The sequence below is a fragment of the Vanessa tameamea genome, chromosome 6, assembly GCF_037043105.1.
Source record: "Vanessa tameamea isolate UH-Manoa-2023 chromosome 6, ilVanTame1 primary haplotype, whole genome shotgun sequence".
Lineage (NCBI taxonomy): Eukaryota > Metazoa > Arthropoda > Insecta > Lepidoptera > Nymphalidae > Vanessa > Vanessa tameamea.
In genome coordinates, this window is record NC_087314.1 from 10,466,124 (window position 1) to 10,522,493 (window position 56,370).

General features: G+C 32.2%; 3 protein-coding genes across 5 annotated transcripts; 1 reads left to right on the forward strand and 2 right to left on the reverse strand.

Annotated features, from left to right (window-relative positions):
* Positions 1-21,197: 21,197 nt before the first annotated feature.
* LOC113396423 (folliculin-interacting protein 2) lies at positions 21,198-45,557 on the reverse strand. 3 transcript variants are annotated; one of them, XM_026634350.2, is made up of 13 exons: positions 45,313-45,557; positions 43,926-44,115; positions 41,019-41,131; positions 40,191-40,357; positions 37,114-37,221; positions 36,259-36,404; positions 32,456-32,577; positions 31,842-31,982; positions 29,349-29,498; positions 24,902-26,409; positions 23,718-23,844; positions 23,327-23,438; positions 21,198-22,666 (listed from the first exon to the last, which is right to left on the reverse strand). In XM_026634350.2, exons 1-13 carry the CDS (start codon positions 45,387-45,389, stop codon positions 22,460-22,462), a joined length of 3,168 nt encoding a protein of 1,055 aa, XP_026490135.2. In that variant the 5' UTR covers positions 45,390-45,557; the 3' UTR covers positions 21,198-22,459. The 3 variants fall into 3 exon arrangements, with proteins under 3 accessions (XP_026490135.2, XP_026490136.2, XP_064071116.1); XM_026634351.2 differs by lacking the exon at positions 45,313-45,557 and adding an exon at positions 44,788-45,036; XM_064215046.1 differs by lacking the exon at positions 23,327-23,438 and having other exon boundaries at positions 45,313-45,556.
* Positions 45,558-45,797: 240 nt separating this feature from the next.
* Positions 45,798-47,707, forward strand: LOC113396427 (bifunctional peptidase and arginyl-hydroxylase JMJD5). Its single transcript, XM_026634358.2, has one exon. It carries the CDS (start codon positions 46,087-46,089, stop codon positions 47,290-47,292), a length of 1,206 nt encoding a protein of 401 aa, XP_026490143.2. The 5' UTR covers positions 45,798-46,086; the 3' UTR covers positions 47,293-47,707.
* A 351-nt stretch (positions 47,708-48,058) lies between these two features.
* LOC113396425 (isovaleryl-CoA dehydrogenase, mitochondrial) lies at positions 48,059-55,026 on the reverse strand. Its single transcript, XM_026634355.2, has 10 exons — positions 55,012-55,026; positions 54,696-54,842; positions 53,979-54,105; positions 53,402-53,480; positions 52,722-52,827; positions 52,280-52,441; positions 51,807-51,962; positions 50,854-51,045; positions 48,830-48,998; positions 48,059-48,259 (listed from the first exon to the last, which is right to left on the reverse strand). The coding sequence occupies exons 2-10, from the start codon at positions 54,825-54,827 to the stop codon at positions 48,126-48,128; spliced, it is 1,257 nt and encodes a 418-aa protein (XP_026490140.2). The 5' UTR covers positions 54,828-54,842; positions 55,012-55,026; the 3' UTR covers positions 48,059-48,125.
* Positions 55,027-56,370: the final 1,344 nt, after the last annotated feature.

Genomic DNA, 56,370 nt, shown 5'->3' on the forward strand with positions numbered 1-56,370 from the left:
ACTACAGTAAATATTAAGATTTTCCAGTAAAACCTAAGATTTACCGATTATGAATGGTAAATGTCCATAAAACTTTGGGATTCGAACTTTTACCATCATTACTTGGTCAGTCTTAGGATTTACATGTTAGGTTAGGTTGGAATGGTAAAAGTCCGAAAAAGTCGTCCCTTTAAAATAAATACTTACATTTACCAACGCATGTCAGTAAATCTTAGGTTTTACTGGAAAATCTTAAGATTTACCTTAGTTCGAGCTTTTACAGTAACATCTATACTACTTATATTACGGAAACATTTCTTCGACTTCAATTCAAATTCCATATTAACATAATTTTAATCTTTTCTCAAATGGACATAAGATTATATATTGAATAAATGCAAATTGAAAAACTAACCGAACACATTGTATTTTAAATCTGAAAAAATATAAAAATGATAAAATTACAAATTTGATGGATTGCTTTTCATAAAACTATTTACTAGTTTAAAACTATAGACATTTCAAAGTTCTCACTAGTGAAACTGCAGTTTTAAAAATCTACAAGATATTGATATTGATATTTCATAAAACCTTGTTAAATATTTCATAATTCGAAAACTTTGGATAAGATAAATTATTTAAATTTCGATATGGATTTGTGCATTATTCAAAATTGTACGTTTTAATTTATAACGAGGCAAAGGAGCCACAAATTAAGCTTGATCAGGTACACAACTACAGTAAATATCAAATAAATCGCAATATTATAAATTATATGTCTGAAATAAACGAAATGTTTGATATTAGTTGATTTCAATTACGTATTACTATTTGTAGTCATGAAAATTTAAGCATAAAACTAAACAAGCACGTAAAAAGTTCGCGCTTTTTTATTGTAAGTGGGTCAAAGTATAATTTTATTACAGTTATACAATACAAATCTTAAGACAAGGTTTTTGTAAATTTATAGACAGTAAACAATAAAAGTAATGTAAAGTATATACCACACTGTTGGGCTAAGGCTAGGGCTAAACCTGTATTTGAGGAGATGGTTCGGAGCTAATTTCATTTTCAGATGAATTATAAATACAAAATTAAACACATGGAAATTTAGTAGTGCTTGTCTGGGATCGAACCGGCAATCATTGTTTTAGAAGCACGCGTTCTAACCACTGGGCCGCCTCGGTTCAACAATTATTAACCATAAACAACATTGAATCCCTCGTGCACGAAGCTCGATTACAACTGCCAACCTCAAAAAGTAGCCAATTGGAAAATTATTTGGCGAATTATAGCATGTAGCAAGTGCATTATCTATTCAGTCATTCCCATAATCCGATGGAACCGCAATCAGACACGACCCACTAGAATTTCCACATGCCGAGAAATTATTGAAGTCTAAAAAGCACTTTATTTGTACCCAGGACTTTAAAACCTGCAGTATGCTAACCACTAGACGTATGAGGTAATTTTAATAGAATAATATATTCGACGTCAAAAGGTAACTGCCGATACATTTTAACAAAAAATTCCATACACAGTATGGTTAGAGCGGCAATGTCTCATTCATTTTATTGTATAGAAGCACGTCAGAGCTGAAAATACAAATCTAATCGGTTCTAGGTTAATTTGAATAAATTTATGTATTCCACTTTGCATCACAAATTTATTAAACGCTAAATATAACTCCATGAAAATATTTAATTTTCATATAATTTATTCGAAAGATAAATTAGGTACTGCTCGGAAAGATTATTGTTTCATTTTAATTTTAGAAAGGAAGGAATCGTGTCTTTTTTTTAATTAAAATTATTTTATTTTAATTTTAGATTTCAAAACTTACAATTTTAAAACATTTAAATAAGAGAGAATTAAATTATTTCTCTAATCAAATTACAAGTCTCTGAGATTGTGAATTCATTAATTAGATTAATTATAAGTCTCGTCTCTCCTACTTAAAATTAAGAGCTGAGTGCTTCAACGTCTATCTTTACTGAAGAAAAACATTCTAACTACGGAAACATTATGCAAATTTATACAATTATAGTCATTTCGAATAGATTACGTCGTACTACAGTAATAATGGACTTGGTGAAAAGGTTTTGTGCAAGCCTAGATAGTCTCTCACATATCATATATTCTACTGCCAAATAGAATTGTTATTGTTGACTTTCAGTTTTGAGAGTGATTGAGGCCGCGTTATTACTGGCACAAAGGACATAAAATCTTAGCTCCTAAGTTTTGTGGCACATTAACGATGTAAGGAATAGTTAATATTTCTTGCAGAGTCGCTGTTTAAGGATGCTCCTGAGCTTTTACCGTTAGGTGGCCCTTTCGTCATTCTGCCATGACAAAAAATCCGGAAATCCACAAAAGCGCGATTTAAAGGCATTTGATGCCTAACACAACCATGGGCGTTGGTCTTTTCAATCAAAATAATAACTTTTGGTTTAACTGGGGTTATTTCGTTTATTTACACCATGTACTTTACTTATAATTATCCTCTGACATATGATTTCGCAACTATAGTAAGTTTGATGTTACGTTATTTTCACTCGCTTGGTATGTGGTAAACTCCATAATCTTCTAAAATGTAAAGTATATTTAAATTAATATAATTTCCTAATTTTTTTTAAAATATACATAGATTTGACATGTTTATTGTCGGTTGGTAGTTAATTAAAAAAGAAATTACATTATAAGAATTTTTTTAAGTCCATGTTCATGGTCGTTGACCTCTCTATTATCGAGAACTCCTAAAAATAATATACGAATTTAATTAATTCGATACATTGACATAATTAATCATTACGGTCATAAATAGTCAAATACAGTTTAATAGGTAAATGGCTACCTGATCGTACTCACCACAGTCCAAAGACATTGACATTGTAAGAAAAATTTATTTAGAGCCATTAGGACGAGTATCGGGACTATCTGCATTTGCGTGTGTAATTGAATCATCAAAAATAAAGTACTGATATAACATCATAAAACTGCAATGCCTTACTATTTTTTGATTGCAATTATACACGTACGAGACACGTACACACTCTCGTATACATTACACATATAATATGTGTGTGTGTGTGTATGATACATACATACACTTTTATATTTGCTAGACTCTCTGACACGAAAAGACTATTGTTCTTCGAATTAAATTTCCGCGATTCTGCACGTTTTGTATTCGTTGATAAGCCCCAAAACCTTATTCCACTCCGAACCGTCCTCAACAAACACCTGTTTAATGAATCGATCGCACGCCACCCTCACCTCAGTGTACACACCGCTAAGTAGGGTCGGGTATATACCGTACGTATTTATGGCATATTAAACAAACAAAAGTATACTAAAGATTAACAGGGATCAGCACAAAATTCTCCCTACATAAATCTAATTATTTACTTACTGATAATTTACATTCGAATGGGGTAAGGGACAAAATACTACACTTTTTAAATATGTATCGAAAGGATTTATATATTCTTTATATAATGTCAATATATGTTTATGTATGTAACCAATAAACGATTTAACCGCTGTCAGCCAATTAAGTATATTGGATTTGTACAAGTAAATAACGGTTTGTTTTGTTGTCGCTACGTCACAATTAATTTAATAAAACTGATGAGAACCAGTTTATTCCAGATTTTTTTATTGCATTTTATTTTATAATCTAATAAATATATATGCTATGTAAGAGAATATTCCATTAGGATTTATACTTTGGTACATTTTTCAAAAAAAATTATGAATACAGGCAGATATTTTCACACTGCTAGAACGTAAAATGAAGATATAACGAGATCATACAAAATCGTTACGTATGATTTCTTATGATTTTCATATTAATGAATTACGTATTTCTATGTTATCATAGAAATTACATTGACGTAATTAAATGAAATATTATTTTATAGAAAATGTACTGCTCAAACCTTAGAAAATACACTCATAAAATATTATTCAGTTCTGATTAGTATTTACTTAATATTATCTGATTTTCGAATATAATAAAAATTAAATTACATAAACATATATTATTATCAGACGAAACATTTTAGAATGGATGTGTTTAATTTAAAATATAATATTATTCAATGAACAATAAAGTCCATAATTTCCGCAATAACTGTCTAAGGAAATTATTAATAATTTATTGTTAAAACCGTTTTGGCTTCACATATTTCTTACGGGTATGCCTTTACTCATTAATTTTTAACACTCCTTAATAAACAAAACAGGGTGACATAAAAAAAAGCAAGAGATATATTTTATATAAATGTCTTTTCTCAAGGTTCGAAGTATCTTCATAACGAACTTCATCAAGATTACAGGTGCTTTGACGTGAAAACGTAAAACGAGACTTAACCCCTAGACTCAAAATATTAATTAATTACGAATATATATGAACATATTTTTATTAAAATAGATTATGTTGTCACGAACGTCCCGTATTTTAGCGTTACAGTATGCATTGTGTGGTTAATCGAACACGCCCTGAGGTGAAGCCGATAATACCGTCATTATATCGTTTTATATCCGCTACTCCCTTGATAAATTGTTATTTATAATATTAATATATTAACCCTTTTATTTCATTCATTATAACGGTTCCAACGCCTTTGTAATGTATAATGAATTTATGTTGAACACAAATAATGTAGTACTTATATTTATCTTAACGTTTCCAATTGATTCCACTGCTGGACAAGGGATCAGCGGTTCTTTGCTACCGTTTGATACAGTCTGGTCACCTAATAGGGATTCTAAAAATACTCTGTTACTCTTGAACTCGCTATTCGATCTTTCATTACTAATTGCTTTAATGTGTTATCTTTATTTATATACGTAAGCGGTATATACTAACGGTATCATGACGAGTTTTCCGAAACTACAAATCCAATTAATGTGACATTTACCATAGTTCCTCTTATCGAAACGTAGACGCTCATTATGAAGCTAAGCAAAGACTCTGGTAATTTCAAATTCAAGGGGGGAAGTGGGAGAGTTTGTTTGAATTTTATCCATACGAACTCGTACATGTAGTTATCACAATAATATTAAAAACATCACTGCGATTTAAAGATTTATATCACGTTAAATTCTACACAAAGTATATTTCGATATTTACATCGTGGAGGGACCGGCGAATCTGGAACACAAAAATGACGATGCATATATCTTAAAATTTTCATTATCCAACAAAAAAAAACATACCTACAATAAAATATCAATAAGGGTTTCGGTCAGGTAAATTGAAGCGTTAACAATAAATAATAGAGAGGTTTAGAAGCAACTCATTGATTCCACTGATAAGTTCAAAGCGTGTTATTGACATTTCAATTACGATAATAATATAGTTTTTAAATTGAGAAACAGAATGATGTGACATCTTTTAGTTATTAAATACCTTTGTCATTCATTTTAAACCAAGATGTCTAAGTGAAAAGTTCACGGCTTTAAACTTGAACACGTTTAAATTTTCCTGTACTTAATTTGATTTCATTATTCATCTCATGCTCAGTGGTAAACATAAACATCGTGAGAATCACAAAGTAGTAGCACAGTAATCATCTTCTAAGGCAATTCTTAATTCTTGAGGAAATGACAAAATATTTCTCATAGAAATAACCCTAAAATTAGGAAATTTTACGACTATTTCGAATCGTAAACTATCCTGCGCTTACGGCTCATAATGTAATCACTATGGATAGAACAAAAAAATCACATTAAGTCGAGGTTTACTGAAGGTTCCATGTAAATTTTCCTAAAATACATCCTTTCTCGACTTAAGATCTAATCATTATTCATTGGAGTATTACCACGTTCGGATTCATGACTTGTCAATGGATGAAGTTCCGCTCGTCGAGGGCTGTCATTCTTGTCGCGAATTCGACATCTTTATCATCCTACTAAAGTTCGATGAAGTAGGCGTAATCGGTATCTAGTATGCAATATCAGGTCCATCGTCGTGTGAAATAATCGAATTTGAGAAAACTTAAAGTCATCGCAAGAAATCTTCGGTAAACTATGCAACCACTGAAAACGAGGTGAGAAAAAAGGGTATTGTTGTATAAGCAGTTGGGTTGTAGCCCTGCAAAATAAAGATTACTTATTCAATTTGTTTAAGTGCGACAAGGATGCAAGATTGTGAATAATGCTATATCCAAACATAAATATGATTTCTTTAGTATTCCTACGTCATTTCTAGAGTTGATATCAGACCAAGTTAGGCAACCCAATCTATTCAGTAATGTTCTATAAAGTATTAGATTAATAGGTATTTTTAATATTTAATACGCTTGATTTTAGTCAATAAGTTATATAATAAAGTATCAAGACGAATTCGTACAATTTCAACCATTCTCTTTGTTCAACGTTTCTTAATGAGTGCACTTAAACTCAAATGAAGTTTGGCATAGCTTTTAACAATTTAGCTCTTTCTTTCCCAGTTCTTTTGAAATCGACAGCTTCAATGAACCTTTGATAATTTTTTGTTCAGATGAGACGGAATTCAAAGTTTTGTTTTATACATTATACATAAAATTCTTTTAAGAATATAATTTATTGTTTTATATTCTTATTTTCCGTCTCCCTCTCAAGTTGTATAAATAATTCGAGACTTACACGCATGTGGAATTATTTCTTCAAGCTTCTAATATGTCTTAAACAATTTTTTGTATGTTAGTTATGAGCTCTTGAGTTCAGTTAGTTTACAAAAGTATAAATATTGTTTTTTTTATTATATTTTTATTGCGATTTAACAACTAACATTACATTAATGTAAGATAGATTTTTACCAATATAGTTTTTGCGGTTTGAACAATTATTACCATTCTCTCATAAAATTTATGGGATATCTATATTATAGGCTTATCTATTTGCATAACAGGAAGGTGATCGTATATATTAAACTGTTACAAGAATAAAGTTTAATAATTACTATTTACAAATATTAACAACATAATATATTTCAAAGCCCGAAAACTGATAGGCAGAAATACGCTTTGGTACTGATATGTCAATTAGGATATATGTTTGTTTAACATGCGCATATAGTGTAGTGTGTAGTCCAATTATCATTTCAACATGATCGCAGTCAATCGAAACTAGATACTGCAATCTGTAATGAAAGGCGGCACAAGTCTGAGGCGTGGTGTGGTCCTTTTATTTTTATTTATTTATTTATTGGAAAAGTTACACCATCAACTTTTCATAAATGATAACTCAGATAAATTGAGATATAATTGAGTTTCTACGAATTTATAAGCTAAGGGTGACTCTAAAGGTAACTCTCACTTGCATACTTTATATAATAAAGCACAAAGCAACCAAACGGAAAGCGACGTAAGAAAAATCATGATTGGGTGATAGAAGAAAAACATTTAATAGCGAAAATCTGTTTATTTCAACCTGTGGTAAGCCTAGACCTGCCACTAGGTCTATAATTGGTGGTTGGATGAATCTCCTTAAAGAAGCTGGTGTCATGGCATCGGCTGGTAGTTTTAGAGCCGCGGTAGCCTCCAAAAGTTGGCTCGAAAATAGCCCCATCGGAGATATTAAATATAGAAATCAACCGGCGTTAAGTCAGGACTCCTCGCGGGCCATTATTTTAAATCAATTTTGTGGGAATTTTAAAGAGCGACCTTATGTACGAATTCGATCATGTTCGAATACGAATTTCCACCAGCGTCCTTTCTGATCATTTTATTTCGGTTGCTTTGAAATAAATTCCTAGTTTTTATACATTTTCGGAAAGCCAAGTAAACGATTATGTTTTTAAAATAATCTACAGAACAAGTTTCATAATGTTTCTTTTTTGTTTTTCAGGCATATTTGATGGAAAAAAATAAAAAATATATTGAAATAATATCGTTTTCCGTCTCGCATTTTTAAATTTGGACCGATAATTATTGTTTAAATATTGAAAAACATCCAGTGTTTAATCGTTTTCATATATCAGAAGAAAAAAGTAGATTTTAATTGATACTTTTTTTAAATAAATTTTTGAAGTTGAATTTTTGACTTATTTTGAAAAAATCTAAAAAACGCGATAACTCAAAAATGGTTCATTTTTGCATTATGCATATGGAGGTTAAAATTATCGCAAATAGTCACCCCTATCACCTCCTAACGGGAATACGTCGAATTACCAATAATCCTGTATAAATAGGCTTCGAATAAGGTAAGTATGTTTAATATACGTTTTATTTGTAGGTAAAACGTCGTTATTATTTTGTTAGATATCTATAAAATAATGTTACGACTAAAATACTTTTAAAGACAGGTGTCACCGGGCCAGACTATAGTCGTTTAGAGGATATTCCTTAAAAATTTCATTTTAAGTTCAAGTTTATTTTAATAAAATGTAGAATACTGTCTGTAGAAAAAGAAATTAAAAAGTATACTTAGATTTTATGTCAACAAAAGAAACTCTGGAATACCTTAAGGCGTAAGGCTATAAACTTAATAGGCACTTAAAAGTTGATGTAACTTGAGTTAATAAATAAAACTAATTATAACATTTTAAAGTTTCCCTCAAATACAAAAGGGAAAATGTTTATTTAAGAAATAAATTAAGATTAAAAATAATATATATAATTTTAATATCGCAAACTCAGAGTAATCCGTTCTTTTCGAGCAAAATTGTTTGCCAGATGTCGGAAAAGCTATCTGAGAAACAAGTTTGACAAGCGTGGCTCAATCCGATTATAAAACGATAAAAACCGACTTTCCGTGATACGCTACCGTGTATTCTTTAGATGTTATTATTATTATTACCCCTTTTCTGATATTTCAGGTCAGTCGGATCAGATTCGCTTTGTTTTTAAAAATAGCTTTACAGAAAAATTTAGTTACATGTCACAAATCAATCAAGTCAATCATCAGATTTTATAGACAATATTAAAAGTAGTAAGGATTCAATTATAAAAATAATGTTTTTTTGCATGGACAATGAGTTAGTTCTCCCAGATGGAAGGACGTTCAATGGCGTGTACAAGGAAGTTTTCGCTTAATTTAACTTTAAAAGATTGAAAGGTTTTATTCAACTTTAGTTATACAAGATAAATCAAACGTTATTACAAAATATTATTGAATAAAAATATTTTTATTTTCAATATTAAAATATGACTATACAAATGATAACATTCATATTAGTATAGTTATTCATATATTTGAAAGACTGTATAGATGATATATGTATAAGACTGGACTTATTGCAATCTAATGATCTTCCTACCTGTAAATACATCATCATTCATCAGTCATTGTCTACAATACATCAGCAGTCATTTTTAAAACTGAAATTAAAGTATTTGTTATTTAGCGGTAGAATAAAAATCTACATAGTTCGTTTGAACACACACGAGCCGGGCCGGGTAGGTAACAACCTACCCGACCAAATTTGCTTTATACATTAGCTAAACTAATAAAGAAACTCGTCCTTGTTCCATTTAATTCAATTTAATTTTTAATTAAATTAATTTAAAAATTGAATAATAATGGGCATGCATTGGTATACGTGACCCTCGTGATTACAAGATGTCTTCGTGTGTGTGTGAGACGAATAAAAGTTAAGGCTACAAAAAAATACTATTTAGATTGTATTTGTTATATATACCAACAGTTAACATTTGTAAGTGACAATGGCGATTAATTATGATAAAACATTCTGTTTCTCAGTTTCAAAACTATATCCTCGTAATTGAAACGTCAATAACACGGTCTGAACGTATCAGTGGAACCAATGAACCCGTTTCAAACAAAACATATTCTTTATTGTTAACGCTTCAATTCGCCTTACGTGAACCCTTATTTATATTTAATTGTAAAAAATATTTTTATATCTAAAACTTTGTACGTAAAGATAAGGAAAAAATATTTTCTTCATTGATGCAAAAATTGTATATGCCAATATATCTTATGCTGGTCGGTTTCACACAATGTGTGTAAAATAATTTAAACTTATTCCAGTGAAAAAAGTGTTATTCAAAAGTATATTTACAAATAAAAAAATCTAAAAATGAATGTAATATATAACCCGAGTCGGATCACGGCTTTAAAGACGCATCCTATCAATTACAAAAAAATTATGTTAATAATTGCGAAAAAGGTAGAAATAGTACTTTTAACACAAACATTAATTGAGTTGCTATTATAAAAAAAAATGTCTGATTTCATATTCGATAAAGCGTTTACATTATTATTTATTAATAATAAATAATCCGATGTTTAAAATCACTTACTGCTAATTAATGAGATGTAATGAGCTTGCTATTATTTGTTACGAGCTTAAAGTTAGCGCATCAATTCACCTCACGTCTTAGCTCACCAATATTTAATGATAGGTCTGCTGTTAATGACTTTAGATATAAAAGCTTTCATATAATTTTATAAAATATTCTTGTACCTATGTTGGCTAGATCAATACTAGTTTTGATTTGCAATTTTAATGCATTATTATTAACTAGCTGTTATCCGCGGCTTCGCTCGCGTAGAATATGAATATATTTACAAATTAACTTAAAATATTACGTTAATGTAAGACTTCTCTGTATACCACATTGGTGTGTATTTCAGATCTTAGGCTAGAATATTCAGAAACGCTTAAATGCGAATCAAATCATTTTTAATCGGTAGCCCAAAAATAAAATTTCGAGCTTCTAACTTTAAAATGACGGACTTCCAGACTAACCCGTATAAGAAATGTGAACCCCTATTTTTCCCTTTAGGCCTAAAATATCAAGAAACGCTTAAATATGTATCTACTCATTATTAATCAGTGTCACAAAAATAAAGTTTGATGTTTTTAACTTAAAAAATGATTGACTCGAATAAAAACTTTCAATCCTTATTTCAACCCCTTAGAGGTAGAATATCAAGAAACGCTTGAGTACGTTTTTACTCATTTGTAATCAGTAAAACAAAAATAAAATGTCATGCTTCTAACTTCAAAAATGACAGCCTTCCAGACTAATCTATATAAGAAATGTCAACCCCTATTAAACCCCTTAGAGGTAGTATATCTAAAAACACTTAAATACGTATTTACTCATTTTTAATCAGTATCCCAAAAATAAAGTTCATGTTTCTATCTTCAAAAATGACGGACTTTTATACAAACTTTCAACCCTTATTTCACCCCCGTAGGGGTAGAATATGCAGAAACACTTAAATAAGTATCTATTCCTTTTTAATCAGTATCCCAAAAATAAAGTTTCATGTTTCTAACTTAAAAAATAACGGACTTCCATACAAACGTTCAACCCCTATTTCACCCCTTTAGGGGTATAATTTTCAAAATTCGCTCCTTAGTGGGTGTCATGATATGTTAGTTTATAAGTGTACATATAAGTTTTATACTTCTAGTTCTAAAAATAACAATACTTTCAACAACTTACAACCTGTCATCCCCCTTTTCAACCCTTTATAGACCTTTTTTCCAAATAACAAGTAGCCTGTGTCCTTTCTTAGGCTCTACACTATTTGTGTACCAAATTTCATTTACATCGGTCCAGTAGTTTTGGCGTGAAAGCGAGACAGACAGACAGACAGACAGAGTTACTTTCCCATTTATAATATTAATATAAGTATGGATTAAGTGATTCTATTAAGAAAAATATATAAAACTAGCAATCACGCGTGGCTTCGCCGTCGTTAAGGGTTGGCGGGGTTTCGCACGTGTTAGGTTTTAGATATAAAAAAGTAGCATACGTCTTTTCTTGGCTTCAAGCTTCTTATAAGAAATTTAAAAAATTGGCTGTTAAAGTGTAACAGACAAAGTTACTTTCATATTTATAATATTAATATAGATATTACATCTCACTATATTAAAAATTAAAATTATGCTAAATGAATAAAATAATTTAATTGGAATGTTAAAAAATATATGTTGTGTATATTTTCTGCTACCAATATAAACGGATTCCGGATCCCTCTCGAGCCTCATTACGATAAGTGCGCGTCCTATCAATTACAAAACGGATATGAGGATAAACGTGCAAGCAGTGAACTAAGCGGAAAGTACCATTTCACCTACTGATGAGAAAATTCATCAGAAAAATTACTTCACTACATAGTATAAAACAAAGTCGCTTTCGGCTGTCTGTCTGTCCCTGTGTGCGCTTAAAACTACGCAATGCAAACGCAAATATTTTTAGATAGTATATTATATATGTTAGTTAATAATAATTAGGAAAATCGGAAAATAATTGCATAAACGGTTAATTTAAGCAAAGCTTTACTAAAGTGGGTCTATGTAGTGGAGGTCTATGAAGTGGGACGTAGTCTTGCTCACTAAGTGGACAAACTACATCAACTGAGTAGCAGGGAGCCGCCAGTCGTCTCTTGTGTAGTGTAGTAGTGAACTCAATTTGTTAAGAAGAATAAGTTTTTTTTTTAATTTTACTACTACTTTACGTGGTAGGACTTTGTGTGAACCTTGATAGGTACCACCCACTCATTATATATTCTACCGCCTAACAGCAGCACTCAGTATTGTTGTGTTCCGATTTAAAGGTGGGTGAGCCAGTGTAACTACAAGCAAAAGGGACATAACATCTTAGTTCCCAAGATCGGTAGCCAGTGGCAAGAAAAGGATTTGATTTTACGATACATAATGAAAATAAAATAATCCATGAATAAAACAACTATTTCATACAGCGCCATTGTCTATGGGTGGTGGTGACCACTTACCATCAAATGGCCTATTAACTCCGCCGTCTACCTATGCCATAAAAAAAGAAATTAAATTCTATATATTTGTTATTTAAACTAAATTAATTAATAACAATTTATAAACGCGTTGAAATCGTTATAATAAAAGACATAAATGCTTAATATGTTAATAGTATAAATAACAATTTATCAAGAAAGTAGAAGCGGAGATAAAATCTCTATTATCGGCTTTGCCTCAGGGCGTGTTCGATTAACCACACAATGCATATAGTTAACGTTAAAATATGGGACGTTCATGACAACATTACATATTTGAATTAATAATATATTATGACACAAATTGTCACAAATTCGATAGCAAGTCTCTTACATTTTATCGTATTAATCTCAGGCACAATAAAACAAAAAAGCACAAAATTAAATACGATTGTACACTAAGACAAAGTTTATTTCAATCCTATAGAACTTCTAAAGACTCAGCAAGTCTTCGGTTATTAGAAGTAAGTTTTGCTTTCACTATTACATATTCCAAAAAAATGTTTGGGAAGGAAGGAAACAGCCTGATGATGTTTTCTTCCAAAAGAACCACCTTTTGGAAGAAAACCAACTCGTTAGGAACTGTTGCTAGAATTAAAAATATAAACAATTACTACAATTACATTTGGAAGTTTGTGCTCAAATTGCGACCTCATTAAATCTTCTATCATTTAAAACCCTGACAAATTTAAAATACCAACTTACTGATACCAACCTAAGCATGTTGATTTATATATTCTTCCAAACAGGCCTCCACAGTACCCTATCGCTGTTAAAGAAGTTTAAAGTCTACATATATTCATTTGTATTTATATTTATAGTATATTAATGTTCGAGTCATCTCCATGGTGACGAAAGCCGTAGAATTTCCCAAATATGTCGAACCGTCGTAAATGATGAAACGTCGTATGATTTTGCGATACATAATGTAAATGAAATAAACCATGAATAACACAACTATTTTTCTTTGATGAATTTTATTGAATTTTCTAAAGTGTCCAACCAAATTTAACTTTAAGATTCAATTTAATATGGCTCCTAATAATGTATGAAACCTCATACCACGTTCACAGTTGCAGGAGAACAATTTTCATAAAGCATAAAGCTGGCAGCCTCGTGAAATATTAAATTCTCAATCCTGCGTCTGTCACATTTTCGTTAGGAAGACTGTCACTAACAAAATACAGACCTACATTTCTCAGAAGTATACATTATTAGGGAGTAAAAATCATTTTGTTTTGTTTAGATCTGATAATGTTTTTAATTGGAATGTAATAAAGACACCCCTATATACAGATATATTTTGACAGATAGGTAAAACGAGCAGAAGTGGTACTTATTGATTTTCAGGAGATCATAAAAGTTTAATTATATTTTACTGTAATACCTAACCATGTTAAGATTATTATATTGGTAGAGAATATAACTACTAAAGATAATCTTTAATAGAATTGGAATGTACACCAAAACGTAATAACTTCACATTAATCAAGATAATCTTAGAAAATATCGATTCCAAATTGCTAGTAAAAATATGCTTAAAAAAAGGAATGTTTTGGTTTCCTTTGGGTAATCCTCATTAATTAAATTAGTCATAGTCATGGTCGTATACTTTAGATCTTTGCGTCAAATCATTTTAACTGTACACTATAAATCTTGCAATACTTGACGTTGAGCGTAACCCCTAAATGGGTCGCACCCTTTGTGCGTTTAAATGGTGACCTGTTTCGGGTAGATTGCGGGCAACAACCAAACATAATGACAATTTAATGGCGAATGCTATTGTGCAAACACACTTTAAACTCGGTGTAGGTATAATACTTCTATACTACAAATATAAAGTGTTTGTTTGTTTGACGGCCTAATCAAGAATCTATTAGTCAAACTTGTAAAAATCGTTATCGTCGCTTTATATGATATGTATAATATGTATATGATAGCTTAATTATCCTTTCAATTAACGTCTAGCCGTTTTAATAAACGTCCACTTTGTCCTCCAGCACCCTGAATGACATTCGCCAATATATCTTCAAATCAATAGAGTCATTTTGATGAAGGAGAGTTTAAAGCGAGTTACCCTATTCTATGAACTATGAATGTCATACAGTCCGCTTTACTAGTTGGGCGACATATTCGCTATATATGTATATATATATAGATAGGATTCTATAACATCACGTCTTTAATACGGGTAAAATTATGTACTTTTTAGATTTGTTTAAAAATGACATAGCGTGGCATAGTCTTTATATTATATAGATCTAAATATTCACTTTTCACAATTATGATTGCATTAGGTGACGCTCGTGCTAACAAGATGTCTTAGTGTGCGTGAGGCGATTAATTAAATTTGTAACAAGGAAATGATAATTTAACGTAAACGGGTGTGGCTTCGTAATAAAACAGATCTATACAAAGCCAGAAATGAGCTAAGAGATGACCGAATAACGTTAGTCGTTAGGTAATAAATACGTTATTATATAAATGAATAAATTAAAAGAAATATTTTTCGACAAAAACGCGGTCATGTTCCGATTAACGTACAAAGAACACACACCCATCTAAAAAAGACATAATCGTACTTTGTGTCAAAGATCCAAATTAAAAAGAAGTAACAAGACGAGTATCCAGTATTATTAGTATCGGATTATCCGTGTAGACAGTATAGACTGTCTATGGAGCCAACGCAACGCCGCCCAAGGCCCTCCACGGCCCCTGAGTAAAATAAGCAAATTAGTTAAGTTGATACTTTCCTTTCTGTTTTAGGTTTACTTTTTAAAAGGACAAACAATTTAACAAGAACAAACAACAGAATATGTATATATAATATTAAAGGCCCAATGATTTACAATGATTTGCCCCCAGGGTATTTATCCCGGCCTTACAAACAAACAACTGATATTACAAGTAAATAATTATTTCAGACTACAGACTAAATTTAATTAAATGCAATCTTGGTTTTGGATGCGGTTAAGTTGTAATTTCAGAGTTAATTACATTATAGACACATAGCTGCCAATCACTTAGGAAAGAACGCGAGCGCCCTCTGTGGTTTGCGGTAATTACGACTAAAGCCCAAGGGTCATTACGAAGACCATTAGGTACGTTTTTTGCTATCATTTGTCGACAACAAAAACAATCGATCAAGAACAAAGTCTATAAGCGACGAAAAACAACGCTGGGATTGAAAACAGACTTTTTTTGCTACGTGGCATGAATAATCTAAATTCGCTATGGTTATTGAAGATTGCTTATCTTTTTATCCACTTAATATATAAACACTTCTTCTTTGGTCTAGTGAGATAAAGATCCTGAGGTTTCTGATTTAAATTTTTGGTCGGTCAATTAAATATTGAGTTTATATGTCAAGGAATTCTCCGTAGCGACTTAGAGTTACGATGTTGATAGCGCGTAAAGCTGTTTGACTTGTCTGACCTTTTTCCGGACGAATTTCCTATCGGATTTTGAGACTAATCCCTCACTATCATAGTCCGATAGGAAGGCAATCCGAATGTATATCTAGATTGATATTTGTTTGCCTCTAAACTTGTACAAATGGATCATCCTTGAGATTAGTCGTCATGGTTGAATTCAATCAGAAAGACATATTATAGATTACATATCTAAAGAAGAACTATAGTTTTAGTATTTATAAGTTTTAGAGTCGTAATGTATTCCAATTTTTAGAAACATTCATAGATTTTTATAAGAATAATGTTCGCTTAGTCAGTATCACTATACCATTTATAGGAGTTCACGACGCTTTTACGATCACGTGATTTCGAGTATTAAACTATGACCTAGAAAATATTGAAATGATAACAGTATAAAATTCAAACCTCTATATTTTATAAATATAATATTTATAGAATGGAATGAATACTAAATATTTTATCGTTTTAGAGGTGGATTATAACGCCCACAGCCAAGCCAATAAAACCATTGAATAAAAATACTGAAACTCGATAATTGCTGAAGCAATTTTTATAAATTGAAAAGCTGAATGCAAATAGACCAACTGATGGCACCATGAGGTAATGTCCCTTGTGCCGATAATTAAATAACAGTTTGCGGTAGAATGTGAAAATGTACCTACCCAGGGCTATAAATACCTTGTATTGTCTGATATGTTCTAGTATTCTGTGTTCTAATTATTAATATGAAGGCCTTAACTATATACAAATAAAAACTAAACTTTAATGTATCAATCATGACCGTGGAATGTTGGCCAGGATGCTAGCAGCATTTCCCCGTTGAATTGTAATTCAGATCCTTTGGGTAAATTATGAACCAACCCTCCTGTCACCAGTGGAGGCAATAAGGCGTAGTGTTATTATTATATTTTTCATGAAGATTTTTGCACTAATACTCTCAGGACCAAGTTTTTGTTATTATTTTTATAATGATGAATTACTATAATAAGAGGGCAATTACGAGGTCAATATAAATAAGTAAGTTTAAACTAATTTTTATATAAAATAAAATAATTCATAATTTCGAAATTATAGTCTTAAGTGTCATAAATTAGATGACGATAAAAAATGGCTTGTCTTTCGTCGCGGCCTAAAACATCAGGTAAACATCATCATAATTATACAATTTTATATCATAAAAAAGTTTTATTGAAAATATAAATACAAATATTAATAATAAAATTGTAATACACACAGTCTATTATTTTAATAAAATGTCTCAAGTAAACCAAGTATTGTATCCAATTTCAAGTTAACAGTACATATATTTTTGCTACAGGCCTTCTTACTGTATGTATAGAATTAGTTTGTTTGATATGAAAGAATATATAAATATTTATCAAGTGTCTATACAAGAAATCAAAGAAGAATATTTAATTTGTTAATAACTACCGTCCCACCATGTCTTTCCTCATCGTTCAGTTATTTACACTTTAACCTGCATTTTTTTAACAAGAGGGATCGTAAAACATCTATAAAGATGCAAAAGTAACTCTGTCTATCTATCTGACGGTCTGTTACTCTTTCACGACCAAACGACTGGAGCGAATCCGAAGAAAATTTGTTATGATACAACCTTAAACCCCACAACCTACTTTTTTATCCATAACACAGACCACTAAAACGCGAATGAAGTTTCGAGCAACTAGTTCTCAATATGACAAAACGAACGATAAATCAATCTCCTGTAAAAACTGTAAAAACAATTATATTCAAGTTGAAAACATCGTTACAGTAGCTCACATAATGGCTACGAATAGCTAAATTCGAAATTCGTGGATTGTAGTCACAGTTTTAAATACTATCGTAAATAGTGAGAACCTAAAATTTGTTTTAGTCCGTGATTTCAGGAGGCGAAACGTTTTCTCGTATTTATTAGGCAGGTCCAACATTAAGTGAATAGCATCGTCGCTATTAGGAGCATAAATCTAAACAAACGCCTCCAGGCATTGCGAGCCTACGCAATTTCGCCGAGATAAACCGTTAGACAAAGGATTATTCGAATTTTAGTGTCATTTGTCCTGGTTTTATTGATTATGCGAGCAACAAATTATACGCAAATAATTATTAAAATGGCAACTAGAATAAAAAAAATATACAAAATTATAATAAAAAATTACAAATTAAATTTAACTAGATATCCTTTAATAATAAGTTTTTAAAATAAATGTAATGATATAATGAATATAAAGCCAAGCGATCCGCCCGTAAGATATATTACAGCATCTTACCGCAGGAGCCACGGTCTTATTTGTAACCAAGATTCCGCCCACCGCCGATTCCGATTGGGTCCCTAGGCCGTTGGGACCGAAACAAAACTCAATAGATCTGACACTTGTCAGCTTCAAGAGCTATTAGCCCGTTACGCTTGCGGTGACGATTTTGGCATATTTGTCAATATATAATTGGCATTGGCAATTATAATTTGGCTATAAGGAATTGAAGATACACAAGGAAGACTTATTTCAACCCTGAGATTCAGCCCAAAAATTTTGTAATCACGAAGGACCTTACTGCGCGATCAGTTTTTTCGTCGGAAGTGTAATGCTTACTGTATTCCGGGATGCCAAGGGGATGAAATTAACTATTATTTGGCGAAAGGAACAATAATTAAAGTAGAATATTATTTAAATTTACAACCCTCTGCACCAGGGACTATTCAGAAAACGGTGTAGAAAATTGCATAAGCGACTGTTATTGTAACGAGGTAAAGCAAGACCTCACTCTGCCATAAAAGCTAATTGCTTACATATATCTAGACCTTACTAACTGGACCTTGTACACAGCGATTATCATCTGTTCCCAGATTTGAAAAATCCTTTACAACCTTTAAAACAGTATACTCCATTCTGCTTTAGCATTTAACTGAGGCAAAACGTATCATCCATACTAATATTATACATGCGAAAGTAACTCTTGTCTGTCTGTCTCGCTTTCACGCCAAAACTACTGGAGCGATTTAAATGAAATTTGGTACACAAATAGTCTAGAGCCTGAGAAAGGACTTACTTTTTATTTGAAGAAAAGGGTTGAAAAGGGGGATAAAAGGTTATAAGTTGTTGAAAGTATTGTTATTTTTAAAACTAGAAACATAAAACTTATATGTACACTTATAAACTAACATATCATGACACCCACTAAGGAATGAATTTTGGAAATTCTACCCCTTCGGGGGTGAAATAAGGGTTGAAAGTTTGTATAAAAGACCGTTATTTTTGAAGATAGAAACATGAACTTTATTTTTGGGATACTGATAAAAAATGAGTTGATTCGAATTTAAGCGCTTCTGGATATATTACGCCTAAGGAGAGAAATTGGGTAATTTCGTATATAGGATAGTCTGGAATTCCGTCATTTTTCAAGTTAGAAGCATGAAATATTTTTTTGTGCCATTGATTAAAAATGGTTTTATATACAGGTTAGTCTTGAAGTCCGTCATTTTTGAAGTTAGAAGCTCGAAACTTTATTTTTGGGCTACCGATTAAAAATGAGTTGATTCGCATTTAAGTGTTTCTGGATATTCTACCCTAAGCGCTGAAATACACACCAATGTGGTATACAAATAGGTCTTACATTAACTTAATATTATAAGTTAATTTATAAATATGTTCATATTCTACGCGAGCGAAGCCGCGGGTAACAGCTATTAGTTTATAATTTCGAAATGTTCTTAGAGGACGACTTAAAACAATAGTATTTTCATTGAAACGTATTCAATGAAATTATGATTAATTTCAAAAACTACGTTCTAACATTGATGAAAATTAAGAAAATAAATAAATATATCGCAAAAATCCCAGAACTTTGGAAACGTCCCTTTTTCTACTCATTCTATGTAAACCCAATAATGGCTCGTAGGGCATGAACATCTTGGTACCTACGATTCAGTAACGTTAACGTAACGACAACGACTATTTGATTTATCCTTGATGATTAAACTATGACAAAAAAATGGTCACAATAAAGGTTTTAGCATTTGGATTGTTGAGTGTTAAAAACTTTTATATTTTTATTTTTTTTAATATTTATTATTTATTAGCCTAATAGAGCTTTCGGCCCTTACGACCGTTTGTCATTTATGGCGCCTTTAAAATTAAAAACACGACGTGAATCACAATTGGTTTGAGGGTTATATACTACATATAGTAGAAAAATAAAGGATTTGAAAAAATAAAAATATTACCTAAATATTGTTTCATAATTTTACTCATATAAAAATTATCTGCTTGGCCCGAATACCTTTCGTAATAAGGTAATTTGGCTAATGGCAACGGGACGCTGCACTAATTACTAAAATACATTATGAATTGACGTAACTTAAACTACTAGCTAAGAGAGGCTCGACCCAGATACTGCAAGGTTCAATCTTGTTTTTGTATAGTGCTTTTTAACAATATTTCATTTTTAAAATTTGTAATATATTAAATTTGGAATATATTATATATTAGATAAAAATATTTAAATACATTGTTCCCAGGGAAAAAACGAAAAATCCCTTGGTCGTAGGGCTTTGTACAAGCACGTTTAGGCAGGTACCACCCACACGAAATAATCAACGACGGAACAATAATACTTATTATTGTTGTGTACTTAAAGGTAGTGTCTACAAACACAAGAGACACAACATCTTAGTTCCTTAGTTTGGTTGTGCGTTGGCGATATAAGGAATAGTTAATATTTCAATGAAGTGAAGTATACCTCGCTACTAAAATTAAACAAAATCTTTTCTATTTACAAAAGTTGCGCTATCGTAAAAAAGATAGAAGCGGGTAGGCGGGAAGAGTACGTCTCGGCCTCTCCATTATTCCATTACCTACAAGGATAGCATAATTTCATTCGCCACCTACAGCTTTGCTCAATCATAAACATTAACACTTAAAATCGCAATAGTGCACGCCGAATTTGAGTCTTTTTATTTTCGGATCTTGATTAAGATTAATGTGTTCGATTGCGCATCTCGGCCATCCTATAATCATTTAATAAAGTACTTCTAGGAATCATGATTATCGATAAATAATAAAACAGTTTTCAATATGAAAAAGAAATAATTTTAATCATTGACTAAGTATAAAAATATTTTTAACTAAATCACAATTGAAATAGCACTGAACGTATCGTTATGTTTTGTTAAGGTACTTTTGTTTTAGAGTATTTTATGTCTATACAATAATATGCAAAATATTTTTTAAAGAACAAATTAAAATTAAAAGTTATTACATTTTCACTTGTAATCTTAATACTTATTAAAATTAAAAGTATGTATATTTACTTGCTTTTTTAATAAATAAATCTTAGGTTTCATAAACCTTTAACTTGAATATTTACAATATTTTAGAGATGAAAAACAACAAAGTGTAATGTATAAATATTTATTTAACGAATATTAACAGATATGTTTATTTCTAAAGAGTTTTGTTTTATTTAATCTTTAAATACTGTTAGGTACAAGACCTGGTACGATACAAATTAATAAATAATCTGCATTTGACTTAGAATCCATAATAACTTAACGTTCATAATATATATATATTGAGAATAAAAAATAGCAACACTTTGCAATTTATTTTAACCAATCACAGATGACCTTTAGAAATTTACATTATATAGTAAAACATTTTTAATTAAATATTCGCAAGAATATTTACCTTTTAAAAAAATATATTTAACGAAAATAACGAATAAATATATGCTTAATATTTTGTGTAAATATAATATAAAGCATTTATACAGGCAACATTTTTTAAACGTGTACGCCTTATTTTTAATCTGTGAATGTGCTTATTAAAAATTATTTAAATAATTACTTAATTACGATATGTAACATTCCTTATTATTGAACATATAATTGAGGCATACATTATAAGTAAATTAATTAACAGTAGTCATAACTCGATTCGACATTGAGTAATAAGAACGAATATAAGATAATCTCTTCATTTTCAAGGCCATAATATATTTTATATGAATTTTTATACTTTGAATCCCCTTTTGGTACAGACATTTAAGGGACAACAACCTCTTTGAGGGACAACAATTGAATCTTTGCAAAAATAATTTAAAAAAAGAATAATGAAAATCACATAGACTTCCTTTCACAGATTATCTGATCTATAATACTACTAATAAATAACTACTACTACTACTAATAGAGTAATGCAGCAATGCTGTACATTAAAATATAGAACAAAAAATGACTTGTCTTTAATTAATCTCTTATATAAGATATCCGATATACTAAGCATAATTTGATCTCAGGTATAATCTCGCACCAACCCTTTGAGTCCTTACTACCTATAGCTGATTCCGTATCTCTTCGCTACTTGTGGAGTGTGTGTGGTCGCGACGGCTAGCAACAGCGGAACGTCGTTAACGTCGATGTTAAGCGATTTCGTTAGAGTCGCGATATCGCAGAAGTCTGTCGACATCAACATATCCGCCAACGTTTTTGATAGCACGCAGAATTCACGGAGTTTACTCTCGAGGTATAGGAGACACTGTAAAAAATAATAATTTGGAATTGATTAATTTAAACAGATTTTATAATTCGTTACCAAGCACGTAAGATCTGCGATAGTTCTAGCCATCGTATACGATAATTATTCGTGAGATAAATCTCCTTACAAAAAAGAACCTACCAAAATAAATGGGCAAAAGTAGTATTCAAGTAAAACCAATATTATTTCGCACTACAATAATGAAACTTTTTGGAAAAAGTCCTTAATTTGGTCCAGATTTATCGTCTTGGTAATCGTACTGATCTAGTTGTTTCGATAACATGTTATACTATTTGATTGCTAGGACAATGGTGGTAGGGCTTCGTACAAGACCGTCTGTTCGATACCACCCACTCATCAGGTATTCTGCCGCCAAACAGCAATACTTAGTATCGTGGTGTTATTGTTTGAAAAATGAGTGAGCCAGTGTACCTACAGCCACAAGAGATATAACATCTTAGTTTCCAAGGTTGAAGGCACATCGGTGACGTAAGGAATGGTTAATATTTCTAGCAGCGCCAATATCAATGGGCGGTGATGACATACACGGTACACGTCAGTGGCCCATTAGCCCGGCCGCCTACCTATCACATAAAGAAGCCAGGCAATGGCCAGTACAAATACTAAGTATGGCAGCTCCACAGCCAATGGGTAACGTGCCTGTTGCGGCGGCACGCGCGCGCGGCGCATGGCGGGCAGCGCGTCCAGCGCGCCGCCCACGAGCGGGGACAGCCCGCCGCAGCCGCACTCGCGCCCCACCAGCCGCACCTCCCTACGCGCCACAAACAAATATCACCAAAGGGTAACTATTGAGTTTCTTGCCGGTTCTTCAATTTATCGAAATATTGGCTCTTCGCGGTGAAGAGAAAAAGTTAAGGAAACCCACACATCTCGAATGAAATTCTAATATTTCAATGAACTGTCAGAAACTGCGAGGAGAACGGTATAGAATACATTTCTAATCGCTTTCTTAGTCAAATATTCGACCCTTGGCCGGTGATGGGTGTCCGGTCCGAAACAAGGCTTAAATAGTATTTAAGAACATACATACCACGAGTTAGTGTCTCCAACGATAGCGATGGACTGCACCGGCGGATCAAGTGTTTTGTTCAGGTACGATGTGAGGTCTAGGTCCCGTCGCAGATCCGCCTCCCAGGTGTTAGAGTTTGCAACGGTTCCTATAAAAAATTAAAAGAAAAAATTGAAACTTAGCAACAAGACAATCAGTGGCCATATATAGAATATATATACGTATTCCGAAACAGTCTAATATATCGTCAGTAGCAAGGTAGCCTAAGCGCCATAGTGGTACTTTTGGTAAATGAAGTTAAAAGTTACTTTAGTACCATGTTTTTGTATTATATTTAAAATAAAAAATATTGTTTCTTGTAAAAAATATATAGTTTATAATGCTTCCCGGGTTTTCAAACAATAAAAAGGTTTTACATTTCGCACAGTCACATCGTGACCACGTCAAATGCACCTCAGACGAAACGTAAAATTAAAAATATGATTGCGATTAAAAGTCACATTCAATTTGATGATCTTATTTCATACATCACAATAAAATATATTTTAGACTCTTATTAAGGAGTTTAATTTTAATTAATGAAATAATGACGCTTAAATACATATTTCTAAATAAATAAATTATTTATTTAAACAACTCTACGTATTGCTCTGTTTATATATAAGGAACCGACTTCCATTTATTTAATTAAACACGTCACATGATAACCATAATGTTATCATTTGATAGAGGCTCGTCAACCATATGACTGATACCACTTTATTTTGTTTAAGCTAGATTAAATTTTGCTTGTTTAGTACTTGTAGGAACATAAAAATGTCATTGACAAAGTCAATATTTTCAACTCAAAAGTACTTTTAAATATAAACAATATTGCGGAAAAGCACACAAAACTTAGGCCTTGATTGTGTTCCTGTTGATTTTTTTTCGCGATAACTTTTTTCCTAGATAGTCTGGTTTATAAATTTTTAATATCCGGAATCCATTAAAATCTGTTAATTAGATTATGCACAACACATACATACATACATACATATAACATTAATCATTGTTTGTGTTACAAGTGACTTAAAAGCTTTGTTAAAAAAAAAAAATTATAACAATTTATTTTTCTTTTAAATCTTAATTAATTGTATTAATATGCTGTGGGTTTGAAACATTTCTGCACAACACGGTCCAACTATTAAAAATATACCTTAACTTACCTTGTAAAACTAAATCAGGTACGTAGTAGTTGGTTAGACCGCCAAGCAGCGAGGCTTCATAGCCGGACCACGCTTGCGTCTGAAGCTTGCTCGAACTCACTTGTGACAAAGGAAACTCTATCACTTGCTTCACTTCCAACCGTTTATTTCTATCAACAGGCTTATTTCCGTCTCTCTTATCCTGTGCACCGAATTCACCGGAGTCAGAACGTTCATCGGGTTTGCTGTCAACGTTCACGATCATCGTGTTTTCTTTCACTTTCCGAGCAAAAGTTTTCGGGGACATCTCCCGGTGGGTGGTCGTCTCGTCGACTAGCGTCTCCTTAGCGAACTGCGGCTCGGACTGGCGCGGGATATCGTTCATGTACTCCATTTCGGACGCGTTGGTGGGCGTCTGCAACGTGGACTCCATCAACTGGCACTTGTAACACGTCTCGCATCTCTCCTCCTGTATCGGAGGTACGAACGTGGGGTCGAACTGGAAGTTGTCCAGCTTCAGGTTACCCGGTTTACCGATGTAGTGTCTATCTAATATCTCTAAATTCTTGCTCTTCATATAATTAGTGACTATCTGAGGATACTTATCGAACTCGAACTTAAAACCGGAATGTTTTATTGGCTTGGAATGTTGAAGTGTCTGCCCGCAGCATTTGGACGGGCTCTCGGAGCTCCGCGATGACTTGTCCTTATCACAATCATTGGTACAGTTCTCAGTCTTTTCTGGATGTTTTGTGTTGTCTTGCTCGAAGGACTTGGCTGATTTCTTAACGCTCTTTTTACCATTCGATTTGTTCTTCAGTCCTATCAGCTTATCGTCATCACCGAGCACGAACAAGACTTTCTTCGCGTCACATTCCTCCGAAGCCGATAAGTTCGGGCTCGCGTCAGACGAGGTCTTCAACGAAGTCATCATCGTCGGCTGCCTTCTCAACGGTTTACTCTGACTATCCCCACTACTACTGCTATCCATCGCGAAGTATGAACTAGAGAGCTTTTGATTCAAATCGACCATCGTAGTCGATTTTTTTAGACTAACATCGCTAGCTATTAACGTACTGACACTGACACCACTGTTCCCACTCAACGAGGACACTTTCAAACGATCGTTGACACCACACCCTTTCACTTCTACGCTTTTCGTGGTCCTGCTTACACCTGAACTTTGATTTTTCACATTCACAATTTTGGGTTCATTGAGCAAACAGTCTTGATACATGAAGTCGTTCTTTCTGACGTCACCGCAACGTACGAAGTACGTTAGCACTGCTAGTAGTTTTTTGACGAAGTGAACGTTTTTGGAGCCTGTGATGATCGTTCTAGCGGAACGCGGCGGGTAGCCGATACTGCCGCAGAGGTCGGTTAGTTGTGCCCACAGCGCATTATACGGGCGTCGGGTGTCCAGTTGTTCCGAGGTACACTTATGTGGATCGATGGGATCGTAGGGGCTGACCGTGGACACCCAACCGAGATGATGCGTGAGAACGTAGGTTAGAAGTGTGCTGATAAAACTGAAACAATAGAATAACTGATTACTATGTGCATAAAGTACTCATTATTATAGCAAAATTCGTTTTAGTAATTTCCATAAGTGTACTGATTAATCCCTTGTTTTTTATTTTCCAATAAATAAACTAATTTGACTTTAATCTGAACGGTCAATGGAAGTCGATTACGCAATTGACGACCAATGATTGTACAATGTTTAAGTTCAATCATTCATTCATTGTTCATTCATTTCCATCATTTCAGTAATAAATAGAATTTCGGTAAATAATACATTTATTTTTTTATACCGCCCAAAAATAAACCTAATCAAATCAAATTAAAGCATATCAACATATCATCAGCATTATAATATTAATCTAACCGTCGTTGATAAAAGAACGATTTAAAAATTACATCGATGAAACGGATCCTAAATATTTCTCCTACATTTGAAATGTCTATGCTCAAAAGTAAGACATTAACAAATCGTTACTATACGCCCACGTGTAAGTTATACAACTAATTTACAGTCTGTATCCGTCAATCGCGAAAGCGATCACGTGAAAAACACGTAAACATGACATATAAAAATAGAACGACACACACACACACATTGAACGCTAAAAATAAAAAAGTTGCACTTGACAGTGACTTCATTCACACGTGTCGGTAATTATCGGGCGAAAGGTCCAAAAGCAGATTTTTTTCTTTTTATTTGAACTGCTCGTTACGTGCCGGTGATGTTGGAAACGGTCCAACAAAATGTGAAGTATCTCTCTTATATTAAATTAATAATTGTTTATTAAACGATTGTTAAAGGGTTTGATGAAATCAATTAACCTTACTGATCTACTAAATGTTGCCAGGAATCATATAAAAATACAATGAAACTATTAAGAACCAAATTTTAAATTTGATTCGTTTTATAATTTGGAGAAAGAATTAAACTATGCTATAACTTTTTTAAAATAAATAACGGTTTGATTTAAATTATTACCTAGTATTAGTATTTATTATAACGAAAACTTAAAAAAAAATATAAAAATTATCACGGAACCTGGAGTTTTAATTTTAGGTTCACAAAATGCATACGCCATCAACAATGCACATAATTTAAAATATTTTTATCGGCAATTATCAGTTGCCGGTAAACTGAAAAATCTTCGAATGAATAAATTAAATTGAATTGATAAATAAAAATATTCTCAATCAGGACACGCTAATCAATAATAAACAAGTTTAAATCTTCCTTTAAGAGATTTATTAACAGCTATACGACGGTAAATTCATAAGTATACAACAATATAATAATATTGTTAAACATATATTGAGAACTACTTCAAGTACATGATTTTTTTTTCTTTATATATCTAGGGAGTGTCGCAGTACAAACGTCAACCAACGGTAAAGTTATCTTAGTGTGTGTAACAGCTACGATATTCGCCAAACGTCATAATACTGTACTAGTGTGCGTTTACTTATTGACGAATTGTTGTCCACTTCTTTTTTCGACGCGTGAGAACACGTATTCGTTGCAAATAAACATTCTAACACAGATCAAAGTTGTCATTTCACGAAAGAAAAACTCAACGTTCGGACACAATTTTTTGCCATATCGATTACCAATGACATAGTTTAACTTCTTATGTCGGAACATTATTAAAGCTGATTGGCGTATTGATTAATCCCCAACTGTAAACTAAAATCCGAAAACATCGTCGACATTAAAAACTCTATCATAGAATCTATATGAATATTATAAATGTAAAAGTAACTCTGTCTGTCTGTCTGTCGCTCTTTCACTGCCAAACTAATGAACCGAATTTGAAGAAATTTGGTATGAAGCAAACTTGAACTATAAAGAAGGACATAGGCTACTTTTTTCCCTAAAACATGACAACCAACCCCTTAAACGCGAGCGAAGCCGCGGGCGACAACTAGTATATGATAATTATTGTTTATGATATATCTCTTCTTCGTTAGATAAAATTATATAGGTTATATAAACGCATTTAAGCGTTTCTGAATATTCTACCCTAAGGGCTGTTATACACACCAATGTGGTATACAAAGAGGTCTTTTACTTTTAGAGGACATTAACTTAATTAAGTTAATTTGTAAATATATTCATATTCTACGCGAGCGAAACCGCGGGTAACAGCTAGTATGTATATATATCTAAATTAGTCATAGTGTCTCAGTTAATAAATACCTACTCTACATTAGTCTACCCTATTACACATATGTAAAGTTTCAGTCCAATTGATAGAAATTTGCCATTTATTAGACTATATATAACATCACGCTATGCGGACGGAGCAATAACTTTTGGCGCCGGTGGAACCACGTTGGACGACTTGTTAATAATAATATTACTGTTACAAAATGAACGAAATATTTTTATCACCTGCCGACATCGACCAATCTACGTCTGAAATAGTGGAAATTTCTAGTTATTTGGAATAACTAAAAATAACTTAGAAATGTTATTATTGGAAATCGTACGATGTTTCACCGAAGTCAATGCCCAGTATTTTGTTTACATAATCTTAAAGAATGAAAGATACAGATCAACATTCGATGCGTTTTGAAACGTTATTAGAACTATTACTAATCATAGTCATGATATATTTATATATATTGACTGCCTCGTTGATCTAGTTGATATAGGGCCATACATCCCGGGGTTCTGGGTTCTAGTCCAGGTCGGGCCCATAAAAAGTTATTGGGTTTATCTGTCAAAATTTTTCAGAAACACTCCGAAATCTCGAAGCTAGGAGTATGTACACTCCCGTGCCTCGGAAAACTGCTGTTCCTGCATCTGAACCCTTTCCGGTAGCGTCGGATTTGCCGTCCCATCGGATTATGAGCGTGACGAAATAGAGAATGTACCTGTGTTTGCGCACATACTTGTGCACTATATTGTGCCCAAAAACATATATATGTCTAAACCAATACTTACAAATTAGTATTCTTCGTGTCACCAACAGCGAGAACGGAGCACAGATCTGAAAGAAACGTGTCCGCAAGTTTGTTCGCCGACCGCGGCTCGCTCGTGACTAGATCCAACCACACGGGTTGTAACCGCGGGCCGCACATCAGGTCGGATAACCTGTAAATAGCAACTAATTTTGTCATATCCTAATTTTTTTAGTACTAGATCTGGATAGGCGGTCTGGTGAATGGGCACCATGATAATAAGTGACGCGACTATAGACATTAGCGCTGTAAAAATATCAATCATTTCTTACATCACCAATGCGCCAACAAACTTGGGAACTAAGATTTTTATGTCCCTTGTACCTGGTATTGACTCACTCACCCTTCAAACTTAAACGATATTATGTAGTATTTTTTTGGCGGTAGAATAACGGATAAGTTGGTGATACCTACCCGTCTGGTTTCGAAAAAAGTTTTTTTTTCTAAAACTACACAAGCGATTTATAGTACAGACATCTCTGTATAGGTATGAGCTTTCTTATATAAAATAATAATGTCCCATTTTTATCTAGACATATTATTTGTATATCACCGTGCAATTAATGAATGTAATAAATGAAGTTAGATTATAATCAGAGCTGGATCGACCGACATAGGCTTTTTGGGCTTGAGCCCAGGGCCCCGTGGATTCAAGGGGCCCCCGGCTAAGTCAAGTCAAAGTCAAAAATAGACGATAATGCGAAAGAATCCATAACTTTATTAAATTAAACAGATCGTATGGTTTGCAGTCTTGCGAGGCCTGCAATAAATCAAACCAAAAAATTAATTTAATTCAAGTCTATATATGTCTTAGATGGGCCCCTAAATAGTGTTAGGTCAGGGCCCCCTAAACTTACAGTCCGGGCCTGATTATCTCGTGAGATTGTAAACTGTCGAATGATTTTGAACGGAGATAAAAGAAAACGTATAAAATATCGTTTATAAATATTTGGTTAGATAGGGTTAGTTTTTATAATTTAACTGTAAGTCTCTTCGATAGATTATAATGTTTAGAAAAATAATGCTTTAAATTGTAAAGAGTGTTAACATGGGACTAATTTTTATTGTTATAATATAAATGAATGACATTTTATTTACTACAATGATATCCTACTTATTATATATAGACTATCCAGACGACCAAATCCGTGCAAAGTTTTAATTTCTTACAAGCGAGGAATAATCCGTTATATTGAATTAAAAAATCGATTATTCGTAAAATTTCGTAACCAAAATTTGACATCTACCATTTCGCGATACCCAATAAAAAAACCTATTCGTTCTACCGTAACAACATATACTTTAAAAAATTGGTTACGTATGCTTAAAGGTATAAAAAATAACAAGAAAATTTTCAGTCAACTAACATCCGCCGATTTTGGCTCACGTCCAGTTCACCATAACTTATAGAAGTCAAGACAACAATCAACTCCGTCAACAATTTAAACACATCGGTCATTTGTTAAATAGATGAGACATCTTAATCGAGCACGAGATGGATAGCGATTAAATAACATGACTCTTTAAATAGAATTATTGCGGTAGTTGAATTAAACAGTTGTAGCATATTTTATTCTTTTTTTTTGTTTTTTTTTTTAATAATAGGACATGTATACGTAATTGGGTCACTAGGTGGAATGTCATCTCCAAACATATCCATTTCTATCGCAAAAACAACCCACTGAGACGATAAAGACGCTGTCACCCATGTTGACTTGCTGTTGTTAAGTTGTTCCAAACCAAATCAAAACCCTGTATTCAATATGGAACACTTAGTTTTTGATTGATAAATTAAAAACTACCTGTTATTACTAGTCCCTGTTTGTATACTCTGTCTGACACACTGTATGAATCGAAATACAGAATATACAACGTATTGATTACGTTTCGTGTTAATAAATATCATTTTTCTGTATTATCATTTAACTTAAGTAAGTTGGACTAAAATGGTGGAAAAGAGTTTCTTGCCGGTTCTTCTCGTTAGAATCTACTTTCCGAAACGGTGGTAGATTTTCATTTAATTTTTTATTTTGCTTTTGACTAGCATACGTCACTAAAGCCGAGAGTTGCGTTGCTTAATCTAAATATAATATAATAATATTATATTAATAATGTATAAGACGAAATAGCACAAAATATAACACGTGAATGACACGAACCCAATCTATACAGATATTATTAAAAAAATAAAAATAAAAAACATAAAAATCCCTAACGCAAATATATCAGTTGTATACAGTTGGTTTTATTGCGTATTTTGAATTCTCTATTCATTCTTATGCGATTGCAATTCAAATTTAAATCTATACTCCCGCTCGAAGAATTTGTACAGCGTATATGAAACAATCTCCGTGCCAAATTTCGTGACGATCTGTTTAACAGTTAAGGCGTGAAAACATATCATCAAAAAACACTTTCACATTTATAAAAATATTCATTGAAATTTAAACCAGTAAATATACAAAAACAAACTTACCACCTCGCCGCATCTCCGGCAGCTTTATAAAGGGTTGACACGAAGGCATTTCCTGTTCCCGCGGCCAATGTCGCGAGACGCAACCGACACACCAGGGCCTGGAGTTGCGGAGAATGTTCCATGCAACGGCGAATGAGGTCCCTATTAGAATTTAAAACAAGAAATTGTTGAGTCATATTCCTTGGACAAATATCTATCTAAATATATCCGTTGTTACATGAACGAGTTTATCACGTTAAACTTTATCCAAATAATAAATAACAGAAAACTGGGTTATGGAAAACGGCGACCCTCATCTATGTTAAATATTGAAGCTGCATCAATGAATGTATGATGTAAGAATAAGTAGGCGTCTAGACATTAAATATTTTTAGTCTATTTGGAGATACTTTAGTACTAATAAACTTCGTACATGATATCATTGTTAGCGTTACAGAAAAGCGAATTATCTAGAATAAGAAAACACAATGACTGTATTTTTTTAACAGATTAAACACTAAATTATGTGCAAAGATATTATAAAATACAAATTCATATGTTAACAAACAAATGAATAGCAATTTAAATAATAATAAATATGTTTATTATTATATAATAATAAATATTAATCTTACATATCAGTAGAATCGGCAACCGTGATAAGCAATGCCAGTCCAAGTTTTCCTCGTCTCGTAACAACAGACGTTGAGCTCGCTAAACTGTCTGTTGTACCGCTGGTTGAACTGCAGCTGTATATCTAAATAAGAATTATCATTTTATATTCATCTGGCTGATTAATTAGTACGTTTAAATTATCCTGTCTAAGTGAAGACGGAAAATATTTCGCCGACAAACAACGTCAACTCTCCTCTCCTTCCAAAATACTTGAGTTAGTTTTTATACTACGGTAAGTTAGTTGAGGCGCTTAAATAGTCCATGGTTTGGGTAGTCCACAAGTCAATTTTTACGGCACCTACAGCAACCCGTATCTTAACAGATGGCATTGCTCCATTCTAATTAAGGAGGTCTTAGGAAGGAAGGATTCAGTCGAATCTGCCCTTCCCATTTGGGCTACAGATGCGTCATGTCAAAAAGATTTAGAGGTCTAGAATTCGGCCATTACAAACATTTTAATGGGTAAGGATACCATAAAACCTGGCTCTATTCTGCACTACCAGATGCACAAAGTTTAATCAAATAAATTACAATATTTCCGTTCTTATAGGAGCTTAAGCTTACTTTAATGATACATGATAATTCCATTATTATAATAGACGAGGGCATTTAATACGTCTGCAAATAAATGAAACGAGGCCATTCATGACGAAAGATTAAAGTAAACCGATATGACGTAGACATACGTTTATAACATCACATGATTTTGGTACAACATGCACTAAATACCAAGACTATCCTCTGTAATAAGCTTTTCACTACGAAAATCAAACTGCAAGTGGCGAGATCTTACAGGACGACAAAACATTCTCTAATGACGTTTTATCAAAAGTCAAATGCTTGAAGTCGAAGTCAAGGGCAATTTTGCTACATTCCAATTGCAATCAATCCAAGGAGACATTCCAAATTGTCTATGAAGTACAAGGAAGGAATCGATTACGATACTTTTCTAGAACATGCTACGGAAAAAATGTACATATTCTTCGTAACAAGCGACATATATTGTATAATCGGTTAACGTAATGTTACATGATGTTTCGAGCCAACAGACACGACGAAATTTTTATAACTGATACTGGGTCATACGCAATGTGTACAATTATTGGGAAAATACTGTATTTTTCTTCAATTAAAAGAACGCAAAGACATAAGACAGAAGCAAATCGATGCGTTAAAGCGTTTAATTTTGAAACGTTACATATACCTCCGTTATATGCACAATTGCCTACCACTAAGTGGTAACGTAACACTTAGTGGTAGGCAATTGTGCAATTCTGTTGCGGGTAGATAACATCTACTAATCACATTCTACCGCGAAACAGCAATACTGAGTATATTTGTGTTCCCAAGAATAGTGGCTTATTTGTGATGTAATACATTGTTAATATTTCTTATACTGCTAATATCTATGGACGGAGGTGACCACTTACCATCAGGTGGTTAGTTTGCCAGTCTAGCCATGCTAAAAAAACAAAAGTCCTCGAATTTTAAATCTCATCAAAGGAGTTTAATTTCAATAATATTATCCACCTTTTCCTACTGTTAACGTAATGCCCTATATTTAGGGCATAGCTTTGCGTGATTATATAAAATACACGTAAGATCTTATAACTATAAATTCAAATGTAGAATAATATATATTTAGTATGTGTATGTGTGTGTGTGAGCGTTACATACATGTTCTCATTGCGACATGTAACACTTGCAATGCCCGTTGTATTACTGTTAGTAACCGACTGTGGTCTTTAGAGAGTTAAATGAAACCTATAATTCGAATGTATTATTGTTAAGTGTCTAATATAGTTCATATTCCCTTTCGATCTATACGTAAAATCAACCTATTTTTTTAAATGTGATTATCTAACCTAAAATCTAATTAATATATTTCCATTTTGTCAAATCGGTACATGAACGGTTATTTAAGTCCATATGAAAAATAACCACATTAGTTTTTTTATATAAAAATACAATAACCAAAAAAAAATTATTTAAGAAAAAAAACGACTAAAAAGTTTACCCTAAACTGGTTTTCGAAACCGAAACACAGACAACTCTTTCTGAATGGCTTCCTTAAAATTGGACTAGAATTCAAAATCATTACAAACGATCCTTTTGGCGGAAAGTTACGATACCACAGACAAATAGATTAACTAACAAAGTTTTAACAAACTTATAACACTGATACGGCGATTGTTTAGAAAACAATGTTGATAATAACGTCCTTCTGACGGATTTCAGACACATTGTCCTTTTCTAACGAAGCGAACTGCGTACAAAATATAATATGTGTTCTATTCCTTTATTGTCCACCTTCAACACGACTAAAGCGAGATCGGAATGGCTTATGTACTTTCTGAGACTCCGAAGTGTAATACTGCTAACATCCTAACTCTAAAGTCTATTCCAAACACAAAAGCCGAATATATTTTAAATCGATTTAAAGCGATATCATTGGTCGAGCTTGAATAATCTTTGATATCCGTTATGGATTTTCGAAAAAAATGGCGTTTTGAAACTAGACGAAGCTGCTAAAAGTGGATATAAGTAGTTAAGTGTATTCCACTGTTTTATTACAAATAAAGGCATTTTTATCAAGAACTTTTAGTAGCGTACAATATAGCTGTACTGTAAATACGTAAATCTAAGCTTTGTTTATATTCATACCTCCTTCGATTAGAATAGCTTTCATTGAATCGACTTGGAATTCGAACCCAAGATAAGGAACTCAAGATCTCCAATAAAAAACTAATAAACCGTCGAGGTAGTTATAAAGCAACATTAAAATTACATACAACAACAAAATATTCCTCAGAATATCATAGACAACAGTTTAATGACATAATTATTGTAATGATCTCTCTCTATTTGCCCGATATCAGATCACATGACCGCAACGCCGCGGCCGGACACTCATGTGATCCGTCACGCGGATTGATACCGATAAACTTACAAATAAACCTGATATCGTGCATTTGATAAAAAAATAATAACCTATTATACACACTTTGGTGTTATGTGTTTAGATATTAAGTAAATAGTTATATATATTACCCTAAGCTATATCTTACTAATATTTCCCGTGCGAACAAACGTTCGCACGTGTTTAAATGATTATCTGTATTTAGCATATTATTATATATAAAATTAAGTATATATGTACTTTTAAGAAATATCGATAGGTGTCACCCACTGAAGCAAAGATGACCAAAATCAGACACATTTAAATAAATGAAAGAAATACAGATAATAATTTTAGTTTTTATTTAACCTAATAATCTATACTAATATTGTTAAGAGGTAAAATTTGTGGATTTGTAGGGCGTAATCTACAGATCCAAAGAATGATTCAACTCTAAAAAAAATCCGTGGTAGAAAGTCATATTATTGCTGATCGCTCAAGGGTATAATTGTATATGAACTGCACCCGTGCGAAGAAGGATCGGTCGTTAATTGTATAATTAGGCATGTATATAACACGCATTATTAATTTCAGATACGGCAATTATCGCCCACTCGGTACACCTGTTTATTAAACTAACATGAAAAATCTGCCAATCAACTGCAGTTAGTGCAATAAAAAATAATGTAACTTAAATTAATTATGATTTATAACAGTACCATTTCAACAAATATTAAAACCGCTCACCAGTCACTTACAACATTCGGTCATCGGTCACGTAATAGATCCATTCGTTTTAAGATTACTACAATACGAACAAAAAACATTTAATCGTCTCTATATAATATCGATGTAGTTACATACCTGCGAATCTACGCTGGAGACGGTGCTCGATGTTGGTACATTCAAATAGTTGGCATGCCCGAGGTCGAACTTTGTCGCCATGCTCTGGAAAGTTCTCCTCTGCCAGCTACCGTTGCTCGAGCAGCTCAACTTGCGACCACACGGAGCTGATACACAAATACGCCTATTAATATAATATATATCTTAGACGATGGAATTTAACCTTTATATAAAATTAAAATAAGTAGCCACGGCGAATTGGTCACCTCGGCTCTGTATGAAGTATTGACCATCCCATTTGCCGCCAATGTCCAACATTGGGAACTGAGATGTTACGTCCCGTGTTTGTAAACGTATATAAAATTGTGAAGGAACCCACGCCAATTACCAGTTTTGGTTTTTGTTTTCTTTTACAAATTGTTATTTCCTATAGATAAATAAAAGCATTTGCATATCCCGCATTGTTAAAGTGTATTATATCTAAACAGTAGTCATCGATATTCTCTTATCGTATAAACTCTAATCGAGTTGAAGTAGAGATTGTGAAGCGATTCAAAATCAAAATTTATTATAAAAAAGACTTAATCGAGTGAACTTGATCTTATTACAAAATAGCGCATGAGATGTTTGAATCAACCTGTTTGCAATATTAATTCTCGTGAAAAGGATCCCAACCCAAGTTTTTCGTAATAGCTGATATAGTTACGCGTATTATGTAAACAGTTCATAAGGCTCACTATTTCTATTCTGAAGACTCATATCTCAGCCTTGCACCGAACAAACGGACGGAATAGGCCTAGAATTATCATTATCAATAGATATTATTACATTTAAAGTCATTGAAAGGTGTAGCTATATTAATATAACAATACTTACTGTAGAAGCAGTATTCGTCCGTGGCGTTCACATCCCATGTATCGAACATGGAGAAGTAATCATAGGTTGAACCCACGCTGCTATATGGTGATTGTTCCCCGTAAAAACCTAAAACAATATATCATTTAATAGCTACCGGACAAAGATAGCTTACCTTGTTAAAGGAAAATATTTTTTGTAGCACACTCCAATTTCTAAATGCTGCTCCACAGCAAACCGGATTCATACTTGATATATACACGCATCACGGTTTCTCGGTGATATTTGTCCGGATTCCACACGTATTTCAGTAACATTTTGTTTTTATGATATAGGTAGGCTGTCGGACAAATAGGCCGATGCACAATGGTGCTGTGCGGCACCAATCTTGGGAACTAAGATCTTACGTCCCTTGTGCCTGTAGTTACACTGATGAGTGGTATCAACCCAGACACGTTGCGCAACGCCCCACCACCAAAATAACAATAATAATCCTTCCGAACGAATTTTGTCCAAATGACTTAATCTCGTAGTGTAGTTAAGTAAAATGAACAGGAGATTTTATTGTACACGAAGTTTGTGCAAACAGTTGCATGCATATCCAACAAGACATTGATCGACGCAGAACATTTTCAAAAAGGAAGATTTTCTTGACAGAAAAACCGCCTTATCTTAATTAGCCAATAAGATTTCGGTTATATTTATAGTAATATTAGTAAGACGAACGCTGAATTCTAGTTTTAATTGTTTTGCGATGTACGTTTCATTCTTATTTATTAAAATTATTGAGGTAACTAACCTAACCCAATCACATACACCCATTCAAATTTGAAGCTCAAAATTTGAACGTCTGCCAGTTTTTTTGTTAATGACGATCTAATAAAAACAAATTAATTTAATTGAAAAGTCAAGGAAAGGTCTTTGACCTCTCAATTAATTTACTTTGTTTTGGTGACCGAGTTCGCTAAGCTTAATTGTATAAATATCTAACATAACAAACAATATGTAAAATAATAATAATGTTATATGATCGTTTAAAATCAAAACCAAAAACAAAACAACATCGGATTAACAATATCTCCGTATCTGTAAATTATCTATTTTGCAATATAATCTTATTTTTCCAATACTTTATCAAAACTTGTTATTCGAAGTTGTTATTGATTAAGATAACATTGCTTGCTTATGTATATAAAATCAATGTTTCTTTGTTTGTCTAACATGCATTCCACCATTCATCCGATTGCAATGAAACTGTCATACGCACTTCCGATGTTTCTTACTATGTAACCTACCATACACATAAGCGACACGTGACTTGTTTATAAAACAATTGAAAGAGGCAATGCACCGCGTGGAATTACCTTGCCCAACTTATACTTCATTCTAATAAATTTAAAAAAAAAACCATTTAAAATAATAAAATAGCTAAAATAATAGCCTATCACTATATACGGACAATACCGCCTTATATTGGTCATAGTTTCATACCGATACGTTGAGTAGCATTCACGTGATTGACGCTTGATGAAATAAAACATATATGACCTATTTGCATTGGCAAATGGGCCGGCTATCAGGTAGAGTGGATAGCCGGGATAGTGAGTGGTCTCCACGTGAAAACTAAACTTTGCATCCAGCCAATCTCTATGGCGATATTCAAAATTAGAACACAAAATACAGTTATGTTTAGCGGTAGAACAAATTATTAAGTTGTACCTACCCACCCAGACGGGAACTATAATTATAGCGATATGATTATTTTAGTATATTTATAGGGATACGCGTCCAAACATTTACGTTTTTTCGTATGACTATCAAGGATTTAATGAACAAGTTGAATAAACTCTCGTATCGATCACGTGAGTTATTAAAGGTTTCCATAGGTCGATGCAGTCAAGGTCTGAATTAATCGTAGCACATTCATTGAAATAAACGCATAAATGTACACGAGAGACCTAAAACGAGAATAAAACTGTACTTCAACTTACGCTACGCTTATTTATAAAATAAAAAGCTAAGATAACATATAATTCATTCATAAAATTCATTAATTCTATAAAGATGATTTCAACTTCGCGGAACATATGCACAAATGTGAGACCAAACACAGGTGCACTCTCTATAGCCTCGCTCTGATAATCCAATGGGACGGCAGATCCGACGCAACCGAAATGAGTTCAGGCTCTGGATTAACGGCTTTACGTATATAGGTATCAAGAGACTTTGCCACAGAATTTTGCCACACAAAACGCCAATAACTTTTTATCGGCCCGACCGGAATTTGAGCCCAACTTCGGGATCTGTGGCTTTACAACTAGTCACCAGACCAACAAGGCAGTCACTATAGTATAAATATAAAAAAAAACTGTTAACCAACATTGGAAACAAATATTTATTTATACGTAATTTATGCACGTGTTTTGCACGAAAAAGAAATCGTGACGAAACGTCGAAGCACTTAAAATAAACTTTGAAGAATAAATCTTCAAAACGTATATGGTAACGACTGACACGTTTTAACTGACCGACATCTATTAAAAGTTAAGTAAGCGCTAATATCCGTTTAAAGCCTTTCGTTTTCGTAAAAATAATGATTACTATTAACAAAAAACATACGTTATTTGTTAAAAAAGTTATAAATACTAGAAAACTATTGAAAATATTACTAAGTTCTCTTATTATGCAACAGAAAATATACATTCAAATGTACAACCTAGTTTCACTTTTACAGTTTTCTGATTTGATATCGATCTAAAGCACGTAGAGACTTTTCATACATCTGAACTCGGACTATTAGAATGACAGAATAGAAAGTGCAATTGTGTTTGAGCACACGCCTGTGCGCTATAACGTCTGTAGAGTAATAAACTAGTCTTGAGATTTGACGTTGTAGCTAAGATCGGTCAGAAGGACTAGTCGTATATAACTCTGTCTTGGAATTCTAAAGTATGGACCAATTAGTAGAAGCACAAACACACTGACATCCAACTAAGAATAAATGTATTATTGGGCCTTCAAAATGTGGACCTTTGTCATTTACGCTTTAAATTAGAAATAAAATGTAGTTATTTTGCCAGTAGAGTGTATCTACTTACCAGAGTCTCCTCTATCCATAGAAAAACTTAGCGATACTCCTTCCTCTTTCAGCAATGGCACGTTAAGCGGCATCGAGTGAGTGGTCAAGTGGCCACTACTCTTCGCCTCAGTCTTTGTACGACTTATCCGTGACGGTGGCACGTTGAATATCTTCGTGCACATTAACCTATATAAAAAGTATTAAATTATAAAACTGCTACTGCAAAATTTATACTAAATAATGTCGAAGTCAAATTCAAAATATACATTTAGTTTTTGGTTCTTTGCATTTGAAGGGGGTGATCTAATTTAATGTCTTATAAAAAAACAGCGGACAAGCAGCGCAATTATTCATCTCCAATCTATACTAATATTATAAATACGTAAGTAACTATGTATGTCTGTCTGTCTGTTGCTCTTTCACGGCCAAACAAACTTGCACAAAGCAAGCTTGCACCCCAAAAAAGGACATAGGCTACTATTTTATGCTTAACACCTGACTACCGTCTAAAACGCGAGCGACACCGCGGGCGACAACTAATTAAAAATAATTAATCTTTATCTAACACCTTCTGTCTCATTCTTTCCATTTCAAATTCAACGAGGAAATGTTTAAGCTCTATACATATTTATACTTATAAAACGGTATCATTTGTTTGTTTGTATGTAGAGGATAATATACGGAACAAGTAAAAAAAATAATTAACTAGTAGAAAGCTAAATTATTCTTGAGTACTATAGGGTATAGATAAATTATATTTATATAAAAGAAAATTCTTCGCTAGTCTTCAATAAAATTTTACATTTAGATTTGATCGATATTTTCAATAAAATGGCTGATGAATTACCTTCTCGGATCGTTCATGATGTGAATCTTCAATGAAACGCTCTTGCAGTTCATTGCAACCGCACCGAATATCATCTCACCGAGGACGCCAGCATCCGTCGCTTGGCCTTTATACTAGACAAAGGAAAACACACAATATAAAAATAAATAAACTGGTATACTTTGCAGATTCACTTAATAGCTTGGAATGTTAATCATATAATACTTATGACGAATCATTTCTTATATTAACAAAATATATCATCGTCGTAATATACATGCTGATCTATTTATGTAATGGCGGTCTATTTCTGCACAGTAAACACAGATCCACTCAATATTCCCTCCAACTCATAATCCGAAAAAACTGTAATACAACACAGAATCGAATTTACGTACTCTCCGAGACGCAGACGTACTAACAGTACAAACTTCTAAGCCTCGTGCTGCTACTATGAATATCTGAACAGATAAACTCTATAATATATTATTGCCCCGACCTGGCGTTTGAACCGTGTTTTCGAAATTTGCAGCTTTATATAATATACACTAAAACAAGGAGGCCGTACTAGTGTATATACTTACTAGATGGATTTAGTTAAATATGCGATAAGGAAATGCTAATAAAAGGCAATGTCACGGAAACTTTTACTTGAGTCATATAAAGAGGTCGCTAAGCCGGTAACAGGTCAAAGAATATTCTTCTAGAGAGTGAAGCCTTATTAAAACCAAATACGCGTATTGTCAATGCAGGAAGTGACATTTAAAGCCGTACGAGAAAACATAATAGATAGAACATCTATAAATAATTACATGAATAATGAAATCATCGAACATTTTATCATAGGAATCAAAGTTACTTGTATCGTTCGAAAGTAGTTCGAAGTACTATGCAATAGATGCACAGATAGCATTAGTAGAATTTCTACAAAAGACAAAATTCACCATCTATACTAATATTAAGATTGGGAAAGTAACTTGGTTTGCCTGTCTGTCTATTGCTCTTTCACGGCCAAGCCGAATTTGATGACATTTGTCATGAAACTAGATTGAACCCCAAGGAAGAACATAGACTACTGCTTTATGCCTTACACCTGACGACCAATCCCAAAAACGTAAGGAAAGCCGCAGGTGACAACTAGTTTTAATAAAATACTCCTAAAACTAAAAACCTTCCATCTCATATTTAGATTTACTCTACGACCTAAAGTTCACAATTTAAATTTCCGTCTCGCAAATTCTTATCACGTGAGAACCATAATGCAATCATTTATAAGCCGGTTTATTTCAACGTATTTAATAAGGTGACAATAATTTATTCCGATGTTCTTTTTAACTATTTCTCATAAATAACGTGCAAAAACAGAATAATAAATTATTTCTGCGGTTAGAAAACGTGCCGAGGAGTTTGTTTTTAAAAGAAATGTCCTGTCTTACAAATTATAAAATTCTGACCTAACAGCAATCTTATCACTTGAAATTATTTTGTTCACTGATTGATAAGTTGGTTTCCATTACTGTATAACAAATTTCGTAGACCGATTAAACTATTTCTTTGTTTTAACAGCAAGCAAATTGATAAACGAAATGCTAATATACACATCAAACCTCTAGACGGCTACCTAAATTACTATGGTTTCAGTTAATTATAAAACTAATTCATTATTCAATCAAATATATACAAAAAAAATGTTTGAAAAATAATTCAATAAACAATACTATTATTGTTTATTGAATTATTTTTCAAACACCATACAAGATATCACGTATCTAACTCCAAAAATAGAATTTTCTTTCGACGATCATTGACAAAACACAGAAAATACCCATCAAATAAAAAAAAAAATGGTGTCACATTATTAAATTGACATCTAAAACAAAACATGTGATGTTACATGGTGTACAATTAGCATGGTGCTAAAATTACAGTCCCACGATATAGTTCGTTAGATCCACTTACAAGCTCGATTAGAATCAAAAAGGCTAACACATAAGTGGTCTAAATATAGAATCGCAATGCGAATAAACTGTGAATTGAAAGTCTCGTGACGCTATGTCTCAATTATTATGTTTATTTATAAATTGTTACAGTTACGCCTTGATAAGATACTTCTTGTATACATAACGCGATTTTGTACAAACTATTATGATATTAACTTAACTGTAACAAATCGCGTTTTAAATGTTTCGTTTATCAAATATGTTAAGTCTAATATAAATATAATATAAATCCTAATAGTTTCCGAGCAAATTCAAATTTGCAAACTATTACGTTGAGAAAGTTTATATTAAAAAACATTTTTAATGATTATTGCAGATATTTTTTATACCTGGAATGATTTTCAAGGATCTCGCCATTGATATAAATAATATGTGCTAGATATGTTAAATTTCTATTTATGTAAGTTATTTTTCTGTGTTTTATAACAAAATCATAGACAAAAATATAGATAGATTCATTCACATATTTTATTAACTCAGTACTAAGAGATAACTGTACCTTAACCGAAGATCACAGTTTCAATTTATAATGCAATTTATTTTTATTTACAATTCATATATTTTTTTTATTTTATGTACAGCTGTAAGGAAAAATTGAGATGTCCTACATGTGTTAAGTATATATAACAATTACAATATATTAGAAGAGACACTTGTATAATATTATAATTCTGCATTAAATACTTTTAAGTTGTTATCAAAGAAATTATTACCATGGTAATAAAATAGCAATAATAATAAAGTTTATGAATTTGTTTCTATATGAACCATGGTTATACTACATAATCTTTTTTATGTATATAGTCTTGTTTTCAAGTTACGAAAATAGGATGTATAAAGGATACCTCAAAGCAATCAAAGAAATATTTAAAAATAAATTGAACCGCAAATAAATTTTTTTAGAACCAATTAATTGAATCTAACTTACCACATATCTGTATCCATTTGAAACTTCCATAATGCAAGGAATATTATCTGTGTTTCTATAATCTGGTTTATCATTTTTGTGAGCGGGTAGTCTTTCTATAGTCGACGAATCAAACAAAACCTTCCTGCCTCTGCGATCACACTCTTTGTATAGAAGCAACCGCACTTGCTGCGAAGTTATTTCACAAGACCTGACAATAAATTTTTACATGTTTCATAATTTGTGAAAGGGACTTACAATAAAATTATATTATTTATTACAAATTTCATTTAAATTTAAAAAAATATTCTTATTGATAAAACCTACATCTAAAAGTATTTAAGCTGTAAGATGTGAAGTGTTAAATTGTATAAAACAAATGATCTCAATACAAGTATCAAGTTGTATTACATTTCTTAATTTTTTACACATAAAAACATAAATAGAATTCATACAGTGTCAATCTCATAAGCTTTCTGTTTGCATTGTTGCAGACACATGCTTTATTTAGATATGTAATTACTATAATAACTTTTAATATCTACCATTGAAATTCTAATTATAATTAAGAATAAAAGATCATACATTTTCACTAAATTAGAACCCTCAAATAGATACTTGGTGATTACCACATTATATCCATATATTATTTTATTATATTATCTAATATGTTTATATTTTAAGAACAATAAAAATAGATGCTATCTTTATTTAGCACAAACTGTTATTAATTTATCAAATGACCCACTTGTTTCCTTATTAGCAACAGCACAATCAAGATGAGACTGATTCAAAGTGGCTTTGAGCATCATAAAAATTGTCATAGAATGGTCTAGACTTGAAATTATGCTTGGAAAATAAAAATCAAGAAGTACACTTTTACCTAAATTTCATTTTATTTCATAGTCACTTAAATAATCCCACAGCTGTTTCACTATGAATGCAAATAATTACAACTCAAAAGGAGAAAATTTATTCCACATGCACATACGGTCTGAGAAATGCAGTAACAAGATTTCACTCTAAATGCACTTTGACGGCCGAAAGACAATAGACCGACGGCCGAGTGTCTTGGAATGTGCGAGTGTACTAGCTCGCGTGTAAATAGTAAGTAAACATTGATTGAGCAGAGCCGCCCCTCTTCCTAAGTGACGTGATCAGGCCGTCGCCCACGCCACCCCGCGGCCTCCGCGCTTATCACATGCTCCGCGACTTCCCCCGCTTTGAGCTAGTCGGTGACGGTGATACTCACCGCACTGCCACTTGCCAGTCTTGTGCGTCACCAATCTCAACTTCGCAACTCAATGATTCCACAAGAGACCACTGAAAGCATCTTGCGTCAATTCCTCAGCGTTTCCCTTATACGAAAATAGAAAACAATAAATAATATGCATACATAATGACGTACCTGCCCCTATTTCGTGAATCCCAATAATCATAATCGAGTTTTCTCTTATTAGAAAATATGTTATCTATCAATGCCATTGTGTCACACACAACATTTCACTTTATCCTCGGATTCGGAGTCAGTCAACATCATCATGTATATCCGATTACAACGAGGTTATCGAAAATATATAATTTTTAATTGCATTTCGGAAACACTTTGAATGTAAATAATCTGACTTATCACGTGCGAAAGTCATATGATTTACCAGAGACAACAAGTTCTTACTTTTAAACAAAGGTCAAGGTCGGGATTTGTAATATATTGCATTATCTATATTATAATATTATCTCAAAAAATACTAATATAATATATTTAATATTCATATATATCTAATATGATTTAATATTCAGCGTAAATAATTGTTCTTAAATATGATAAATACCGCGACTTTTATATCATAGACAAATTAGTGTAATCCTTTACACGTAAATGCTTAACAATTTTATAATGTTTGTTATACTACTGAACCTTAACCATTTTACACTAACATAAACATGACACAGTTGATCTTATTCTGCATAGAACGGTATGTAAATAATAGTTGTCAATTTATAAAACATTTGTTATTGATTAACGATTGTAACATTGTATGAATATTTTTGCTTTTATATTTAGAATAACTAAAAAATATTTAAAGTACATGATGAGGACTGATGATATAAAAAATTGAGATTTAATGATATTTACTAAGATTACTACTATATTTACTAGTTAATTACATATTGGGAAACCATGTCAGCCCGAGAAGAAATATTTGATAAAATTGGAAAATTTAGAACCAGTGTTATTTCAGCATTAACAGAAATTGCTGAACTCGATGTAACTTGTAAATCAATTATTGAGCAACATCTTAACGATTCGAACTCCTTGAATTCTAAATCTATTCTAAAAATACAGGCAGTTATTGATTATATGTATGAACAAGTAAATATCGGTAATTGGAAAGAAGTGAGGTTATATTTGAGAAAGACCTTAACCGTTGCGACTTACCTGCGTCTAAAAGCTCATTTAAAATTTAATGAAATTTTGTCAGACGATATCATAAAGGAAGCTCTTAGAATAATTGATTTTGGAATATTGTTTGGTTGCCCTCTTGATGCTGAACCAAATTTGTTACAACTGTGTGCTTCATGTCTTCACTCCTTCGTAAAACATGATGTCCAACATGGTGTAGACACAAAAGTCGTCCTCAAGAGTGAATCTCAATCTAAAAGTAGTCCATATAATTGCAAAGTATTGGACATATTAGATTGCCCGAGCATGGAACATTTTTTTAGAAATTACATTCTTGCTGAAAAGCCTGTAGTTTTGGACAATTGTCTGAGTCACTGGCCAGCGCTTACAAAATGGCAAGATCAGAGCTATTTTATTAAATTGGCTGGATTACGAACAGTATCAATTGAGCTAGGAAAAGATTATACAGATTCCAATTGGACTCAGAAACTTATGACGCTAGAGGATTTCATAAAAAATCACATTTATAATGAAAATGGTACTACTGGATATCTTGCTCAATATCAACTCTTTGACCAAATTCCTGAGCTAAGGAAAGATATAATAGAACCGGAATATTGTTGTTTCTCTGAAACTAATGATCCTGTCGATGTAATGGCATGGTATGGTCCCAAAGGAACTGTGTCGCCTCTCCACCATGACCCAAAGAAAAATCTATTGGCACAAGTTGTTGGAGAAAAACTAGTATTTATATTCTCACCACAGGACTCTGAATTTTTATATCCTCATGAACATGAGTTATTAAATAATACAGCCAGAATTGATCCAAGAACACCTAACTTTGAAAAGTTCCCTAAGTATAAAGATGCTAATGGGTACTACTGTATGCTCAAAGCTGGTCAGATGCTATATATACCACCAAAGTGGTGGCATTTTGTTGAGTCACAATCAGTAAGTTTTTCAGTTAGTTTCTGGTGGGAATAGAAATAGAATGTCTCTGAATGAAAGTAGTTTTATAAATATATATTTTTGTTTGTGATAATTTATGTTTTAAAATTAAGTTGAAAATAGATATATTTTTTTGTGATAATTAAAGTTATATAGAGTAATATAAACTTGCTATAATATGTAAGAAAAGATAGCCTTTTTTTTAATAAACTAGTTCCATTAAATTTTTGTGAAAGTTTTGTAATTAAGATTATATTAAGAATGTATAGTAGAATAGACTTCAAAGAGTATTTTAACTTATTTAGAATAATATTAACAAATATATGTACAGCAGAACCTCGATTATCCAAACTAATTGGGTCCTAGACTATTTTGGATAATCAAAAGTTCGAATAATCTAAATGTGGGTAGTACTTTGGGACAAGATCATTAAAATTTGACATACATAATAAAATATAAAATTTATTTTTTTGTTGTAATGTTAAACATTTAAAAAAAGTCATATTCTTTTTTATGGTTTTTATTTTTTAAATCTTCAATTCTTAATAGACTGCAACGCACCAACATACGGATAATAATCGAGGTTCTACTGTATTGAAAAATATTAATTATCTGTAATTGTTAGGTTAGCTAAAATTACAGATGACGACCTTGTGGCTTGTACATTGTGCAATAATATTACAAAGGAAATGTTTAATCATTCTGTGTTCATTTTTACTAGCCATATACAATAAGCCTTGTAATCTTAGATTCTGTGTTGTCATTCAAACATGATTTATATCATAAAACCAAAGAATGAAAATCATTTTGTAAATGTCATAGTATGTAAATAGTTATTTATTTAACATAAATATTTGGAACATTGGTTTTTATTTATATTCATTATTAAGTGCCCTTCCGATTAGCATCCTTCTTACTTCAGATGTGCCGGCACCAATTTCATATAGCTTTGCATCTCTCAAAATTCTACCAGTTGGATAGTCATTAATGAATCCATTGCCACCTGAAAAAATAATGAATACTTTAATATCCCTCTATTATACTATATTTTCATACCCTTCTATGGGAGAGGCTTTCGTCCAAAAAATGACGGCAAAAGCCTGAAAAAAAATTATTCGTCTGGAAAGCTTTGTCGCACCTTGGGAGAGGCCTATGTCGAGCGGCGGATTGGTATTGATGATGATAGACATTATAAGAACATTAATTTCTGAACTTAAATCATATTTAATTAAATAAATAAATATTGGATAACATCACATACATCTCTGATCCCAATGTAAGTAGCTAAAGCATATATAATAACACAAGGTTATGGAAAATCAAAGTAACGACGGTACCACAAACACTCAGACCCAAGACAACATAGAAAACTAATTAACTTTTTCTACATCGACTCGGCCGGGAATCGAACCCGAGACCTCGGAGTGGCGTACCCATGAAAACCGGTGTACATACTACTTGACCACTGAGGTTGTCGTTGTCGATAAATTATGTAACAAAAGTGTAAAAAAAATAATTTATAGTATTTTTTTTATTGAATCTTGTTTGCAATAAGGTAGTTAAGAAAACTTACCCAAAATTTGTATAGCATCAATTGCAACTTGAGTCGCTTTTTCGGCGCAATATAGAATGACACCAGCGCAGTCTTTACTGTTCACATGACCCTCGTCACACGCCTTTGCAACATTGTACAGGTAACTACGACACGCACTTAACGTAGTATACATATCTGCCATTTTGCCCTAAATATAACATAAATACGAATTAAAAAAAAAAGTTTATCTAAAGAATCGTTAAAAGTACCCAGGAATATATATATATCATTGATTAAAGACAAGTTATATTCGAAATAAAAATTATAAAAATAAATCAATCACGTGATAAACACTAAATCAGGATGAGACTGTTAGATTAGAATTCTGTTGATCCTTCCCTCTTTTTTCAGTTATATATAATGCCCAGCACAGCAGGCGGATAACAACTAGTAATTATTTATAAACTAAGAAATAACTAACGAAAAGTATTTTATGCTTATTTACCTGCTGTTAGATATGGTAGTGTATGTGCAGGGTGAGCGTGTGTGTGTGTGTGTAAATATTTGACGTTTTTTGGATTCTTTAACATTTTACAAAACACGCAAATTTTCGATTTCATAATTAATTATAACTCAGTTAATGGATATGTATAGATCTATATACATTAAACTATTTATATACAGATAAAGTGTAATTGTTTTTGTAGTAAACCACCAAAACTGAAATATTGATGACTCACGGTCTGACGGTAATTGGGTACAACTTCGTTTATTATATATTACTTTTTGAATGCTAAAAGTATGTACTTAATTCTACTTCAGTTCATATATTATTATTATCCTAAGTTATTAATTTATTCATTTGATGTATATGATATATCTGTACCTACCTATTGATAGTTTATAGAATTTCAGCTTATAAATATAGTGAGGGGACGTTCGGTACAACATGCCAAATATCCCATTTATATAATCTATTAATGAAACGTCACTTAATAAATCAATGTCGTTATCCAATACTTGTTTTCATCTTCATACTTCTCAGGCGCTTTCGCTTACGATTAATCAATCAAAGTCCTACTTAGTGTGTAGCCAATCGATGTCAAGTGAATTCACGATAATATTTAAGAATCGTAATCCAATAACGTCATTACAATTTGGCTATTCTTATGTTACGATAATTGAGTGTAATCTAGTAGTACTTTGATTTCTGTTTTGTTACGTCAATCGATTGAAGCGCAATACGGTAGACGTGGACGTCTTGCTCTTGTACATTGTTATTTCTATTGGCTGTCTCAATTGGAACTCTACCAACCAAGTTCGTAATCGATAAGTATATTAATATACGAAGTGTGAAGATCATTCATTCATACAGGAAATGTTTGATTGCGCAGACAGTGGAGATATATAGAACGTAGATAGGTTTATAGAAATTGATGAAAGTACATTCAAGTACCTCTGGGGTTTTGCTTCCATTTTCATTTCGTATGAAGCAGTTTACGAAAATAACAGTGTTTCCTTCATAGTATAGGCATTACCGACTTTACCATAAGGGCACACTGGGCACGTGCCCAGGGCCTCATGTCGAAGAACCAACAATTTCTCTCACACGTTGACTGCTATTAATATTTTTTGGACCACCAATCAGATTCCTAAGAATTAACTAAACTTAATGCCTGGCTATAATCAAATTATTTCTACATAGTAGACGAATTTTTAAAATTGAAAATAAATTCTTATTTTATTAAACATTTTGCTTATTTTCAATTTTAGTAAATATCTAACAATGGGGCCCCAAATTCATGTGTGCCCAAGGGCTCCACCACAGCTTGAGGTGGCTCTGAGTATAGGTACTTATATTTGTACCTATTCATTTTATTATGAAAGTAAAACCAAATGGTAACCTAGGGGCCTATTTCATATTTGGACTTCGTTAAATCATCTTCGGAACGACTTATTTATAGACCGTTTCGAACATATTCGAGCACATTCGTAAGTCGAATTATTTTCAGAGATACATAAGTATGCTTTATTATATTTATTATTATCCACATTATACATACCTGTAAAAGTTGAAACTCTCCAATACATTTGCCAAACTGTTTCCTTGTGTGCGCGTACTCAAATGCCGTATCTATAGCAGCCTGCATGAGTCCTACTGGTCCAGCGGCCAACACTAACCTCTCTAAGTCTAGTCCGGACATTAGAACGTAGACACCTTTGTTCTCTTCGCCTAAAAGATTCATCGCTGGTACCTGGTACCACGTGGCGACGGAAACAAAAGGATTTAATATGCTTCTATACTAAGTATATTATAAATCTAAAAACAATTTGCAACGTGGGAGGATTTATTTGATTTAATAATATTCTTAAGCGTAAATTTATAATTCATTATGTTGTCAGTGAAAACACAGTGAAGTTAATATCGTCAGGAAACGTGTATGATTTTGATGAAATTCAACTATCATATGTGCATAACAAACTCTAGTCGAAATTAGGAAAGCTGGTGGAAGTAACCACAAAACATCTTCTTTTAATAATCAACATAAAATATTAATAAATAATAGCAAGGGAACCAAGGCAATTTTTCAAAAATATTTCTGGAAATTGTATTTTGAGAAGGAACATAGTATAAAAAAATCCGTAAGTATTTATATTCCAACAGTGCCAACAACACTTCAGTATCTCGCTAACTATGCCAAATAAGGTGTGAATTTTACTACGTAACAATTTTAATGTATATTTAAGTTTTATTGTTTTCCGAGTGCAGTAACACGACATTGTTACTTATGTATGTATTATGTAAACGAAAAAGTACTTACTTCATAAAAATAATTTGCGGCTTTAAGCCGGGCATATGGGCTGGTTGACTCGACCGGGTTTTTATAAATTAGACTAAGTCACAGAGACTTGAATGATAGGATGATAATATTATAAAGTGTCTCAATCGTGTAGGGTATTTCTTTAAAAAGATATTAGTTCAATAAAGTAAAATATCGCTTAAGAAAAAAAGTACCTTACAATCTTCAAAAACTAGTTCACCGGTGTTTGACCCCCTCATTCCAAGTTTGTCCAATTTTTGTGCGGTCGAAAATCCAGGAAAATCTTTTTCTATTAAAAATGCTGATATGCTATGTTGAGGTTTGTTCGATTGACTAGTCTTGGCGTAAACCTAAAATTTTAAAATATAATTTTATTGACATTATCAAATAAAAGGTATTATATTTTGGAAAATGAGCACACACTGCTATTTCAATATTTAGGTAAGAGTAATACGAATAAGTGTATCTACCTATTAACAATACAATTTCTTATAAAGATTTTTGTTAGGTAAATAGCTCGCAGCAGGGAGTGTACTTAAACATAATCAAAAATTGTAAAAATCTATTCAAATAAAATAAACATATATTTTCAAGGAAGTATTAATCAACACGTATAATAAATGAAATCAAGTAGCTAGGACATTCAGCAAGTAGTTATTTTTCCTACCACTAATACATCAGCGTCAGGCCCATTTGTTATCCAGAATTTATTTCCATTAAGAACATAGTAATCGCCCTTTTTTTCAGCACGCAATTTCATAGAGACGACATCGCTGCCTGCGCCGGGCTCAGACATAGCAAGCGCTCCTATGTGTTCCCCTGAACACAACTGAAAACGATTTTTAAATAAAAATATTTAAAATTATTAATTCTCTTACTTATTAATGTTGTTTAGTCTTATTTTACACAAGTTAAGTATTTTTGTTTTCTAAATGAATAGCGTTTAAAAATATGTAAGTACCTACGATAAAAACGTATCGGTAATGCAATTTTAAAAGCAGGTAACATATTTTCGCTTAATATAAATAGATAAAATTTCGACTTAAAGATGTTTAAGATACTGGGTCAACAATACCATTTAGAGAGGTTATTAAAGACATGAAACTTACTTTAGGTAAATATTTGCTCTTTTGCTCATGGCTGCCGTTTCTATTTATCTGATTAATGCATAAGTTGGAATGCGCTCCGTACGACAAGGCAATTGCACCGCAAGCTCTAAAAAAGAAAATAATATTTCGAATAATTATAATAATAAAACATTAAGTTGACAATGAGTAAAATGGGTGAAACGATATGTAAAAGAAACGTTAACGTTGAGTCATACTGTATACTTTTATAAGGATAGGTAGTTGTGTGAAACTAGAATGATAATGTATTCATTTATAGATAGAAATTTTGTTGTATTCAAGTCTAGATGCTCGGTGAGACGGTGTAATAATTGGAATAATGGATGTAATATTTGATATCTCGATGTACTTATTTTTATAGTTCCAACGTAAATTGGAGCTTATTCCACTTCAATATTTCATTGCGCCTATGTGGGCACATCGACATCCTTTATAGACGAGCATGAGATGAGAATTCAGTAGTGCTTGCCCGATTTGAAACCGCAAACTTCGACTTGATTGAGGTGTTCTAGCCGTCGAACCATGTCGTATTTGTTTTACTTCATACAATAATTTAAAAAAATTGGTGTCTATTAATACAATTACGGAATATGATACAGAATATATCTAGCTGTAACTATCTAGGCATCATCTAGCAATTATCTATACATTATAATCATCACCTCGATAGTTCTTCCATAATGACGCAGTGATCTGAATATTTTCCGCCAGTACCGCCATAATCGGGATTCGCCGTAATGCCTGCAATTCATTTCGTAAAAGGTTAAATTTTCGTAAGCGTGGCAATGTAAGCGAAAGTTAAAGAACACATTTTATCGTATCTTAATATGTTAAATAGGTAAGTTACATTGGATAATAATTAAAACATAAGTATAGAAAATTCCACTACCTACTGATATCATTTGTTGTCATGTTGTTATTAAAAAAAATGTATCTTAAGATACTGTTTATGATAATACGATGTAAAGTTCATCTATATTTATATTATAAAGCTGAAGAGTTTCATCATGAAATCCTTATCCACTAACCCTTATTGTAGCGGTGTGGTGTAATAAACTACAAAGTATCTCTTATAAAAAAGAGCAGGGCTTAGCACAGCAGTAGGGCTTTTTCAGGCCTTTATTTACTTTATAGTGTCTATTGAATATTTAACACTGACTGACTTATTTGTGCGAATGTAATTCGTCAGCCGTTGCAGTACGATTTACAACGAAATGTTAAGATTATTTTATAGCTTACCTAGAAGTCCCAGATTCCCAAGTTTTTTCCAAAAGTCTTTTATTTCTTTGAAATTATTTTCTTTATCGATTTGTGCTGCTTTTGGCGCAAGCTCTTTTTGAGCGAAGTCGAAAACCAGTTGTCGCAACTAAAAATTTAAATATAATATACTCGTACTTTCGACTAGTTTCGACCTGATCAAAATTTAGGTAGAGAGAAAAAGATCAGTGTATTATGTTTCAAAAATGACATGAAATAAGACAAAATGACATACAATTTCAGAATAGCATAATAGTAGGTAAATTATGAAGTTACTGTAATAATAAAAAAACAACCGTCATGCCTGCGTCATGGATACATATGAAATATCACAAATAAGTTACACCAAATAAACAAATAAATATGCCAAAATTATCATTACTGATCGATCAAACGTTAGGTCGATTAGAAAAATCGACCTTATAATCAATCGATTACCTGGGCTAGCAACGCAAATTTTTGGTTAACATTTTTTTTACCCATACATGACGCAAACATTCTTAAAGTTTAAACTGCAACCAGTCCAATTCAAAAGAAACTCAGCATGTTTTTAGTCAAAGTTCATGATTGTATAATTATATTTTTGTAATATCCCATGGAAGAGGTATATTAAGGGTTTAATTTTACCTATAAAGGTGTATACTCTTACCAAGAATTATTTAACCGTCACTACGATATACGAATATAAAGTCACTTCACCTGTTGCTGTTCGCTAGACAATCCAAATATATGTTCATCGATCGGATAATGAGACATACATCTCACGACGGGTTTTCCTGCACATTTTTCAATCAGTCGCTTCACTCGCGTAAACCTAAGCGCCATTGTCATTCCGTCCACGCACAACTAAAACGTAATATATACTGAAGTTATAACATACAAACTAACTATAATTAAAAATGATACTTATTATCACAAACATTTAAGCGATAATGGCATAATACTTATTCCACATTGATGATAATGAAATGCTCGCCTCGTTGATAAGTTTAACAACATATATTAATATCATTACTGGTAGGAAATATATTTTTGTCCAATGATAATTAACAACAAATAATTTTAAAGATAAGTAACTAGGTACAATTAGAATGAGATATTTGATGTTATCTTAAGCTTATTAACTAATAAACGAAACGTACGAAAAAGACATATTCTATGATAAGATTGTGTAAGAAATTAACACTTTTTCATAATAATGTTGAAAATAGAAGTGGATTATTACGTTTTCAGCGTTCAAGGTTTTTATTTATTCTTTATAAAGTAATACTTGAGACTCGATTACATCGATGTACCTAATTATAGCAACTATTTCAAGTATAAGGAATTTATGTAATATTATATAGGTAATCTACATCTTGAATGAAAATTGTAGGTATAAATATTAGCAGCTTTAATTTTATTTTCATTGTAAATCCTACGTATACGTCCTCCATATTTAATTTGGTCAATATCGCAAAAGCTTCATTTAATTTTGTTATAATACTAAGAATGATGGGATATTCAATCAGATTTTATTACCCTGCGTTGCCAATTTCCATATTTGGATTTAAAAAATGACGAATTTCTATCCAAACTTACATTAACCTTCTTAGGAGTTGAAGTTTGAAATACTTCCTTACGTTCGATAAGGAATTCCTGTGAAAAATTTCATCCAGATAGACCGACAAGTTAAGGTTTAGTATATCGTTCAGTCATTTTATAATGTTATTAAGTAGATTTATATTAGGTTACATGCACGGACTTTGTGTGTTTTTTATATTAGTTGAGAAATATTGAATATTTATATTATAACGGAAGCATTCGTTCATAACTTTCATTCGTACATATGGGTTACAATTCGAATGCTATTAAATAAAATTAAAAATAGGAAAACATTCGATTCGATTAAATTCTACAAGATACCTATTTACTAAGATATGTCCATATAGATACTAATAGAAGTATTAAAATTGATACATGTAATTAATTGTTATAAAATAAAATCCTTCAGTTTTTTCTTTACTTATTCCAGCAATGTATATTATGTTTGTGTTATTATCTTACGTATTTTATTTTCGTAGATTTCTTTAAAATTAGGGTGTGGGGATATAATAAACAAACCAAACAATGAAATAAAAGTCAACGCTTCGATTTTTAAACATATATTGTATATTAAATAAATCTGTATAGCTTTAAAAGCACCACAATCGTTTCATTAAAATTGCAACAATAAAATTTCATTAAATCTCTTATAAATTAACAATACCTGCCCTTACAACACAAATTAATACTATTAGAATAATGGTCCGTTTATACCGTCATTGATTTAATGTAGATCGTTACGATTATTTATTTATTTTATTTATTGTTTGTGCGATATAATTATATTAGG

Bases quoted from the DNA above. Each gene is read 5' to 3' on its own strand.
- LOC113396427 (XM_026634358.2), top strand. From the start codon at position 46,087: ATGTCAGCCCGAGAAGAAATATTTGATAAAATTGGAAAATTTAGAACC.
- LOC113396425 (XM_026634355.2), bottom strand. From the start codon at position 54,827: ATGACAATGGCGCTTAGGTTTACGCGAGTGAAGCGACTGATTGAAAAA. The intron at 51,963-52,279 runs GTAGGAAAAATA...TTAAAATTTTAG, and splicing joins CTGACGCTGATGTATTAGTG to GTTTACGCCAAGACTAGTCA. The intron at 51,046-51,806 runs GTACTTTTTTTC...ACGTGGTACCAG, and splicing joins TAGTTTTTGAAGATTGTAAG to GTACCAGCGATGAATCTTTT.
- LOC113396423 (XM_026634350.2), bottom strand. From the start codon at position 45,389: ATGGCATTGATAGATAACATATTTTCTAATAAGAGAAAACTCGATTAT. The intron at 44,116-45,312 runs GTACGTCATTAT...ATTTATTGTCAG, and splicing joins GATTCACGAAATAGGGGCAG to GTCTTGTGAAATAACTTCGC. The intron at 40,358-41,018 runs GTAATTCATCAG...CTTTTTATATAG, and splicing joins ATCATGAACGATCCGAGAAG to GTTAATGTGCACGAAGATAT.